The sequence below is a fragment of the Homarus americanus genome, unplaced genomic scaffold (assembly GCF_018991925.1).
Source record: "Homarus americanus isolate GMGI-L3 unplaced genomic scaffold, GMGI_Hamer_2.0 scaffold9847, whole genome shotgun sequence".
Classification (NCBI taxonomy): domain Eukaryota; kingdom Metazoa; phylum Arthropoda; class Malacostraca; order Decapoda; family Nephropidae; genus Homarus; species Homarus americanus.
Window position 1 is genome coordinate 549551 of NW_024721178.1, and position 72089 is coordinate 621639.

Here is a 72089-nt window from a genome sequence, read left to right on the forward strand (position 1 = left end):
TAAGATAAATTTCCCGTTTTCATGATAATCTACTTCGCAAAATTAGGTAATATTTCCCAAAATTCGAAAAATCTATCGAAAAAGTCGATAATCTACTTTCCCGAAAAAGTAGGTTTGAGTTCTGATTTTCGAGTAGATAATCAATTTTCCGGAAAGCAGATATTTCCCATTTTTTATGATACAAATTTCCCGTTTTCTATGATAATCTACTTCGCAAAATTAGGTAATATTTCCAAAATTCGAAAAATCTACTGAAAAGTCGATAATCTACTTTCCCGAAAAGTAGAAAATTATCTAGTTTTTCGAAAGAGATAACCAACTTTCCCGGAAAGTAGATATTTCCCATTTTTATGATACAAATTTCCTGTTTCTATGATAATCTACTTCGCAAAATTAGGTAATATTTCTGGGGCCCGAAAATTACTTCCCGAAAAAGTCGATAATCAACTTTCCCGAAAAGTAGAAAAATCTATCTGATTTTTCAAAGTAGATAACCAACTTTCCCGGAAAGTAGATATTTCCTGCTTTTTATGATACAAATTTCCTGCTTTTCTATGATAATCATTTCGCAAAAATTAGGTAATATTTCCCTGTGTTTCGAAAATTCATTTCCTGAAAGTCGATAATCTACTTTCCCGAAAAGTAGAAAATCTATCTACTTTTCGAAAGTAGATAACCAACTTTCCCGGAAAGTAGATATTTCTGCTTCTATGATAATCTACTGGCAAAATTAGTAACATTTCTGCCTGAAAATCCACTTCCCCGAAAGTCGATATTTCCACTTTCCCGAAAAGCAGAAAATTCATCTACTTTTCGAAAGTAGATAACCAACTTTCCCGGAAAGTAGATATTTCCCGTTTTTATGATACAAATTTCCCGTTTTCTATGATAATCTACTTCGCAAAAATTAGGTAATATTTCCGTGGCTCGAAAATCTACTTCTCAAAAGTCGATAATCTACTTTCCCGAAAAGTAGAAAATTATCTAGTTTTTCGAAAGTAGATAACCAACTTTCCCGGAAAGTAGATATTTCCCATTTTTATGATACAAATTTCGTTTTCTATGAAAATCTACTTCGCAAAATTAGGTAATATTTCCAAAATTCAAAAAATTCATTTCCCCGAAAAGTCGATAATCTACTTCTTTCCGAAAGTAGAAAATCTATCTACTTTTCGGGAAAGTAGATAACCAACTTTCCCGGAAAGTAGATATTTCCGTTTTTTATGATACAAATTTCCGTTTTCTATGATAATCTACTTCGCAAAATTAGTAATATTTCGTGTTTCGAGAAAATCTACTTCCCCGAAAGTCGAGCAATCTACTTTTCCCGAAAAGTAAGAATGAGTTCGATTTTTCGAGATAACCAACTTTCCCGGAAAGTAGATATTTCCCATTTTATGACACAAATTTCCCGTTTCTATGATAATCTACTTCAAAATTAGGTAATATTTCCTGTACCGAAAATCTACTTCCCCGAAAGTCGATAATCTACTTTCCTAAAAGTAGAAAATCTATCTTTTCGGGAAAGTAGATAAACCAACTTTCCCGGAAAGTAGATATTTCCCATTTTTTATGATACAAATTTCGTTTTCTATGATAATCTACTTCGCAAAATTAGGTAATATTTCCCTGTGTTTCCGAAAATCTACTTCCGAAAAGTCGATAATCTACTTTCCCGAAAGTAGAAAAATTCATCTACTTTTTCGGGAAAGTAGATAACCAACTTCCCGGAAAGTAGATATTTCCCGTTTTTATGATACAAATTTCCTGTTTTCAGATAATATACTTCTGCAAAATTAGGTAATATTTCCCAGGTTTGAAAATCTACTTCCCGAAAGTCGATAACTACTTTTCCGAAAGTAGTAGGTTTATCTATTAAGTAGATAACCAACTTTCCCGGAAAGTAGATATTTCCCATTTTTATGATACAAATTTCCTGCTTTATGATAACTACTTCGCAAAAATTAGGTAATATTCCCAAAATTCGAAAAATCTACTTCGAAAAGTCGATAATCTACTTTCCCGAAAAGTAGAAAATCTACTTTTCGGGAAAGTAGATAACCAACTTTCCCGGAAAGTAGATATTTCCCATTTTTATGATACAAATTTCCCGTTTTCTATGATAATCTACTTCGCAAAATTAGGTAATATTTCCCTTTCGAAAATCTACTTCCCCGAAAAGTCGATAATCTACTTTCCCGAAAAGTAAAAATTCATCTACTTTTCGGGAAAGTAGATAACCAACTTTTCCCGGAAAGTAGATATTTCCCATTTTATGATACAAATTTCCCGTTTCTATGATAATCTACTTCGCAAAATTAGTAATATTTCCGTAATTCGAAAATCTACTTCCCGAAAAGTCGATAATCTACTTTCCGAAAAGTAAATCTATCTACTTTTCGGGAAAGTAGATAACCAACTTTCCCGGAAAGTAGATATTTCCCATTTTTTATGATACAAATTTCCCGTTTTCTATGATAATCTACTTCGTGAAATTAGGTAATATTTCCCAAAAGTCGATAATCTATTTCCCCAAAAAGTCGATAATGTACTTTCCCGAAAAGTAGATAATCTACTTTTCGGGAAAGTAGATATTTTCCATTTTCTATGATATAAATTTCCCATTTTTTATGATAAGTAGATAACCAACTTTCCCAGAAAGTAGATATTTCCCATTTTCTGTGATACAAATTTCCCGTTTTCTATGATAATCTAATTCAGAAGATTAAGTAATATTTTCCCAAAAGTCGATAATCTACTTTTCCGAAAAGTAGATACTGTAGGAATTCGTGGTATAATATTGTCTAGCACTCAGGATGGATGGAAACTCTAAGGTGGTTTTCTTGTATAATATAAGTTATATGATAGACAGTCTGGTGCTGGAGGTGCCGTGTGGTGAGGAGCTGCTCAGTAGAGACGTTCGGTGAGTAGTGTGTTGAAGGAGGTAGATGTGCAGGAGCTTAGTAGAGAAGATGTTGCCTGTTGCTGGCCTCCTGGTTGAATGAAAGCTGACAGCGGGAGCTTGCTGGAGGAGGTGTTGGTGTGTTCAGGAAGATGGGCAGAATGAGAAAGCTGGTTGATGAGGAAGCTCAGAGAAGGACAGCTGTATCGCCATGCTCGCTGGCGGGAGCGAGGACCGCCAGGCAGGCGGAGGAGAGGCGAGGGCCGCCAGGCAGCGCGGAGGTGGTGTTGCGTGTTGTAGAAGAGAGGCTAGAATGAATCTCAATGGAGAGACAGAGCTTATATACCCAGCAGCCATGAGTCATCTGTGAGTCATGTTGGGAAAACCGGAGAAGTAACCGGTCTTTGGCTCGGTTGCTAGGATACGGCGGCGCATCTGGTGACGCCGCTCGTTTGGTTGCTAGGGATGCAGCTACGCAGTTTGTAGGGGAGAAGTCCACTACAATACTTACGATCTTTTGAGAATCCGAACTTACGATCTCTTTAATTGTCATAAGTTCGAACTTAAGAGAAAAAATAACTTAAATGTAGATACTAAGAGAAAAAACTTACGATCTTTCCAATTCTCAAAAGATCGTGAAATATCTACATTTAAGTGATTTTTTCTTAAGTCTGAACTATGATCTTTCTAATTCTCAACAGATCGTAGTAGCCTAGTTATTTTTTGTCAATCCATTTATTATTTAAAAAGATCGTAGTGCGGATTCTCAAAAGATAGTAGTGTTATTCATTTTCAGGAAAGTAGATTATCTAATTTTCGAAATTTTCCGAATTTTTGGGAAATTTCCAAAAAATATTCGAAAATTTTCCCTAAAATTAGATAATCTACTTTCCTTAGTAGATAATCTATTTCCGAAAAGTAGATAATCTACTTTCCCGAAAGTAGATAATCTACTTTCCTTAAAAGTAGATACTTATGATTTTGAGAATCCGAACTTACGATCTTTTAAGTGTCGTAGTTCGAACTTAAGAGAAAAATAACTTAAAGTAGCACATACGATCTTTTGAGAATTGGAAAGATCTTAAGTTTGAACTTACGATCTTTTAATTCTCAAAGATCGTAAGTATCTACTTTTCGGGAAAATAGATTATCTAATTTCGAAATTTAAAATATTCGGTAAATTTGTCGAATATTAGATAATCTACTTTCCTGAAAAGTAGCTAGCCTACTTACTATCTTTTTGAGAATCTGAACTTCACGATCTTTTTTAATTGTCGAAATTCGAACTTAAGAGAGAAAATAACTTAAATGTAGATATTACTAACCTTTAAGAATTAGAAGAGCATAAGCCTGATCCTACGAGAAAAATTCACTTAAAAGTAGATACTTACGAACTTTCTATTTCAAAGACGAACTTACGATCTTTCTAATTCTCAAAATATCGTAAGTATCTACTTTGTTATTTTTTTCTCTAAGTTCAAACTTACAATCTTCTAATTTAAAGATCGTAAGTCTGATAAAGAGAAAAATAACTTATTTAGTGAGATACTTACGATCTTTTGAGAATTATAAAGATCGTAAGTTCGAACTTAAGATCTTTCTGATTCTCAGGGGATCCTAAGTGTCAACTTTTGTTATTTTTCTGTTGTGAACCTACAATTAAAAAAGATCGTAAGTTCGGATTCTCAATGGAACGTAAGTAGATTTTCTACTTTTAGGGAAGTGTAAAAATTGGCTCTGTCATTTTCGCCTTTGGAATCACTTTTTCTAGGATTATTATAAACCGAAAAATATGTATTTTTTGATTTATACGACACATTAAGTTACTATACAAAGAGTTGCAATATTTATTGTAATGATTGACACCAGAGGGTGTTACTACTAGGTAAGGTTGCCCTTACGATACTACTACCTGTGTACACAGGGTCCCATAAGGATAACCCAACCTGGATCTTGCAAGGCTACCAGTGTCCATTATTTCTGCCATTTTGTTGATTTAGCATATTGTTATTATTGTTGTTATTAATATGTGTATATAATTATATATATATGTTATGTATAATGTTGTTGTTGTTGGCTGTTGTGTTTATTGGTTGCTGCTACATACATATATATATTGTTGTTATTATATATTATGCATACAATGTTGTTGTTGCTGGTATGTTTTGTTACAGTCAACCCCTTTACGCATGTCCCACTTACGCTTCCACGCCACGCTACCCCTGCCGAAACCGGAATGCTCACTTTCCGCGGTGTGTGTACCCTTTTACGCAGAGAGCGGCGCTAGCAGGGTGCGCACAAGGTCGCCCAGTCATCAAAACATTACCGAGTTCTTCACCCGCCACCCACCACAGCCGGCCCAAGTCAGTGATAGTGATAATGATAGTGAGGATATGGACTTATATGGACTTTGAGGGGTTTGACAAAGAGGCCCTGCATGCCTCTGTTGTGGATAGTGATACAATTGATGCAAGTGATACAGGTGAGAGCCAATAATCTGCCCTCTGCCTCGGAACCAATCCCCCATTCCGGTGTGCCCAGCCATCTTTTCTACTCATGTAAGTGTTAAAAAACCTAATATTATTGATATTTCTCTTAATTATTAATTGTGTGTGCATACCATCATAAAATTAAGAAGTTATTTTTACTACAAATTAGGTATTGTGTCTGAAAAAGTGGAGTTTGGGGGTCGGCCCGGTCTCTATTTCAATTAATCCCATATGTTATGTTGTTCACTTTACGCGGGCCGCCGTGGGTTGAATTAACCGCGTAAAGTGAGGGTACACTGTATATATATATATAGTAAATCACTGTAGGTGCACGTGATCCAGGTATATGCTGATAACCACAAGGAAAATGAAAATACGAAGTTCCCAAGCTCTTTCGTGTGATTTACATCTTCAAGGGTGAGTACAGACTAGGGAGAAATACATAATAAGGCAAATATATATACAGTAGAGGAAGGTGAGATCAAGTCCACAATAGTCAGGTTATTAGGTAGTGACCCTACTAATCTTCAAAAAGCACCGCAGCAATCGGTAGTCAGGTCAGAGGGTAAGATGACCCAACCTTCTCACCTGGTTACAAATCTTCTTAATTACGAAATTATCAGGTTTGTACATACCATTACTCAAATTCATGTTGACGGATTTGGTATGTTTAATGAGACTGGATTCTATAATGTTCCTACTGTCAATTGAATTACAAGGTAATATTGAGGAGACATTATCCCAGTCAATGAAATGCTTATTATCCCTCAAATGAACAAACAGAGCATTGGATTCCTGGCTTGTCTTAACACTATATTTATGTTGTTTAAGTCAAGTTACAAGATCTTTACCTGTCTGGCCTAAGTAAAACATATTACATTCCTTGCAAGGAACCTTATAAATGCAGCCACCTATATTGTTGGGGGAGTTCTTGATTAACATTTGTTTAACAGAGCATGAGTTTTTAAATGCCACATTGACATTCCAGGTTTTTAGTTGTAAAGGAATTTGAGAAATTTTTGTGAAATGGTAATACAGGTTGACAACCCTTTATCCGAAATTCCGAAAACCGAAAAGCTTTGAAAACCAAAAGTTTTTTGTGGAGCTACATGTTTTGTGGACTACAGTATTGAGCGTACCCTTTTCATCGCTTTGTAATAAACCTAGCCATGCCTATGTGAGTTTCTGATACTTACCATAACATTATCTATATCTTTAGTGGGTCTAAATGGTTGTAAAATGGGAAAATTGGGGTTGGGTCTTGGGTGCCTGGAACCAATTGGAATAAATCCCATAGGTTCTGTACTTTCGTTATCGCGTTTTTCATTATCACGCACTCAGCGTGGTCCCAATTTGGCGTGATAACCACAAGAAAACAAGAAAACACAAAGTTCCCAAGGACCTGGATTAGTGGCATTAGTAACAGTTTAACAATTATGCTTCATTTTAATTTCAAAATAATCAGAGCTTGAACTTGGGTGGCATAAAGAAAATGCACCCAATATGTTTCTTCCATTGTAATCATACAGGTGAAGTTCCTCTGATACAATTCAACAAGTAGCTCTCCAACACCTGCACTTTATGATCAAGTAGTACTGTACTGTACTGTACTGCGGAAACATCCTTCTTCAGCTTTCTGTCTCTTCCTCTCTCAGTTCATCATCTTATTAGACTTTCCAGTTGTGTAAAAATGCGTCATTCTTAGGATGCGTGTCACTTGCCATCTTCACTGCTGCTTCCGCTCATAGTATATATATTCCTGGAAAAACAGTAGGTTTTCAAAAATATATATCCCATTAAATATAAAAAATTATCCCACAAATCCACAAAATGTTTTTTACATTCATTCATATGTCGCTACATTTAAATTTTAGACAGTTATATAAGTTCTCAGAGACTTGCCAGAATATTTTTATGAGAAGGAAATGCCATCAGCACTAATCACAGTCCTTCCTCATCTCCCCCCCCACTCTCTCTTTCTCTCTCTCTCTCTCTCTCTCTCTCTCACACACACACACACACACTACTCACAATGAGGAAGGCAGCACCCAAGAAGAGGGCCTTCATACGGACGTCCAGGTCTTTGGGGAAGGTGACAGTAAAGTTGTCAACATCAGTGAGACTCTCCACGCAGAAACCTCTCCAAACCTTTCTGATCTCACCCACCTGTTGTTCCCAGTCTGCAGTGAACACCTACACATTGAGGAAGATATGGAGTTTAATGTTGATGAAGGAGGATGAGGAAAAGAAACATGACGAAGAGAGGCCAAGGAGAAGAAGCATTAGGAGAAGGAGGCCAAGGAAAAGAAGTATAAGGAAGAACACAAGGAGAAATATGAGGAGGAGCACAAGGAGGAAAACGATCAAAAGGAAAAAGAGGAGGAGGAGGAGTAAGAATAGGAGGAAGAAAAGTAGGAGGCAAAGGAAGAAGAATGGGAGGTATAAAGCACAGATGCAATTATGTTTCAGATGGTTGCAGTATCATGAGTGGTGCTTTAATTTATACATGGTAAAAAAGATGCTGTACCTAGAACTTATTAAACATAGTACAGTAGTAATAATAGAAGTAAAAGTAATAAAGTGACAGCAGTCACAGTTAATAGATTAGCAGTGGTAGAAATAGTAGTAATAGCATTCATAGTAATAGTAGAGCAGTAGTAAAAGTAGTACAGTAGTACAGGTAGTAGTAGTGGGTGGTAGGGGTAGTGTTTTGTGTGTCCTCCAGGGTCTACAGTGAATTTGGAGGGGACATACTCAGTAGGTGGGAGCAGGAATTTCACAGTGTGTTGGTGAATATTGGACATCACCCATATCACTGACACTGAAGGCTCTCCTCATCCCACACAGCATCAATTGCAAATTTTCTGTGTACCAGCAATCACCAGGAGAGGTATAAGTGGCTGATGGTGGCTGTGCCTACTTTACCAGGTGCAATCTCTTGACTCCTGCCCCTGTGGCCAGTGTTAGAAGGCCTAGTATTGTGTGCACACTATTGCTTCCCACACGTAAACAGACGCCCCAGGCGATGCCAACCACCCTCCATGCTCTATACCCAACCAAGGAAGACTTTTCACTTATACCTACATCAGTGTGATCACAGAAGTTGTGACGATTCCTGTTATAGATGTATAAATTAGAGCCTGGTGTGACTATTCCTGTTCCCAGTATATAATTCTGAGTCTGTATAGTTCATTGCCCTCACCCCCCAGGGGTGGCTTACATACCCATGCCCATGCACATATGTCCCTACTACCCAGACACTGCTGGCCAACCTGCCGCCACTCTGGCCCTTTTTATAAGGGCATATGAAATGGCACTCGTGACCCGTATTAACCAAGTGTCCTAAGGGCTTAATTGCTCCTTCTCACCGGATACTTGGGAGATTCGTGTCATTCATGTCTCGTGTCTCCTCACCCACCAAGTAAAACTAGAGATCTACTGCCTCCCTCACTAGATGCTCCTATTGCTCGAAGTGTGAAGCATTATGCCGGGTAACTGTCCTTGCACTTGTTCTAGCCGGAACTAAAACTGCACAAACTGTGAATGTGTGAGAAATTGCTGCCGTTGTGTGGGGTGCAGAAAGGGGAACAACTGTCAGCATCCGCTGGGCAGGGACCCTTCACAGGAGGGCAGAGTGGATATCGCCCGGACAACACCGCCTGACAATATCCTGCATAATAGCAGTGAGCCCAACCAATCTGAAAATGTAGTACCAACAGCCACCACATTGTAAAGGCATGTCGAGGGAAGATAAAGAGAAGTGGGTCAAAGAACCTACTCAGAAACTGTCAGGTGGCCTCGAATTAACCTCTTTGAACCACCAAAATATTGGGCCACCAAAGAAATGATCTGACATGACTCACCTCAAACAAAATTACACTCATAACAGCCCCTGGCCCCAAAGCTCTCCACATACTGGCAATAATACCTCATCTATTCTGCCAGAGAACACACACAAGGAGTAAGTGCAAGGAAAATGTAGCTGCAATGAAAAGAAGGCAGACAATGTGGCAGAACGGGACTCTTGACGATCTCCTAAGTGAGCCAAGAACATTGCAGCAGACTAAAATTTACAGGAGATAGAAAGCAAGACACAGGATGCTGCCACAAAGTTTGGTAATAAGATGCGAGTGGGAAAAGCATCCTCGGCGATAAGATCTCTCTGAGGAATTTTCCTGTGGTGTGCTGCCAATAAACAGAGACCTCGCAACAACTGAAGGAAAAACATCCCCTACAAGTGCAGAGGAAGACACCAGGTTCCGGGGTGACTATGTCCCCCCCAAACGCTGTCATGTTCAAGAAAATAACAGGAGAGATGGTGGGGAAAAAAAGCACTGAAGACACAGGGAGGTGCAGGCCCTTCAGGCCTGGATGCAGACGGGTGGAGAAGCATCCGCGGCACTGACAAGTTTGGTGATGCAACAAGTGATCTCTGCAATGCCACCGTTGTCCTTCCAAGAAAGCTAACAACCTAATGCTGCCATCGCCTACAAGCTCTGACAGCCTGCCGCCTCATCCCCTTGAACAAAAATCCAGGATATAGGCCTATATGGGTGGGGGAAGTGCACTGCATTGGAAAATGCATAACAGAGGTGGTCATTGATGATGTCAGGGCAGCTGCATGGAACCTGCAAGTATGTGCTGGCCACAGGATGGGAGTGAAGTTGCTATTCACAAGATGAGAAAGTTATTTTAGCAGCATGATTGTGAGGCAGAACTCCTGGTTGACGCTTCAAATGCATTCAGCATAATCAACCGCAAGGCTAAATTGCAAAACATCAAGATCAAGTGTCCAAGCTTTGCAATGTATGTTGAAAACACCTACAGGAACCCGACAGGCCTCTATATAACTAGCTTCAAGGCCCAAAGAGGAGATACCACCATACAGTCAACTGAGGGAACTATGCAGGGGGATCCAGTCACCATGGCAATGTATGCAATAGGTCTATCCGTGCTCCAACACACAATAAACAATGAAACAACTAAGGTCAAGCAAGTGGCATATGCTGAAGACCTTACAGGAGCAGGAAAAGTGGACATCAACAAGTGGTGGGAACAGGTAACATTACGTGGTCCACAAATAGGGTACTAGCCACTCCTTCCTCATTGTGAAGCCATGACCTGGCTATAGAGATGTTCGGCAGAAGTGAGGTCAAAATAACAAAGGACGGCCAAAGACATGTAGGTGCAGTAATTGGCATGAACGATTTCAAGACCGAGTATGTAATGGGAAAGGTAAATGGGTGGGTGAAAGAAATCCAAGCTCTGTCGAAGATTGCTAAAACTGAGCCACATGCAGTGTTTGCGGCATTTACCCATGGAGTCAAACATCGCTGGAATTACCTGATGTGCACTATCCCCAACATCGGACCCCTCCTCCACCCTCTGGAAGAAGCCATCAAGGTCGCTTTTATCCCAACACTAGTGAAAAGCCATTATTTAACACCAGCAGAAAGGACACCGAGACTGGAATTGACTAATCCAGAGGAGCTTGCTGCCACCAAATATCAGAAGTCTATCAAGCTCACAGCAGCCCTCACTGAACACATAATAGCTCAGAATGCAGCAAGTCAGGTGGACACCAATGAACTAAACAAGATTCGATGGTCCATTACGACAGAACAGCAGCAAACCCAAAGTGATTAACTTCAACAACTGATGCTGCAATCATCAGAGAGCTTGAAGAAAAATTAGCTATAGCGCAGGAGGCGAGCACCTCAAACTGGCTAACAAAGCTACTGATAAGTGCAAAAGGCTTCAGTCTTAATAAACAAGAATTTATAGATGCAATTGCTCTGAGGTATGGCTGGCCAGTAGAAGGTTTGCCCTCCCAATATGTGTGTGGGTCATCCTACAACATCATTTTCCTGGCAAATTTGGGTTATATCGACTGTCCTCTCTGCTTAGGTCTGCATTGCTTTGCCTGAGGGGAATGAAGTCTTTGGCCCCAAAGCTGATAACGGTCGCAAATACAGGGAGTATTGACTATGAGGTAGCAGTCACTGAATGCCGCATAGATCTGCGGTTTAACTAACTCAACACAGCTAGGGTAGCTACTGTTGTATTAGGATATTTAATTTTCAGGTAATAAAATGGTGGCAAAGGTGAGGCTATTGGGGGAGGCTGGAGGCCACGTCTTAAAAAAGTAGTACTGTAGTAGTAGAAATGTTACAGTAATAGCAGTCACAGTAAGCCAAATAGTAGTAGAAATTGTGAAAACTGTTGCACATACCTACACCTTCTGTTTCCTTGACCAGACAACTAATCAGTGTCCTTACTCTTGGTAACCATATAAGGGTCTAGCTGGAGTCAAGTGTAACCACAGACCAAGTGATATAAATAACTGGGATGCATTCTCTTTTTCCTTGCATTGTTAATATTTCTCTACATGTTCTGAGATTTTTAACACTGGTACTTTGTTTTTACCAAGCAAGATAGGATAAAGATACAGTATCTCCTTATCTTTCTATTGAAGAATCAGATCACCTGATGATTTGACACCCTAGCATATTTAACCTGAAGATTAGCAACCCTAATGCTACTTGAGCACGTTAGGTTAGGTTAAATTACTGTAGGTCAACGTTAAAGTCAGGTTAGGTTAGGTTAAATTAGGTGAACGTTAAAGTCAGGTTAGGTTAATCTAAAGGTGAAATAAGCTTGGGTGTCTAATTTAAAGGTGATCCAAATAATCAGCTGAATGTTCATCATATGTGACTCTTATCAAGTAACTCACCGGGAAGATGATGTCACTGCCACAGCTACAGACACAGCAGGGAGCCTTCAACCTGAACACCACATCCCCAGATGCATTCTTGATGGAGTACTTCCCAGCCCAGGGTGTACAGAAGCTCCACTCCTGGTGCACACTGCCCAGTAACATCCCTTGGTTGGTCACCTCTAATTCCTGGCAAGTTGATGGGTTAGGTTAGGATAAATCTAATTCACTACAGAGGGAGGACAAGGAAATAAAAATGAAAGAATAATAATAAAGTTTGGTCTTTTTCTGGTATGTTGAAGTTAAGTAAATCTGCAGGACTGTATGTTGTATTCCCGGCAGCTTTGTTTACATATCAAACAGCTGATTGTAGAGGCAGTCGATGATGACATGCCATATTCTTTACGGAGTGCATTGGTTCTAATGCCTTTTTCATGTTTCATAATAATTTCTGCACTGTATATTATCAATTTGTTAACTAAATTTCAGAATGACCAATAATTTTAATGTAAAAATGCAAAAATATTCAAGAGACCAACAAACTGGATGTTCACTCCACTGTAAACAACTGAAAAGCGTTGGTGGGTGATTCGATCAGCTGATTGGCACACTAAAACTGTTCCCTGTACTGTATATATTATTAATATGTTAACTAAATTAGAATGATCAATAATATTAATATAAAAAATGCAAAAATATTCAAGAGCACAAATTTCTTGATATTTGCTCCACTGGAAACGAATGTAAACATAGAACCAATTGCTGTATTGGCAGACTAACCGATCAGCTGATGCGCACAACAAAGCGTGTTTCTCGTAAGGCTTTCGTTAATCGAAGTTTTGTTCGTTAATGGAATTGAAAACCCTTATGGGAGCTAATTCATTAACCAAAATTTTGTTAATTGGACTGTTCGTTAATCGAGGGACCACTGTATAAACAACTGTGCTCCTGTAAATTTCTGTATGCTTCTGTGAACACATGTACGCATCTACTGTATGTATACCTTTTACTGCATCTTATGGGACATGAGATGCAGTAGGAGGAGAGGGAGAGAGATGAGGGTTGTATTTTGAAGCATCAGCGACAAGTCCATAGCTACTCGATAAGAGAATGAGATGTGGTGGCCAGATGTGGGTTTTAGCTACAGGATGACAGTGTGTGAGGACAGTGAGCAGATGAGGCATAGGATGACAGTGTGTGAGATGCAGTGAGCACACGAGGTGGTCTGGTTTTGTGTCCGGAGAAGACTTCTAGCCAATATCTATCAACTGTGTGTCAGTGACCCAGCTACAGAGTTTAGTGTACGGTGATAACCCACCCAAAATCGTCTGCTACTGTTATTACGCATGTCATAACAACAGATCCGTCACAAGTGAGTTTGAGCAATTGTATTCAGCCAACTTGAGAAGTTAATCACTTGATTGCTATTATTATTAGATATGAGATAAATATGAGGTGTGATGGCTACTGTTTGTGTGTTTGGTATTTACAGCTAATAGTGGGACATGTACAGTATTTCCAGGTATGAACGAATAAACCATTGTCGTGTAATACTGGACGAATCTCATTCAAAGCCCGACCTCACCCTAGTCAGGCCATGAGCCGTTACAATACCTTTAAACACTTGTTCTCACCTGCAAACAGCAAGGGGTGCAACATCCAGCACAGTTGAGGGGTCTGTCCAAGCGCAACACCTCTTGTTCATTGTTATCATTGATGCCCATCTGGAAGGCACGGATGTTGCCACAACACCAACGAGAGCAAAAGGTACTTTGCTCCTTGGCGAATAAGAACTGCTGGCCCATGTTATTCTTCAGCACGTACTTGTTCCTCATCTCCCAGCCAGTCAATACTGAATACGAGATAAATAATACAGTACAGGTACATTATTTTATTTAAGTGGTTCATTATTGTAGTTAAGCAGTTCAATTTCAATTAGTTATGTGGTTCAAGATCTTAATCATGTGGTTCGGTATCTTAGATAAGTGGTTTCATTATTTTAGTTATGTGGTTCAGTATCTTAGTATGTGGTTCAATATCTTAATTATGTGGTTTCAGTATCTTGATAAGTGGTTTCATTATTTTAGTTATGTGGTTTCAGTATCTTAGTTATGTGGTTCAGTATCTTAGTACCTGTATGTGGTTCAATATCCTAATTATGTGGTTTCAGTATCTTAGATAAGTGGTTTCAGTATCTTAGTTATGTGGTTCAGTATCTTAGTTATGTGGTTCAGTATCTTAGTTATGTGGTTCAGTATCTTAATTATGTGGTTTCAGTATCCTACTTGCATGGTACAATATTTTAGTCATGTGATTGTGCCTAGATTCAAGGTAACTTCTAAAGGCTGCTCTTGATAAAAAATTCTATCAGATATCCGTATCAGCCATATGTTCAACAAGTTTTTATGTTGTACAGTACTGGCTTACTCGTTATACCTTCATAATACTGTACTGTAATTGTACTTTTGCATCCAGTGATAGATGTAGCTAATTCCCCAAAACAAGCCATAAATTATTGTTGTTGTTTTCTTTATTATTATTATTATTAGTTGTAGTAGTTGTGTAGTACTGTAGTATTAGCATTATCATTAGTACATGTGGTGACAAAAAAAAATTTCAGTGTGTTTATTTGTGTATTTGATGGTATAAACTGGTGTCTGATGGTGAGTAAAGTATTATTGTATGAGGTAAGATAGTCAAGGTGCCAGGTGGGGGATTTGTACACACACACTGAGGGATTATTACTGTCACAGGTGGAGTAATTAAGCTTATCAGTGTTATCAGAAAATTCGATTATCAACAGCAAAAAAAAAAAAAAAGCTTACAGAATTTCATTACTCTGTACTCTAAGATGGATGGTTTTTAAGTACAGTACAGTAATCCTGTTATAATCATGGCAGGGAGGGGGAGTAAGTTGGGTGTGTGGTGGAGGGTTGGGGCAGGAAATCACTAATGCTATGTCATCTGTAAACTTTTAAGATAAGGTAAACCCATAAACACTGTACAGTAAGATCTTGTATATTGTAAGTAATATAGACTGGAAAAATTGCGCCAAATTCAAATTCGCCAAATGCAAATACATAAACTAATGGGAAAAATAACAATATAGACTGGCCACTCTACATCGACCTCTAATTTTCCCAGTTATAATCTCCAAATGATACAAATTCTGCCTTTATTGACCTGATTGTGTTTTCCGGAAACTAGTTTTTAGGCCTTCCACAAGTAACTTAATCACACGCTGCTTATCCTAGATCGAGTACTTGGCAAACTTAACTCCCTTATAAACTGCCACATTTCAATTTTTATTGAAAGATGTAAAATGTGCGTACAATTGATACGACCTTCACAACAAGAACCTCTGTGTGGCGGTATGAAATTGGTTCGGTCTAACCTCTGGAGTAAACTTTTATCAAGCCTTGTGAAATATTTTCATTTTTTATTATTTATATAGTTATCCAACACAGCTACGATTCTAAAAATATATCTGGGAGTATAACAAATATTGGGAATTAGAGTGAGACTAAATAATAGGTGAGGAGCGATGAAGTGTATGGGACCGTATGGCACAACTTAGCACAGTGATTGTCTGTCCTTAAACTGCAACTGTTGCAGCTAGGACCTGCTAATAATGCTGCTGCTGCTGCTGCTGCTGCTGCCTCCACTCGTCTTGCTTGCAGAGTAATCCTTTATGGTCACACTAACTTGCCTTAATTCTGGAACTCTTCTTAGCAACACCTAAGAAATAGCTTGGTTGAAAACACGAATCGTTGAGTTCCCAGGCACCTCTTTTTTTTCTTTTAATGTGCTGCCTAATTTAGGGAAGTTAGGGCTTGACACTGACCATTACCTAGTATCCAAAGTAGTGCACTGTGTTGATTAATATTCCATTAATTATAAGACACGAGAAGTTTCAATCCTTGGGAAGGTTGCAGCAAGAAGGGCTCGAGAATTTTGGCGTAAGTCATATTGCAAGTATAAGACTTAAACTTGAGTAGGACATGTTTAATTTTTTCCAAAAGACGATGACACCTGTTTTCTAAAATGGCGATGGGTAATCTCGTTCATTTTTCCACACCTTCTACAGGGCTGGGGGACTGGATGCACTCAGTTATTCATCCCTTACAAGTATTCACTTAATTCATCCAAGAGGTACACCTGTCGGGGCGTTCACCCAGCACATACGATCAACCGGGGTCCCCCTGTTAGCATACTCGGCACGGGAAGTGGCCAGAGGAGGGAAGGGGAGGGCTGCTCGAGACGTGGTAGGTAAGGCAGGGGCGAGGGACAGAGGGGGAGCCTTAATAAAACACAGGTTAAGTAGATGAGGACACATGTAAGAACGGGAGGGGGTGAGTGAACAGGCAAGAGGCATCGTCGGCACAGGAGGGGGTGAGTGGATATCCTGGAGTGTGAGACAGTGTGCCACAGGATGCAGTGAGGGGCGGCGCGCACACATTATCCTTGGCACGATAAAAAATAAATGCCTCTTGGCCGAGGAAGCAAGAGGAGTGGGACAAAATATGAGTTAAATTTGGAGAGAAAACTGCTTAGCTGGATGCCTAAACCATAAGAGCCAAATGCCATGCATCAAAGCTGAATCTGTTTTAGTTAAATTCAAGGGAGGATAGTTCCGCTTCTCCTTTTCCTTATTTGGCCGCTTAGGTGGGTCTGTCCCACCCCCACCAGCACTAGTAGGACCCCCAGTAGAGGTAGAGGCCATTATCTTGACTCGACAGGTGGTAGCACCATCCAAAAAAGCAGACAATAGCAGCCAAGGCGGTCGCTAGGATGGTGCGGGTTACAACGCGATAGTTGCGTTCTTGTAAACCTCTTTTATGTTCACCACCGGCAATTCAATCACCACAACGCTTCTTGGAAACATTCTTCTTACCTCATCTTTCCATATTCATCGCTAACACTACAAAATTGGAGAAAACAGCGAAAATCACTGAGCAATAGACAAAAACCGTGCGATTCAACTGATCACGTGATGTAAACAGAGAGCGCTGGTGTAAACCGTTATTAGTCCTCACTGCGAAACATTCTTTTTACTTATTCTTTTCATGCAGTATTTATGGGTAACAGATAAATTTGAAAAAAAAAAAAAAAATTACAGAGTACCTCTCAAAAAACAAAAGGCACAAATCAATTGAATATGTGATGTCGAACATGAACTGTAAACATTGCATAACCCCGCGCCACTCTTAAAACGTTGAGGATGGAATTGTGTTATAGCCAACATTTGTATGCAAAAGTTAGTGTTTTATAAACAGCGTTCCCCTATTCATCAATCGCGTTGACAAAACACGTGTTGTAGCAGAAATGACTAACTCGTATGAGGGCTGTGACGTCATTCAAGACGGTGGCCAGCATTCAGCTTGCTGGATCTCGTAAAATTCACGCCAAATATAAGACTTGGTTACATTAGGTAGTGCTCGCAAAATTCAAAAACGCAAATTGAAATCGCGCGAAATGTGAGATCTTACTGTACACAAAAATTTACTTAGGTTGTGGAGATACAGATCAACCCACCCAGGTGAATTTTCACTCTACAATAGCCAAGTACATACAGGATTCACTGCCCTGTCTTTTAGAAACACTGGTTCATGCAAGCAGTAGCATCCCCAATACACCCAACTGTGAACAGGTACCTAAATTGAAACTTTGGGAAATGAAGGCAGTGCCCAGAGAGGTGAGATGCACCAGGGGTACATACAGTAAGTCTTTGAACTTCCTCCACTTGATGTATTCTCTCTAAAGATGGGTTCTGTGTTGCCAGAAACATTAGAGAAATATAAAATTTCAGCTCTTTCCTGTTTCCCTCCCATCCATCAAATAGTCATCTGTGTGTTGTATTTGCTTTGTCCCTAACAGCCCCTCAGGCTTATGGGACAAAGGTTGTTGTACTTACATTCAAACACCTCGATGAGTTGATGTATGAGTACCTGGTCAAGCTCGACCAGGTACTCCAACCCTGGTGGCACACAGCTGTCCTGCATCTCCATCAGTATCACAGCTTCTCGTAACACTCACTTGATGTGTCACAGTACTTAGCTACTCACACACACCTACAGGGGATAATGGCAAACAAAAACTTACATATAGAAGAGCACTGGGACATATGACACTTAAATGTGCACACTTTACTCTAAGCTGAATGATAAATGTTTTCACCGAAAGAAGACTGTTAACTTTATAAATCTAATTGCACTTGGAATAGTAGTTTTATATCATATAACAATAACCAGATTAACTTACACTTATTATTCATTTATTATAATGTAATCATCATATATTGTATTAAAGTAAGCACTTGCTCTAAACATGGCCATGAGGTCAGGCTCTTGACTTCTAAATTGATGAGTTGACTTCTTTCACATGGGCTTGTTTTCAGCACATCCTTATACATGCTCTGATAGGGAGACTTTCTATGTATAGCCTTCCCTATAGATAATTGAATACATATAGTGCTGTTGCAATAAACCCAAAAATCCACAACTGTGCTCGAGAAAATATATTTTTCTCAAGGTCCACAATGATAACGTGGATAAGGTAAATCAATTACTGTGTAGATAAAGATCACAAGACGTTAACTCCCCCCCCTCCCCCTATGACCTGAATATTAAGAATTTCCTAATCACTTCCTTCAGTTCTCCTACCAACTTTCAAATCATCTGAAGACGAGCCACATCTTATTTCATCAGAAGATAAATTACCATAACGCTAGAGTAATGTAATTTAACTTGACGTAACTTAACTTGACATAACTTAACCTAACTTAATCTCGCCAAATCTAACTTAATTTAACCTAACCTAACTAATCTAACCCCACAGGTAGTGTTACAGTGTTTAATCATGACATTAAATAAGCTAGGAGGGTTAATCTTCAGGTGATCCCAACATTCACATAGTTTTCTTCAAGGGTTCAACATATGGTAGACAGACCAAGAAAAAAATAATAATATTGCTAGACACACATAAAAGTATTTAATAAAGTATTAAAAGAAAATAAAGATGGGTCAGCAAATGACTATACTTGTTCAACTGCTTGCAAAACTGATTGACGGCCATCACACTCCCTTTACTTATCAGTCCCAAGTGTATGCAATGTGTCATGGATTTGATATGTTTCAATGGACAGAATCACACCAGGAAATCCCCTCTGGACAAAATCCCACTACATAAGCCTCCTGTGGACAAAATGCCGCAATACATTTCCAACTACGTACTGTATATAAAATTCCACCACCAATAAAGTGAACAAAATCCCACAAACTCGAGATAATTTAATCCTTACTTTTCTAGGACAGGTTATGTTAAGTTAGGTGGGATTCCCTCTTGCAGTTTTGACAACAAACGTCCACACTAACAGATGCCTAGCTCACCTGTTCAAGTTTCAATCTACAAATAATTTTGCAGTTGTTTCACTCGGCAAACAGTGACAACATCCAAATTTTGACAAACTCACCATATGATGTCTGAGAACACTTGAAACTTAACTTTAGATACACTCGTTTTATAGTACCAAGTAGGACGTTAAAGGTAGAACTGATATGCCATCTTACCTTTTATCATTTCTTATCACACAAGTGGAAGTTGCCTTGTCACTGATAATTTTTTATTCCTCAATTTGATTGTTTCATCAACATCCACCAAACATGTACCAAGGATTCTAAACTCTAGGACAGGGCGGGATTATCAAAAAGAGACAGTGGGCACTGTGCCCAGGGCCTACAAAAATTGGGAAATATGCATTTTCACTGTGGTATGGCCAATGAAGTTTTATAGGCTAAAAGAATACATGAAATAAAATATAAACTTTGACATGACTGAAATAGATTATAGTCATTAGACTAAGTGATTATATTGTTAATTTAGTATCTATTTGCTTAGTGCTTAAACATTTGCCACACCTGACTGGCCTGAAACTAACTTAGATATAAGATAATAAAGAAAGGAACAAATAATCACAAAGGAATAAGTGTACCACAGGGCAGCATGATATACAAAATGCTCCTCCATACTAACATTTGGGGACGACACGAAGTTGCTCAGGGAAATTAGGAATCAAACAGACTGTGAAATGTTAGAGATCTCTGTCAGCTTTAGAAGTGGTCAAAGGAATGTCTGTTTAGATTCAAAGTTAAGAAATGTAAGAGGATGTATCTCGGTCATACCAACAATAAGAAGGTGTATCTATGTCCCAATGGGACAGTCCATCCCTCATAACTATCCTCAGGAATGAGGTGCTTCCCCATTTAGAGTACTCGTCCCCGAGATAAGCTAGAAAACGTCAGTTGATTGGTGCCTGCACTATGGCTCCTCAGTTACCCAGAGAAATGAGAATGAGACATGAGAATGCCTGCTACATCCTAGCTTATACTACAGGCGGTCATGGGGTGACTTAATAGACGTTTATAAACATCTCAAGAGGATATTACTCAGGAGAGTGTTCATACTACTTTGTACTAGTCCTTTCCAAGGATTATAAAGCTCCTCCCCGACTTACGATGGGGTTAGGGACCCAAATCCAGGTCATAAATCGAAATGGTCATAAGTCGGAAATGCTTATACAGTAAAAGTCCAAAAATCCGGATGCCAGGAATCCGGACCACCCGAGAATCCGGACTTTTCGAAAACTCAAACTTTTTAAATTTAGCGGGCTTTTGTGGGTTATGTGAATGAATGGAGTTGCTTTAAAAATTAATTTACATAATTCTAATAATAAAAGTAATTGTAAATTATAGGTAGCTAATTTTGTTAGTTTTGTAATTAGCTTGAACTGAAATGTAAAATTTGAGGCACTATAAATCTTTTGTGTGTATGTGTGCATGTGTGAATGCCACAGCTGCACAGCGACAACAAACGACCACACGATCGCCACTTTAAAACAAGCAATCAAACTGTGACAACGTATGTAATTTTGAGTCCTACTCTTTCCATGTACAGAGTACAAGCCCATAATAATGGCCCCTAAAGTAGATAAACTTTGTTGTGTGAAGAGAAAGAAGAACACATTGAAATTGAGTGACAAACTTGAAATAATTAAGAAACTAGAATGTAATGTGAGCAATGCTGTTCTAATGGAAACTTACAACATTGGAAAGTCTACAATTTATGACATAAAAAAGGCAAAGAATAAAATTCTAGAATTCACAGCTTCTTCTGAGCCTTACATTAAAATTACTGAAAGAAAAAGTTTACATTGGCCCAAATTAGAAAATCTTGATAAAGTGTTGCACGAATGGTTTTTGTTAAAACGATCAGAAGGTATGGCAATTTCTGGGCCGATACTTATTGCCAAAGCAAAGTCTTTTAAGGAGCAAATGAACATTGAATCAGAGTGCGCATTTAGTGATGGATGGCTTAGGAATTTCAAGACTCGTCATGGTATTAGACAGTTTGTTTACATTTTTGTCTAGTGTTCACTTAATATTTCTTTAAAACTGCTCGTTTTGATAAATGAAGCATGCTTTATTTGCTAATGAATAAACTATCAAAATGTACCTGTTCATCTCTTCTTTATTCCTCCTTAAATTTTAATTTTAAAAGTACTGCCTGAGAATCCGGAAAATCCGAAAATCCGGACCGACCCAATCCCCAAGCAGTCCGGATTTTTGGACTTCTACTGTATAATACATAGAAAATCTAAAATGGGTGTCTCTTTTTCTTCTCAGCACCACAAAACACTCACTTTTAAGCTTGCCAGCCATTGTAAAGTGAATTACAAACGAAAATTTTGTCAGTACACAGCGCAATCACTGACGTTGGGACTCGAAAATACGTAATTTGACAAAATTTGGGTACGACTGAGGCGGTTGTATGTCTGGGTGGTCGTAAGTCGGGGAGGAGCTGTATTGTATTCCGAAGACTTTATCTATTCATATATAACAAGTTGGAACTTTTGGGATAAGTCTTCAGGTGCCTACCCACACACAAAGCTTATCTTGAAATGTTCCAATAACAATTCAGATTACTAAATAGTAACCCAAACCAATTCACATACACTTGGTTTAAAAAAATTAATTACGGCACTGAGGGCACTGTCGGGATTATAATAAGTAACCCGAATGTTTAAAAAATATGGCTGATTGTGGAAGATTTTCTGTTTTGTAAGCCATTTTGGACCACCAAAAGTGGCCAAGACATATGTGAAATGGTCAATGATTTCTTTCTGCAACATAATCTTCACAGGGTAGATTGCTGTGCTGTTTGTACTGCTGGCACTCCAGCCATGATGGGAAGCCGAGTAGGGTTTTGTAGGAGTGTTAAGAGAGGTCATCCATGTTGCCATTATTCACTGCTTCCTTCATCAAGAGAATCTGGCAATGGAAGAGATTTAGCCAGAGCTTCACTCATTTCTACAAGACACTATTCAAATTGTGAATTTCATCAATTAAAGGCATTGAATTCTCGACTGTTCCAGGTTATGTGTAAAGAAATGGGATCCAAGTACTGTACCAGCTCTTGCTCTATCACTCACAAGTCCAATAGTTCTCTCATCGGAAAATCCTGTCATGTGTCATATTACTGAGAATGGAAATTGAACGTTTTCTGAGAGAGAAGAATCACCCCTTGGATGACCGCTTCAAGGATGAAGTTTCGCTGCTGAAGTTTACTTATTTTAGTGATATTTTCCAGCACTTAAATGAGCTGAGCACTGATAAGCAGGGGCGAAACCGGACCAAGGTTGATATTGGTGAGAAGACCTCGCTTAAAATGAAAACTAGCTCTTTGGTGGGAAAAGATGACAGAAGGAAAAATTGCAGCATTTTCTAGGCAGAATGAATTCTTGAAGAAGTGCGTCTTATAAGGTAGAAAATATAATAAACTGAGACAGTTACAGGAACTTACGTTTGCTAATGTTAGATATTTTTGCTGGCTGGGGTCTTCAATGGGCCTTCTGAACTGAGGAAATAAAATTCCAATCAATTCTGATAATATTAAAGATGATCCAGTGCCTGGCATGAACCTGTAATTATTGAGTAATTTATTTCAAACAGTTACATAATATATTACAATCTTTAATGTTCCAATACCAATATGACATGTACCCTAATGAGAAACTTAACCTAAAACAGTGCTGTACTTACCGGTACTTCCTTGAAGGTTGGTGTCCACCTGACAGCTTCTACCATGTTGACCCAGGTTAATGTGGTCAAAATTTGTTGAGAAATGAAACCTGTATCTGAACGCGATCAATAGTAATGCTTCCTCACCAATGGTGGCATTTGTTCAAAGAAAGAATAGCAATGTTGGTCCTCTGTTGAAAGCTTCATGTCTCGTCCCTTATCATGGTTCTTACTTGTTGAAAGTCAGATAATCTACTCATATGCACTGTATCTAATGAATGTATGGAAAGGCTGTGGGATACCAAAGTAAGAGTACACTAACAGAAGGAGAGTTAGAAAATATCAATGTCGAGAAGAATAAAACAAAATATTAATGAATCACAGTAAACTCATCTAAATGAACAAAGTGAAATTTTGAGAGCAAATGGTTATCATTCAACCTTTATCACTTCAAAAATTTTGATGATCCGTGATAAAACTATACTGTAGTTTTGTACCTAGAGATGATACACCTGTGTATTAAGTTTCAAGGAGTTATCAACTGTACAGTGGTTGGAAAGGTACCGAGCAGACATGAAAAAGTCCCATTAGACTTTTGATTATTGATGCATGGACTTTGGTTCCTGTTCACAACTCATCATCTATAAATGAAACTGAAATGTATGAAGTTTCATTCAGTAATTATGAAACCAGCAGGAATGGACTGCCAAAGGCTATTCAGTAGCTGCAACAAAAACATTTCAGGTGGAGGAATTATTAGATTTCCTTAAAATCAAGGTTGTCACAACAGGCCTACCTTAGCTGTTGCCTCATCAGCTATCATGAGGAGGATGAGAATAACATTGTCAGCAAAGTTCTCAAGGATACAAATTGCAGTCTACATAGAAATAATTCCAGCAGTAAGTAAATGCACTGAAATTTTCTTTATACATGTGCACACCCTACCTTTACAACAGCCCACCATTCTTATATTCTCCCCAGTAATAAGGGGCTACATAAGGCTGTTGTAGAGGATATCAAGTTATTATTTTTTAATTGGAAGTTCTTTGCCACACTGGACTGAAAAAATAAAAAAATAAAATAAAAATCCCACAAAAGTTCACGCTGCAAATACTATAGTGTACTGTATTATGAAGGAACTAAACTACCCATGGGTTTCAAATCCACTTTCCCAACCAATTATTTTGTCACCTTACACTGATATTTCGGAGCACGTCTTCCAGTGATCATATACTGTACTGTATTGCATTCCATAAGATGTTGGCCCGCATTAAACAATATTAGGAGAAACATATTCTGATCTCCTAACATATATACATCCACATTCCGACGCCATGAACTACTATCAGCATTACCGCTTTGTTGCCACAGAACTGTAAATGCATTCACATATGAATGGTGATAGACATGGAAATAGCAGCTGCATGATTGCTATTTACTGCATTACATGGTAATTGTAAGGTAGTCTACAGTATTCAAACATAATAACAACTGAGCAGTACTGCACAGTCTTAAAACAGTGATCTTTTCATTTGAATACCAAATGGTGGGATAAATTAGTGGTTACAGAAATTATTATAAGATCCTCCTCAACAATTCTTGCATAAGTGAACCATTTTATAATCAGTTCAGACAAATGACAGAAGACATAACCTCCAAGGTTGAGCTTGGACAAGTAGTGAGGTTACAATCACATAATGTGTGGACAAGACACAACAGGCGCCAAACTGAAAGTAGTGAATGGTACTGGGGAGGGATGGGGTGGGACTGTTGGTGGCCTCAGAGGGTCAAGTAGGGTACAAGCTGCAGGCTGATGTGTGTTTTACCATCTTTTCTTCTTAGTGAGAGATAAATATTTTCCACGTTTCATAATGAATAGTTTCCCCTTAAATAAACTGGAACATTTTCCAGAGCATTTGGTTAATAAACATTTTTTAATAGTGAGGTTCTACTGTATATATTCTTTATATATTCAGTCATAAATATGTGCATCATCTCAAGTCTACTCTGAAGTGAAGATCTTCACATGTCTTATTTCAGTCATTATTGGATCAGTATATTTTCCACACTCCAAATACTTTTTCATCTTTGTCAGTTTCTACAGATAGTGATAAATTCAGTGTTTATAACAATTAATTTTTTATTGAACAGGTAGCACAAAACACTGGGGACACCATGCAAAGATTAATTTTACACCCTTATTCCAATCTGGTCACAATTGAACCCAATTTTTAGCTGCATCAAAAACTTCTATCGATTGTAACCCTGAGTGAAAAACTGACAGACTGACTTAAGAGCCAATTCTTGCATAACCAATGATTTATGCTTGTTTAACATCAACCCCTTAAAAGGCATGCATGTTTCCAAGGTTAAGTGTTGCAAAGTACAGTGCTGTACAGGTATATCTTGTATGTAATTTTTACTTACTGTATATACTGTAAAGGTACTACTTTTCAAAGAAGAGAAACTTAATGAATCAAATATTACAACTTATCTTTCTCTAGTTACTATTATATATTTTTATATATCCATACGAGAAATGCAAAAGAAAGTACAGTACTTATATTCAAGGTTATCAATTTAAAGAGGAAAAGTGTACTGTACTTTATTCCTCAAACTGCTGCAATCTGAAGCCTAAATGAATATTTACTGCTGTAGGTGTCCTTTATACCAGCACCATTAGGTTTCTTCTCATACAATTTATATGTATATACGCACACAACCACTGCATAGACAAAGATTATAAGATTATGACGACTTCAGTATACATAGGTAAATGTAATATCTAAGGCCTTTTTAAGAGGATATCAGAGTGAAATACTGTATATGTATATACACATTAATTCAACATTTAAAAAAACCCAAACATTGTATCACTTTTCTTCCATATGAGATCCTTTAAAGAATGAGGAGCTTATGATTATAGGTAGTCAAGTCACATAAACCAAAAGGCTTACACAATGCATATTAACACCTAACATGGCTTTGATATATCCTTACATTATAATTAATTTACATAATATCCCAGTGCTATTGCTGACCCTTCTTGGTGCGGGGCTTGGGTTTGAACTTTGTTCGGATGGCGTCGTTTAACCCCTCCCTATTGCGAGTTATCTCAATACAGAAGAACTGTATGCGAGTGACGAGGATTGTGTTGGATTCTGAATATTCATCCTCACCGTCTATGCGTACGAGGGTTGCAAAGCTGTAGTCTTCAATTTCCTTCTCAAATGCCAAACAAAATGGTCTCCATTTCTGAAAATAAACAGGTATGATAAAATTGCGCTAATTCTAGTGAATCTGCATAATATTACTTTACCAGGACCGGATCCAGGCCGATGCAAATGCAAAGGTATCATTATGCATCGGTCAAATATGTGACCTGTCGATTATGTCATCTCACTGCCAGTGTTGACCTGCATGGCCCACCAGCTTCTAACTGTAGTTGTCACTTTCCCTACCCGAGTGATAAGTTTGACAAACCGTTCCAAAGAATGAGATAATCGGAGAGGGAGTAAGGTTACACTCACATCACCTGAACTGCATCTAGGATTTCCCCTTAAGGCATCACTGCTGATGCTGGTGATGTTTCAAGAGGGGAATAAGAACATAAATATGGAGGAAACTGCAGCAGGCCTATTGGCTCATACTAGGCAGCCCCATTTACACTCAACCCCTATCACTCATATACCGGGTATCTGTCCAACCAATATTTGAAGTGTTTGTGTTAATGATGTTTGGTAACTTGTTCCACTCATCCATTATATTTCCAAACCAGTGTTTTCATCCATTATATTTCCAAACCAGTGTTTACCTATCTCATGCCTAAATCTAAATTTGTCTAATTTAAAACCATTGCTGGCTAATATGGGATTCCCAAAATGGTGCAATCTGTAATGAACCAATAGGGAGTAATGCATAAATGCGCATCATCCAGTCACAAGGCATGCTTGAGAGATTTCATTAGACAATCAAATCCATGATTAGGAAATATTGTTTGGAGACAGAAATGAATGGGGTGAAAGTACAGTAGGGTTGGGATATATCGCGACTTTTTATAAAGATTTTTTTATATCGCCGCTATCAAAATTATACAAATTTTCCTATACAGTATATAGCAATAAAAAATTTTATTTCGTGAAGGAAATTGGGCAGGAAATATTTTGAATGTACCGCCATGGCACACAAATGCGTTATTTGCTCACCAGAGGCACCACCTTGGCTGCTCACTCATGCATTTACGCTCGCCCACTCAGTCTTTCTGAGTGAGTGACGAGAGAGCAGCCGACTCTGCTGCAGATTACGACTTCTAAGGTGAGTGTAAATGGGTTGCTAGTGACGTGAAAAGTGAAGTGAAGATAATGGAAAGCTTAATGGAAATGATTTAATACTGTAACTAATATTTTTGGTTTGTTCGTTTATGATTGTTAAGTGAGGGTGGCAGTGTGTCGTCTGTTGTTCTCGGGATGGCACATAAGCTGCTGAGTCTGGTGCAGATTCCAATTTCTAAAGGATGTGCACGGATTACAGACTCCTATCCTCTGCCTCAGGTTGATGATATCCTAAACAGCCTGGGAAAACCATACTTCCTCACCAAAATGATCTTCTCAAAGGATGTTATATGGTTAGTGTGAAAAAAAAAATGACAGTAAAATTTCGTGCTCCATACAATTACATTTTTGGGGCTGACCGAGTGCATCACCTTTTCACTTTGCTCCATTGTTGATAATTGAACCCTTATATGTTGGGGAGAAGCAGATAGACTGGGAGGGAGGAGGAGGAGGGGTAAATGTCTACCTGATAGAAGGAACTGAATGACTGGCTAAGTTTAGCCATTTCAAATAATGAAACTGACACATGTGGCAATGTTCAGTAATGTCATGATTTGGAATCCTGTCGCATGTCACAAGGAATAGTCAACACTGCATTTTCAAATCATTCATGTTAAAGACATAACAAGGATGGTATGCCTATGAGAGAACTTGGTATTCTAGCATCACAGAACACACACTGATGGTAGGTAGGCAGGTACTGCACTACAGCTTGGGAATGCAACAACAATGGGGTTTATCTTGAGATAGTGGTACAGTATGTAACTGTTGCTTTAAATGCTACCACATTCACATTTCCTTTCCAGCTAATAAACATTTTACAGCCATTTTCCATGCTTGCATTGGTCAGCTGCAGTTAACTGATGGCAGCTCTCCATGCTGCATAGTCTCTTACAGTCTCTTGTCATGATCTTAACTTTAATGTTATTTCTTACTTATTCCTGTGTCAATCTTGGCCTAACCCCTGGCTCCCCTCCCTTCCACATTTACCGGTAAGCTCATGCACCTCTTGATCCAATTGCTCACATCCAATCTCTCCGCATGCTCAAACCATCTTAACTTGTCTCAATGCAGAACTTCACCAATACAGTGATATCCCCATTAGCCGGAACAATCGGTGCAGAGCACTTCCGGGAATGAGAGATTTCCGAGTAATGAGAAGACTCGCTCAAAGCTGGATAAAAATCCCACATCCCCGGAATTTTAAAGGTAACGGAAAATGTTCTCAGAAGTTCCAGAAATTGTCCATTATATCATCCCTCGAACCCGGATAAATATCCCCCATCCCCGGAATTTTCCGGGTAACGGGAAAATTTTATCAGAATTTTCCGGAAAACGTGCCCCGTGGAAAATCGTTCCCAAAGCCGTAATTTTCCGGCTTTGGGAATGATTTTTCAAGAAAATTTCAATCCCGGCCATCAGAGAGTTCCAGGTTTGAGGGATTCCGGCTAACGGAAATATTACTGTACTCTCAATACCTATTTGCCCTCTTAGCTCTGAACAGGGCCTCCTGTGTTTTAGTGTCACATTACACATCCACCTCACCTTTTTCCTTTCACCTCACTGAAGTCAACTTATGTCGTTCTTTAACTGTCACACAACAGTACACTTCTCACACTAGCTTTCATACAGAGGAAAGGCCTCTTGCTGTCAATAAAGACAGCAGCTCCCTAATCTTCCTCCAGCCACTTCTGACAACTGAGCAGGCTTCACACCACAACCACCACCAATAGAAACGAAAGTGGCAATAATAAAGCAGGCGGAAAAAGGTGAAAAGATGACAAATTTGGCTCGAGATTTAGGATTGAATCTTTCGGCTGCTGGTACAATTTTAAAGGACAAAGAAAGATTTGTGGAGCATATAAAAACATTCTGTGGCTATGCAATTGACCATCATAAGTAAGAAAAGAGGAAAATTGCATGATGGAATGAAAAAAATTTTGTGTTTGTGGGTGGAGGACCAAAATCAACACCGTATGATCGACACTGTGCTGTGGGTGTGCTGTACATAAGGTACTTTTCATGTTTAACACATTGTTTGCAAGCAATAAAGATGAATTTAGACTTATGAACAAATGGACTTACAGGTATACCCCAATAACCGATACATATAGGGACTGTGAAAAGTCGTTGGTTAGCGGATCAACGATTATAAAAGCAATTAATCCTATAAGAATAAAACAAATTCGGGAGGTTAGAGACCAGCCACCCCCAAAAAACTCCCATCTACCCTTGATATATCTCTGTGGTGCACACTGTCAAGCAAGAAAATAAAGCAGACATATAAAGCAAGCACAATGAGCATTAAGTAAAGAATGTAAAGCCTAAATTGAGACTGTTACTTACCTGTGTTTAGGATGGTAGAACTGATTTAGGGTGGCAAGTTCAGGTCTCTACCAATCTTTGTTGGTCCATCACCATTATTATTACGCCTTATCACATCACATCAAGTTGCCCCTTTTAGGTGCAACACAAGAGGAACCATCACAGGGGCCTTTAGGCATGATTGCATAACACATGAAGTCAGAAATACAGCTAGACCCCGACTTACGACGGGGTTAGGGACCCAAATCCAGGTCGTAAGTCCGATATGGTCGTAAGTCCGACATAGATAAAAAAAAAATTTTTTTTTAATAAAAAATCTACAATGAAATACAGTACAGTAAAAGTAATGAATAATGAGGAATGGATACAGTACAGTGAAAGTAATAAATAATAAGGAATGGATACAGTGTGATTGAGCACTTAACCTTTAATGTAGTCAGCTGAATGCACATGGGGCCCCCATAATTTTCTAATTATACATGGAGACTACATTAACTGGAAACGTTTCGGTATAGAAAATGCGTGTCATTTGAAAAAAAATAAAAAATAAAAAAAAATAAAAAAAATAAATAAATAATAAAAAATCTGCGGCGGTCGTAAGTCCACGTAGTCGTAAGTCGGGGTCTAGCTGTAATGAAAAAACATGAAGTTGGAGATACATAGTAGGTGTAAAGAAGTGCAGAGAGGCGTGAATGAGTCGGAGGCAGCGCTCAGAGCCCTCTCGTGGCAAGAATTTGCACCATGCCACTGCCTGCCAAATTCAGAACAGCTCTGCCGCTCTTCCCCCAATCATCGGGTCAATGGGGTATCAACAAAACTTGCGAGGTATTTCCCCAAGATGTAATCGTCGGTTAAACGAAGCGGCGGTTAATGGAATGTTGGTTTATGGGGTATAGGTGCCTGTACGAGCAGACCTCTGGAACCAAATATGTTCGTAAGTGGGGACTGCCTACTTGTGAATAGTTAATAAATTAAAAAATTTATCTTACCTCTTTTGCTTCTGCACTTTTGAGATCCTTTTCCTCCAACTTCTTCACATTAAAATCAGGAAATTCATTTCTGAAGGCAGTATATATTGCATCATCTTTTGGTGTAAGTTTCAGTAGCCGAGGATCTACTGCACACAATAGCTGTTGGGATAAAATCCATTCAACCTATTGTGGCTAAACATTTATTCAACAAGTCCTGACAATATAATTTATGATTGCACAGTACAGTACTGATATTTATTGTGATTACATTTCCTATATAAAAAAAAATATTAAACTTACTTCAGGAAACACAAGCACAAAATAAAAAAAATTACGTGTGGAATATACTGTAGTACTAATAAATAAAAATTTAATAAACCATATACAGTATAGTGGGTTTATTTCCTTAAAGAGGTAGAGTATGGGCTCTACACCAATGAGGGTTACAGTATTGTACTAACTATCCAATAACAATCCTGTATCCAGCAAATTTTTCATTTATCCAATAGTCCTCATTTGTAATAAAAAAATATAAGCATGGTTTTAATTAAACCTCTTATTTACATTATAACAGTTTAAAATATTTAATTTTGTTTGTTCCCCAAAATCATTAATATAAATAAAATCATTTACACTAGTACTTATTAGAGTCCATGTCAAAAATTTAAAACATAAAAGAGAAGAAATTTCATTAAGAACTAATACATTAATTTAAATTTTCTTTTATATCAAAACTCTGAAATCCAAATCTCTTGGGACCAAGCAGTGTGCTGATTTCTTAATGTTATATACACCTGAGTGGCATGGAACTATATTGTGGTTTTACATAAAATACGGTATGGTTTATAAATGCTTTAAAGATACACGAATAAATACAAGAATGCTGTACAAATATAAAATATGAAAAATTGTGATAGTGACTACTCTATTATGTGGATATTGATAGTGTGTGTTACTGCTACATCAATATTACACATTGTACTATGCATTTATTTCCAAACTCTGGTGAACTTAGGAATATTTTTTCTTCACAAAAGAGGGCAAGAAATATTAACCCCTTCACTTCTTCAATGCTTTAACCATACATACACCACCATACATATCCCACTTTCCACTGTAATACGTACGTCATTTCAGCAAAAATATTACATTTCCATGAATGTATTATATCAAGCACAGTATGAATAGAATATCATTGTAATATAACAGTATTTTAACCGAAAACTATTAAAAAAACGAGTAACATCTCTTGAACATCGGAAGGTTAGGTAAAGTCTTGTTTTCGTCATGTATTTTATCCTATTTTACATTGAAATACATCACGTTTCAGCAAAACTACTATTTATTTCTGAGAATATATTCATTCAGGCGCAGTTTAGGTAAAATATACATGTGATGTAATAGTATTTTAACTGAAAACGATTCGAAAAACACATACCCTCTAGCCCTGTTCAAGAAGAAGACTGGGAGGAGCTGTTTGGTGCTGAAGACGATGACAAGGAAAATGATTTTGATGGATTTTAATGAAAATATTCAGAAATATGGTATCATAGTATTTATTCAAGTGAATTAGGATAGAATATTATTGTAATACAACAGTTTTTTAACTGAAAACCATTCGAAAAGCGATTACGGTAAAATCTTTTGAACAATGAAAGAAAGCGAGTCATTGTTTTTGTCATGATTTTATCCCACTTTCCACTGTAATACGTACGTCATTTCAGCAAAAATATTACATTTCCATATTTATTTCTGAGAATATATTCATTCAGTCACAATTAAGGTAAAATATACGTGTGATGTAATATTTTAATGAAAATACCCGGTATATAGAAATACGAAATCGTAGTTTTCTTTTGTTTCAAATTTAATTAACAAAGATTGATGTTTCAAATGTAATGAACAAAAATTTATGTACTGTATCTATAAATAAACATTAAAAATTGAATACTTTATGTTTTACATCGTCCTGTGCTACCATACCATGCATTTGGCTACTTTGGGCTTGCTATGATGATGCAAGAGATCTGCCCTGGCAACTGTACCGACACTCACAGCTGGTGGTGCGTCGTTTCCATTGTTTACTGGTAGTTACTGGTAAATATTTTTCAACCTAACGAAACTATTACCCGTTTAGAGATCGACCCCAAATTTTTTGCCAAAAAAATTTGGTCTTAAGAACTCGAACTACACACAGGTATACAGTGGTCCCTCGGTTAACGAGCGCCTCGGTTAACGAGATTTCGGTTAACGACTTGCCTTCCATAAGATTCTTAACTTCGGTTAACGAGCAATCCCTCGATTAACGAGTTTCTTACGAGCCAACCTGAACATGATTTCGCTTGCATTTGGCGGTCCACCAGCTGTAGTATTAGTCCGCCAATACAGTAATCGGTTCTAGGGCTTAAATTCCTTACCATTTTAGCAAATATCAAGAAGTTTACACTATTCAATAATTTTAAAAGTTTAATATTAATTTTTTTACTCATTTTAACAATTACTGAACATAATTGAAGGTAATGAAACTAGTTTTATGCATGCCATCCAGCCTCTCAACACACCATACAGGCATCAGTCTTTGTATCTTTTCAGTGGAGGTAACATCTTGCTTGAGACTCTCTTCAACTAAATGCCTTTTTTCTGTTTTTGCAAGCAAATTTTTGGGAATTTTGAAATTTATTTTACATATTGACAATATATAATGCAGTGCAGTGTTCATTTAAAGAAAATAATCTTGACTTGCACCAAGAGAACTAAAATTTCATGGGTGAAATGGCGCCATGGGGTGACTTCTCTTCCACCCCAATGCCTTCTCTTCTCCCTTCTCCACCCCCATTCTAATTCCCATCATCATCATCCAGGAGCCTTCTACATACACACCTCAAAGTAGGTGTACTTTTCTACCTTTTTTGTTGAATTTAGGCAATTTTCGGTGAGCTGGAACCAATTACCCAAAAACCCATTGAAACAATGGTTTCGGTTAACGAGCAACCTTCTAGAACGGATTGTGCTCGTTAACCGAGGGACCACTGTATACGGTAAATAAGGACATGAGGGGCCAGGGGTGTTTTTAGGGGCAGCAAAAATATGCGGATTCTTAACATTCACGGGTATCTCTGTTACCTAACCCCTGCGTATGTTAAGGGCCGACTGTAGTTGTATTCTCTATGTTAATATCAGCTTACCTTTGTAACAAGAAAAAACCCCAATATTATGCCTAAAAGAAATACGTATATAAAAATAATCATGAAGAACAAAAATCCAACCTAACTAAAGTATTTTTTTCTTAACTGCGGTACTTACTTAAGTAAACCCTAAAATTATACCCAAAAATAATGAATTCAGTTAAATAAAATCACAGTATACTTTTGGCATGCATTTACTGTAGTCTCATTTTGAACACATAATACAGTAATTCTTTGAAAAAATATATATATATCTTAACAATTTTATTAAAAACTGTTACATCCCTGTAACATGGATTTTATAAAAAAAAAATATTTAATTTTGAGCAGATATATGATTTTCAAGCAATTTCAACGTCAGATTTAAAAACTCGTCATGCCAACTTAGGAAGTATAAAAAAATAATTACCTGGTTAATAAATAAATAAATTAGCACATTCAAACTTCTCTAGCCACTCTGAAACGTAATTGAGTCCCTAAAGGGTTAAAGGTCAACATGTTTGGGCCCGTATACACAAAACTTTTATGCTACTTTTATGCTAATGACATAATAGTACTGTTAGCCAGCAGTAAAATTTAAGTTATACACAAAGCTTAACTAGCAAACTTTTACCGCACAAATAGTTGTTTGTTAAATACTGCTAAACAGCGCTAAAGATAGCAGGAGTTCATCATATAAAATGGTCTTATGGCTGAATAACCTTAATAAAATTTTGAAGATTAATTTCAATATCTACATTTATTTACATTTACATACATTTTGATTATTAAAAAAAAATCTAATCTATGCAGTTTGAAGGATGATTTATTAACTAAGGATAGTGATCATTAGCTTTTCCTTGCTGTGCTGTTTGTAAACAAACATGTTATAGGATGTGGCCTGTTAGGTCAGGTAACCTAACCTAACTTTTTTTTTAGTTAGGTTAGATTAGGACGTAGCCTGTTAGGTCAGGTAACCTAAACTAACCTAACTTTTTTTTAGTTTGGTTAGGGTACCTGACCTAACAGGCTACGTCCTAACCTAACTAAAAAAAAAAGTGATTTGCCCCAAAGATATATGTCAGAATCATCTAAAACAGCAAGAAAACTAGTGAAAAGATATATTTTTCATGTGAAAAAAAGGTGATGGGTGGTTAACAAAAAATAACCAAAGAGGGCATGGCTGGAAATCATCATGAGAGTCACTGCTGCATTTCCTGGTGTGGTGAGGTCAGTGGCAAAGTGTGAGACATGCTGATTGTCAGTATTGTCCAAGTCAAGAAAGATGATCTCTGCTATATAGAGGGAATACTGTACACACAATATATTCACACTATATTTAATATATACAACTATATTCATTAAATATATCTCTCCTTTCCCGACAAATGTGTTGCCACCGCTGTTTTTGTTGTTGGTTCGCCTTGGTATCGACTAACAGACGACTATTGCGGGACTTAAAGTGCTCCCGAGGTCTTTTAACTTAACAGAACTATTAAGGCCCTTAAAAGCTTTGTGTATGTACCATTAGTGCTTAACAGGAAAATGTCAGCCTTAACAACTGTGTTTGCACTTAAAAATGTTGTGTATGCCAGCCATGGAGACCACCACCTGCCCACATATGGCATTTCACAAATCAAACTCACCAACATAAGTCATAAGATCTGCTAAAGAAATTTGTAAAGGGTTTTAACCATTGCACAAAGGAAACATTTCTTCCTTGCCCGCCTTTTAAGAATAAAATTACTGTATTAAAAATGAGAATAAACACAGGTACAGGAGAGATGAGAAGTTTAAGAATACTGTACTATGGATAAATTAAGAAACAAAAAATCTTTGGTTCTATGGCAATACAGAAAATGGGAGACAGTTCAATGAGATAAAAATGGTGCAGTTGTGCTGCACAAACTACAAAGTGGATTTCCAACATAGAAAAGGAAATCTGGTAAAAAAAAAAAAAGTGACTGGGTTGTAGCTTTTAAGATAAAAAATTTACTGACTATATTAAACCTTATAATCTATTAAACCTAAACATTTCTGTCAGGCAGCCGACTATTCTTTAACACTATTCCACTTAGCTGATAAATTTTTCATGATTCCCTCCAAATTGGACAACCTACATAAATATGTCTTTTCCATTCCATTCCAATTTACTTACGGTACTTACGTTAAAATGAATTTCGGAGTGTTCCATGGCCTTCATTGCCCAGAGTTCTTCCATGGTGGACTGAAAATTATTAAAAGAAAACAGTAAAATTATGTTGAGATATATAAAACTTACTGTTATCTGTTAATATCTAAAAAAATTAACATAGTGCAGTAATTGTATTCTAAAAATACAGAAAATTTCCCAGGAAAAATGAAGATAAATCTTGCCAAATAGCTACAAGTCAACAATACAATTACACCATAATTTATATTCTAGGTATTGCTTTCAACAAGCACAACCCAAAACATTAACGCCTGGCAGCTTGTGGGGAAAAAATAACAAAGATTATAATAACCATTGTCTATGGTCAATATGAATAACAAATACTGTAACCCTTCTCTGAGTCTTAGGTGTGCTGAAATGATTTATTATCTAACATTGTAAGACATTCTTGATTTTACTGTACAGTACTCTCAGTACAGCCTATCAACTTCACTAACCACTCAACATTTAAGCTGCCCTGCATGGTTATGAGAAGTCAAATAAAATAAAGAACACCGAGGGTAGTATAAGGAACATTTTACCAAAACAAGCTATTAGAGCAGGTTTTCCTTAAGTCACCTGAATATAGACACCAACTGCCTTGGTTGTGGATTATCTAATACATAAACATGCTGCTCTGCTGGCCTGGCTTCAATTCCAGGTCAAACAGAAGCAGATTCCTATAAAAGTTCTGGTTCAAGGGGTGAGATATGATAAAGTTGACCCAAATAACCCCACAACAATCTCACAATAGGATGGTTTCACATGTCACATAAGAATCATATTTCCGTACACCAAGTGAATGTTAATGCCTAACTGCTTGACCATCAATGTAATTATGAAATGGTTTTATTAGTTTGGTGGAAATACCATAATAAAGCAGTTTCTGGACTGAACCAAAACTTTTATGTGGTGCAGAACTGCAGTCACAATTTTATGCATCCAGGACAGGTAAACCTTTTACTAGATATTAAATAAATATGCTTCGTTCATTTTTCATGAATATGGATTCTGATTTAATTCTAGTACATACATCATTTTCAAGCTCCTCAGCATTAACAGCTCCCCTTCCTCCGCCACCCACACCAGCGCCAGCAGCTACACCCCCAGGGATGCCCTGAAACAATAACCAATAGTATTATGTATAAATTTCAAACTAACAGTACAGTACTGTAATCTATACAGCCTGGTCCATATGATAAACTCTTGTTGCAAATCACACCAAAATTAACTGCGATCATACCAGTTTAACACAGGATTTTTCTGCAGTTACATTTAACAATGAAATAAAACAAGTCTCTGGGAGTGACTACATTAATTTACAGTAACAGCCAAATCACATTATGATCATGTCATGCAAGAATGCAGGGTTCCCAACCACCCTCCCTCTCAATGCTTACCAATTCAGCAAAAATCTCTGCTTGGGTGGGCATCTTGCTTAAATACTCAGCTACCTGGAAGAGACATTTTCAGTTAATACAGTGCAGTACGGACAGGTACAGTAGTTACCTTTTGCATATGGTAAGCGCAACAATAAAGATGAAATACAAAACACAGAAGTAATGAAATGTTGCATGTACAGCTTAATGCAATACAACACAAGTAAAAATATATTAATTACAGTAGGGGGAAGATTCCTCTTTTTTGGCCGTTCTGTAATGTAAGAAAGCATTTATTTCTCTGGTGAAATGCCCACAAGTTGCTGGTTCAGGCACGCAAGTGGCACACACAAATACTGGAGACTGTTTAGGTGCACAATTCATACCCACAGTATTTCCGCATTTGTCTGACAACCTAGATTATTGAATTTGGTCACTTGCAAACATGGTATTGCTAGGTTAGGTTAAGTGAGATTGGTTAGTAATTTATGATCAGCATTATCAACTTCAATAAATCAGAACAAATAATGGAAGTAAGTGAAGATCCATGAACAGACAATTTACTGTACATATTACTATACATTTAGTGGTAATATTTAAGGAAATTAGTTTGGGTTATCCAGCCACCTAACAAGAATCATCATCATAGAAAGCTTATTTCTGACCTCAAAATTATAGTAGTATAGTAAACCCTTGCTATTTGCAGGTTTAGGTTCCAAGGAATGGCGGCCAATTGGCAAAACCATGAACAGCAACGTACACTACCTTAGTGCACTACTGTTTACCTATAAAGTACTATGTATGAGAAAATTAAACCGCCAATACTGTACTACTCTCCTTTGATGAAGTGTACTGTACAGTAGGATGAAATCTGGTTACTGAAGCATAGGGGGATCATCAGGATCACTGCTGGAAGAGGGTGATGCAATGGTGGTTAGTGGAGAGGCGGGTGGCAAGGAGGCAGGTGGTGGGGTGGTGCATGGTGGGGAGGTGGTTGGTGGGGAGGTGGTTGGTGGGGAGGCAGATGGTGGGGTGGCACTAGCTCTGACACTATGTAGTCTTTTAGGGGCCATTTCACACAGAAACACTATTGTTTTGAATACAACACAAGAGATGCTGCGTCGCAGGCAATGGTTGAGCGCAAACAAAGAAAGAGGCGGGAGAGAAGATGTTGCAGGCGTGTGGCAATGACTCGTTGCGCTGCAGGAGAAGCTTGTAAGCTAGCCAACATCTGCTTACTGCTATTAGTCGAAAATACGAATCACAAATCCGCGAATAGCAAGGGTTTACTGTACAGTTATATCAAGTGGAGGAATAAATTTTTTGTATCCAGGTTTTCGTCCCCACTTTATCCCATAAATAAAGATGCTGCTGCTGTCACTTGTGCGAGCAACACTATGTTGTGCATGACAAGTGACATGACAAATGCAATGTACTCTGATCTATTGACATACAAACTGTCATTTGCCTACACAAACTTTAACCTAAAAATAATAATAAACGTCCATCCTAGGTTAGGAAGACTGTTTTGCTGGTTTGTGTGTATCACCAAACAGACATGGGGCCGATTACACATTTGATTATGCCTATGTTTAATAATGGCAATCAATGCTCATTATGATTACAGTATATCATGAATATATGTATATAATCATTAAGAAAAATTATAATGATTTCATTTTGAATAAAAATCATGAAAAAAACTTGATTATGATTAATCATATGCTTACCATATTTATGATTACAGGGCTAGTTTAAATCTTGATTAATTTATATGATTGCCTTAATATGTGTGTGGAAGTTTGAAGTGCAGCAAACATTACCACCAACAAGCCTATCACAGTGTTTACATTTCCATTTCACATGATAGATGGCATTAGCAGTAGCAGATCCTTGAAAGTGGTCGAGGATTGAAGGTCCCATAGTGACTGAGCTCACGATCAGCTTGTCGTCAGCTATTTGCTTGTTTCAGTTTAGCAACAGAGCCGCTCGGTCCAACCATGAGAACATAAGAATGGAGGAAACTGCAGCGGGCCTATTGGCCCATACTGGGCAGTTCCATTTACACCCAACCCCTATTGCTCATACAGTGGTCCCTCGGTTAACGAACGCCTCGGTTAACGAACTGCCTCCCATAAGATTCTTAAATTCGGTTAACGAACAAAAATTCGGTTAACGAATTTCTTACGAACCGACCTCAACATGTTTTCGCTTGCACTGGCCGGTCAACCAGCTTTAGTATTAGTCTGCCAATACATTAATCGGTTCTAGGGCTTAAATTCCTTACTATTTTAGTAAATAACAAGACGTTTATACTATTCAATAATTTTAAAAGTTTAATATTCAATTTTTTAGTCATTTTAACAATTATTGAACATAATTGAAGGTAAAGTGACTAGTTTAATGAGCGGCATCCAGCCTCTTAACACAGCAAACAGGCGTTAGTCTCTCTCTGTTTTCACTGGAGGTAACATCTTGCTTGAGACTCTCTTCAACTAAACGCTTTTTTTCGGTGTTTCCAAGCAAATTATTGGTCATTTTGAAATATATTTTACATATTGACAATATATAATGCAGTGCAGTGTTGATTTAAAGAAAATAATCTTGAAATACACCAAGAGAACTAAAATTTTATGGGAGAAATGGTGCCATGGGGTGACTTCTCTTCCACCCCAATGCCTTCTCTTCTTCCTTCTCCTCCACCCCCATTCTAATTCCCATCATCATCATCATCATCATCCAGGAGCCTTCTACATACACACCTCAAAGTAAGTGAACTTTTCTCCCATTTTTGTTGAATTTAGGCAATTTTCGGTGAGCTGGAACCAATTACCCAAAAACCCATTGAAACAATGGTTTCGGTTAACGAATTTTTAGGTTAACGAACAACCTGCTGGAACGGATTGTGTTCGTTAACCGAGGGACCACTGTATATCCATCCAACCTACGTTTGAAGCTATCCAGCATATTCGAGTTAATGATGATATTTGGTAATTTGTTCCACTCGTCCACTACTCTATTTCCAAACCAATATTTACCTATTTCGCGCCTAAATCTAAATTTGTCTAATTTAAAACCATTGTTATGAGTTCGCTCCTGGTTGGATAGTTTGAGTACCTTTGTAATGTCCCCTTTGTTCAGCCCTGACTTCCATTTATACACCTCTATCATGTCGCCACACACTCTACGTCTCTCGAGGGAGTGCAAATTAAGATGCTTTAACCTGTCTCTGTACTCAAGGTTCCTAATGCCCAGGATTAGTCTTGTCATTCTCCACTGAATTCTTTCCAAGGACTCTTATATCCATTCTGTAATACGGTGATCAGAATTGAACTGAGTAATCCAAGTGAGGTCTCACAAGCGCAAGATATAGTTTTAAGATGACCTCGCTAGTCTTGTAACTAACACTCCTTTGTATGAACCCAAGTACTTTATTAGCCTTGTTTCGAGCAAATACACATTATTTACTTGGCTTAAGATTCCTACTTATCATTACTCCTAAATCTCTTTCGCAGTCGGATTTCTCAATAACATCATTGTTCATCTGGTATCTGGTTTCCCTGTTTACATCTCCTATACTGAGTACTTTACATTTGTCCACACTGAATTTCATCTGCCATTTTTCAGACCATTCAAAATTTTTTTTTAGATCTTCCTGTAGTTTTGCGGAGTCCTCGTCAGATTTAATTACGCATCCTATTTTAGTGTCATCAGCAAATTTACTTATGTTGCTGTCTATGCCGATATCTATGTCATTTATGTATATAATAAATAATAATGGTCCAAGTACTGAGCCTTATGGAACTCCACCAGTGATGTTGCTCCAATGGGATTTGGTGCCGTTAATGCTCACTCGCTGCTACCTGTCCTGTAACCACGCCCTAATCCATTTTAGAACATCACCTTTAATGCCATGAGCCTCCACTTTTCTTATTAGTCTTTCGTGGGGGACTCTGTCGAAGGCTTTGCTAAAGTCGAGATATACCACATCATAATTGTGCCCCTCGTCCACCGAATCGAAAACTGATGAAAAGAATGTTAATAGATTAGTTAGACATGAACGTCCGCTTGTGAAGCCATGTTGGGAATCATTGATCAACTTGTGCTTCTCCAGGTGATTTCGAATAGAGTTTGAAATGATTGCTTCCAGTAATTTGCCTACAACTGATGTTAGACTGATTGGTTGGTAGTTAAGAGGATAGTGATGTATCTCTCTTCTTGAAAATCGGCATTACATTCGTTATCCTGCAGGATTCTGGTACTACACCCGTTTTTAAGGACTTGTTAAACAACTTTGGTACTAAGCTCTTCCTTACATTCCTTTAATACTCTGGCAAATATCCCATCAGGACCTGGTGACTTATTAGGCTTTAGTTTGTCTATTTGCTTACTACCATCGTTACTAGTCAATACTATCTTGCTTAATTTATTTTCTTCAGTATGTCTGTATAGAGTCGGTGCCTCAGGTATCATGTTTAAATTTTCGGTGGTGAAAACTGTTGAAAAATATTTATTCAGAGTATTGCTCATTTCTCAGTCGTTATCAGAGAGCTCGCCGGTATCTGACTGTATTGGTCCAATCTTTTCTCAAGACAGCTGCTTCCATTGGTACCAGATATCAAAGCAAGTTCTTTTTGTTAAATATGCGGAGCCCTCCTGCTAGGATGTTAGGTTTCTTTGGTTAGGTTGGTTAGGTTAGGTTAGGTTAGGTCAGGTCAGGTTTGTGTTCAGTATCATTCAAATAGTATCTCCAGAAATTTTGGTTCAATTCCATAAAGTTTTTCTGATGCTAACCATCTCCACGACCTTTACCAATATAGCAAATCTTACCAATTTTTAATATGTACTGTGTCATCCTTTTGGCTATTATTATTATTATTACAGTATTTCTAAAGTAAGGTACGTTTTGTTTGGTGATGTTATGTCAGGTTTTGTGCATTATAGTATTGATTTTCTTATTTAATACTATGCAAATAACATCTCTGGAAATTTTGGTACAATTCCTTTAGTTCTTTCCAGAGAGTACTGTCTCCCCCACCATTACCTACTCAGACCAGTCTCATCAAGTATTATCGTTTCTTCTATAAATATTTCTGTTAGGTAACTAGTCAGCCTGGACCATTGTTGTTAAATATTATTCATATTGGATACAGGTATGGCAGCCATACACCAAAATATCTCATTGGATATACATACGGCAGCCGTACTGACAATTTAAGTTCTTAATGTTTAGGTTATCGGGTAGATTTGGTTAGGTTTAGTTGTTACGTTAGTTGTTAGGTTCGTTTGGATTAGTAAAAAATAAAGGCTTTCTTAGAAACTATCATTGTTTAGTCATCGAAGTTTCACAAACGGTTGCCGTAACTGTAAGGCAGTGGATATTTTGCCGTGACCAGCTAAGTTCCTACTAACGCTATTTTACCGTGAGTGCGCTCAGATTGGCTAATCGTCCACTACTGACGAAAAACACAAGAACTATATTTGACCATGACTGACGGCATTTGGAATTTATTTTGCCGTGAGTCGATCGTTAAGTAGCTATAAACATACCAAACTATATTTCTGTTGTGCATGGAAATTTATCATTATAAAAGAGGAGGCATGCTTTACTAGAACCGAATAAAACCTGACCTTACCAACCAAACCTACCTACCTACCTAACTTCCTAGCTGGGGGGGCAGACCCCCCAGTCAGAGCGTACTCACGGTAAAATAGCGTTATTAGGTCAGAGGAAAATATCCACTACGTAACTGTAACCTGTCTCCTCAACCTTATATATTACACAATTGACATATTACTGCGGCCTGACCCAAGTTTGGAATTTCACATAACCATCATCAAATATTCCTCTGACACGTAATCCCATGCTAATATAATATCTCAAAGTACATACAGACAACTAGTGTACCGGGTAGTTGCTCCTGACGTCGCCCGGGCCTGTTCTCGTGCAAATACAATGTAGTGCTTACCTTGAGTACAGCTAGCCAGGCTCTTGTTATTAGCCAATACAAAAATTAAAATTAAAAGAACATAAGCTACTATGCGAATAATTTCCTACGTATATTTTTCTCGGTGATCTCCATTCAAAATTATGTACTGATGTACAAGTTGTGGAGGAGTTTTACTATGGGAGTGTTACTCAGTCCCTATCACAATTACAGATAATGTTAGCTGTTAACCAAATAATAAATAAACACGGGAGTGTTCGGTTTCAGAACCAATTAATTATCATCTTACCAGCTAAAATAAAATTTAAAACACAGAAACAATTTGTTGACACACGTGCATCAAGACACTACCACACTTCCAACGAACCTCTTAAGTCCAGATCACGTAAAGCTTATTGTTTACACACACAAAAAAAAACGAAATTTCCTCTCAGCATTAAAAAAATATGAATCCTCTGTTTCAATTTAATAAGTCAACATATTTGAGGTTTTTCCAACTGGGTTATTGGAAAAGATATTTACAATATTCAACAATAATTTACCGGTGTAGCAGACCAAAGTTACCCGGACCAGAAGTGTACGAAACGACAGCTGCGCATGCGCGGTTGATGACGTCACATACACAAACACTGACGTTCCCAGCCTCACCAAGCGTCGGCCGTCGGGTCGGACCAGAAGTGACCCGTTGTGCTGTGGCGAGAGATAAGTGGGTATGGCGACTCTGACAGGGCAGGGAACGCAAGATAAGAAATTTAAAAAGTTCTGTGAGTACATGGAGTATATTAAGTACTACCTAGAAAATAACACCCATCGGCTAGGAAGTGACCAGCGTCTAAAGAGGGCAGTGGTGAAGGCTACGAGCAGCAATCAGTACAGAATTGATGGTTAGTATATAACTTAGCAAATTTGAGTTTTGTATACTCGTGGTCCTCTACATTGGATCATCAACTCTGCTCACTATTGACCAACTTGGCCCCTAATGAAAAAGTCCAACTAGGCTTATTCAGACCACCATTTTTGCTTTTTCTTTCAGAAACAGGAACTCTATTTTACATGGCTCCAAATTCAGGATTATGGCAGAGAATTATCACTTCAGATGAAGAAAAGCAGGGGATTCTTTTGAACTGCCATGTTGCACCATCTGCCGGGCACAGTGGTATCAATGCCACAACTGACAAAATTACGCAGCGGTATTACTGGAAGGGCGTAAAAGAAGAAGTCAAAGATTATGTAAGCCCCATTATATTATTTTAATACATTTTTACACTGCAATATATATATATATATATATATATATATATATATATATATATATATATATATATATATATATATATATATATATATATATATATATGAGCACGGACCTCAAACATTTGCAAGTATGAGTGTATTCGCACTATGATAAACAAAATATACAAATTTAAAAAAATATTTGATGAAGTACATGTGAAGAATTAAATAAAAAGTTAGCTGAGTCGTATACTTTATTTACATAAGATTTCCAACTTAAACTTGAATTCTGGCAACTACGATTTAGACCCCCTTATCAAAGACATTCTGGTTAAAACTTTACTTAAAGGAGATTGAAATTTCTCTATACTCTTGGCTTCTTAATTTTGTGTTTTCTTTTAATGATCATTTAAAATGTTCCATTTTGTGTTTCCGTTGTCATTTCCATGTATTTAGTAGCCGTAATTTAAATATCCTGAGGTGGCATATTTGGAAAATTTTTACATATAAACCTGATTATATATTATATTATACTATTTTATTTAACTGATAAGGACTGTAGTTGTCAGTCGAAATGTTTTAATTATATTGCAATTTTTAGTATTATTATTATTCACCTGTGCTTCATCAAAGCACAGCAGTGGCGTGTGCCACTCAGAGTGTTCTGAAGAAGTTCCGAAATTACTTATCAGCTAGTTACAATATTGATATGTTCATAATATTTACAGCCATAGTGAAATAAAGGTTTTACTTTACATGTTGGTAAACCATTTGGACATAGCAACATGTCAATGTAGCTTTGTTTATATGGTACATTTGTTTAAGCCTTGAATTAATAGTAATTTGAAATATGTTACAGGTTAGTAGATGTGATGCCTGCCAGAGATCCCAGAAAATAAAGACAATGGCACCAAAACTTGTACCCACACAAGTGGTTGAGTCACTGTATATGGTGGGTATGGACTTAATTGGTCCATTACCTGAAACATCTGATGGGTACAAATATGTTCTTACCCTAACTGATTATTTCACAAAGTGGGTTGAGTTGTACCCACTGAAGCAGAAGTCTGGTGCTTGTGTGGCTGAAAAGATCGAAAGCTATATTTACAGGTAAGTAATTAAAATTTTTATAAACCATCAATTTTGTTTCTGCCATAAATTTTCTGCCACAAAACACCTGAAAAAATATTTTGTCATAATATTATAAACGATTTAATGGATCATAGTAACAATATAAATATACTAGTATGACGCTTTTAGTGAACTAAGATTACTAGTTTATTTAGCCATTAAATATTTATTGATAAATGTGTAATCGTTTACTATATTTTGAAAACAAATATTAATTGAAATTATAAAATAAAATAACAGCGCAATGCTAGACTAATTACTGAAATGGAGTCACTCGTTTTGTCATGCAATACTCCATCCTCTAAAGTTCATGGCTTCTTGTCACACGTGAAACTTGCAAAGATGGGCATGCACTTTTCTGTTTCAGGTATGGAGCTCCAAAGAAATTGTTGTCCGACCAAGGCAAGGAGTTTGTAAACCATACCAATTCTGCATTGGCCGAAAAATTCGGTATTGAGAGGATGGTGACATCAGTATACCATCCCCAGACTAATGGATTGGATGAAAGGTGTGTTTATATATATATATATATATATATATATATATATATATATATATATATATATATATATATATATATATATATATATATATATATAAGCACTTTGCAACCCTTCATGTTGCCTCATGCTTGCTCCAGCACAAGGCATTATGTATGGCAGAGGGCATCATGTGGGTAATTAATGATTATGCTTATTGTACTGGAGTGTGAGGTGTCCAAGTCCACAATGCTGCCCTCTACTACTGAGCCATATTTTAATATATCTGTCTAGGGAATTATGGCATTGTATTTTCACTTGGTTTACTTTTGTGTTTGCAGAACAAACCGTACCCTGAAAACTAGGCTCGGTAAATTATGCAATGAAAAACAAAATGACTGGGATTGTTATCTAGAAGCTGTGGCCTTTAGTCTTCGTACTCAGAAGAAAGCTTCAACAAAGTTCACGCCATTTTATCTCATGTACAACCGAGAGCCACGTCTACCCATTGAAGTAAGTTTTTAATAGATTGTCATATTATTATGGTGCCCTAGTGGTAATGTGCAGTATTAGTAATCCACGCGCCCATGGTTTAATTTCATGTACTTGAAAAAGTCTGTATCTACCCCATAGGTAAAGGTGAAGTAAATAGGGGGGGGGGGCACTTCGAAATCATGGGTATCAGCCAAGTAGCCACGAAGAAGCTTATCTGTGTAAAATAATGCAGCACATTTTTACAGATGGATGTGAGCCATGATGAAGACATTGAGATAAACTCAATCTCAAGTCTAAATGTGGAAGAATACCAGGCGTGCTTGCAATCCCAAGTAGAAATGGTACATAAAAAGGTATGCGTTTGCAACAAGTATATATATATATATATATATATATATATATATATATATATATATATATATATATATATATATATATATATATATATATATATATATCTTGATAAAATCACACAGGAAAAGGGAAACAACGGAGCACCTTTTCCCGTGTGATTTTATTAAGATTTATCTTATCCACGTTTTCATTGTAGATCTACATGAAATATATATATATATATATATATAAATTTTTCCTTTTGTGTTCAATATGGATTTCCAAATAAATGTTTCTTTTGATTATGCAGTACCTATATAGTGAACTAAATTTTTCAGTTTTGTTAAATATAGGTTTTGGAAAATGTTGACGGCTCAGAGAAAGCAAAAGGAGTATGGTGCAAGAAGGAAAACATGAGAGCAGAGTAGTAACTTTCGGTACGGGGAACTTCTGGTCCGCCTAATAATAATAATAAATGGTTTATTTACAAGATAAAAGTATGGCGGTAGTGAAAACTAAAATACACGTGCTTGAACATACGGTTAAAAATAAATGTAGTAAAACAAGTTGAAAAAAATAAATTAGTTCCGAAAAGTTAAAAGCATTGTGATGGGCTAAACCAAGTAGATATTAAAAACAGGATGCAAATGATGAAAATTTAATGAATCTAGGGAGGGGCAATACCCCCTTGCCCATCTGCAGACGCCCATGAGGGCAGAGTTGTAACTTTCGGTACGGGGAACTTCGGGTCCGCCCAATAGCGCCTATACGCGGGCCGAAAGTTCCTAGTGGGAGGCAACTCCGGGTATACTGTGACGTCTTCAACCGCACATGCGCAGTTATCGTTTCGTATACTTTGGTCAACTACACCGGGAAGTAATATTGATGTTGAAACGTGACGTCATGGTGAATACATGTATGTTGAATCAAGAAAATTAATGAGAGACGATACATTATCTTATATCCTCTTTTTCGTCAATCATGACGCTTGCGCAATCATGCTTGATAGTGTGTGTGGCAATGATCAGAGCTGTAAATAGAGTTTGGTCAACTCGGCAATTGAACCTGATTGACATGCAGGTGCCATATTGGTAATAATATGAGGACACTCATTAATATTGGTTTCTTCATATAATGTGATATTAATTATAAACCCGAACATTATGTGGGAGACAACCTGATAAGACTTTTCACCCGCTGAGTAACAACATGGTGCCTGGTTGGCCAAACTCTCTACGACTCGATTCTGGCAATGATTGCACAATCACGCTCAGCGGCTCAGTTTTTCACTAGCAGCCATGGCGAGCGTGAGTGAAACTCGTGAATTTTGGCGAAAGTTTATTGAAATGTATGGTGGATTACCAGCACTATGGAAGGTAAAAAGTGATGTGTATAGGAACAGATGTGCAAAATCTGAGTGCTATGATAAGTTAGTGAATAAACTCAAAGAAATTGAACCAAATGCAAACAGGGAAATGGTTACCAAGAAAATTAATGCCTTCCGCTCCAACTATCGACGAGAATTGAAGAAAGTTATTAGCAGCAAAAAGTCAGGAGCTGGGAGTGATGTTTACACACCATCGTTATGGTATTTTGAAGATATGAAATTTCTGCGAGATCAAGAAACACAACAGGGTGGTATTTCAGCCATGGGTGGAGGAGAGGAAAGGACGAGTGATACCTCCTTGGATAACTCGGTAAGTGAATATACCACATTTATATTACACATAATGTTGTTAATCATTGCTATTGTATTACTCATTCCACATTTAATATTAGGCTTACAGTACACAATATTGCAACTCACTCCACATTTGTTATTAGGCCTACGATACGTAATATTGTAAGTAATTCCACATTTATTACTATATAACATTGTAACTCATTCCTGTTCTTGGATTCTCATTTCCTGCCACGGAACTGGTCTGCATTGAGATACTCACATAATTTACCCCTTGTATCTTTCACTGAAGCAGGTGCATTGCGTACTCTTGTAGCTTCTAATGAAATAGGTTGTCTACTGTCGACCCCCCAATTTCCTTCTTGAATTTGTTTAATATTTAAATCTTCAACATCAAAAGCATCTTGTAAATACACTTGTACGGTTCGCTTCCGCACATAATCATGAAACAGCATGCCATTACTATTGTTTATGTTTTACTTGGACACATTTATAGTATTCAGAAAAATTCTACGGCGTATGCCAAATGAGTTTTCAACAACACGGCGGCATCGTGATGCCTGGTAATTGTAAGTCTCGTGTTCTTTGGTCAGGTTTCTTTGGGCATAAGGCTTCATTAAGTTGTTCATTAGAGGAAACCCGTCATCAGCAACGAGCACATAGGGCATTATTACATCATTTAACCTGCAAGTAGTGTCCGGTTTCAGAGATACGCAGTTTTTTTTTTACCCGTTTACAGAAATTAGTGTTTGCAAACACGCCTCCATCAGAAACCCTTCCATTTGTTCCATCATCTACCATGACGAATTCATAGTTTGCATTCACAAATGCCATTAGCATCACACAGAATGTTTGCTTACAGTTGTAGTAGAACGACCATAATCCAGGGGGTTTCTCATTTCGATATGCTTATTTCAGTCTGCGGCATCTTTTAGATTAATAATATTAGGCTTTCATATAAAATGTATAGGTCTTAACATTATATATTTATTTTATATATACCAGCCCCTTCTTGCAGGAACCGAGTAATCATCCTGCTAACAGTCAACAGTCACCACAGATGTTGTCGCAGCCATGTAGAAAAAGACATAAGAGGAATGGAAACACCCAAGTAGATGAGCTTCTAGCATTGGCTTGTGATCATCTTCGTCGAAGTGATGACGCCATTGATGTGTTGGCAAGAAGTTGGGCTCACGAATTCAGAATGTTGACACAAGATCAACAAATATATGCGAAAAAAGCAATTAATGACATCTTTTTTGAAGGTCGCTTGGGGTGTTTACACCGGCACTCTGTGAAGATAAATGAACCCAGCAGTGTACATCATAGCGAATCCTCTACACCCATTCCAAACGTATCGCCTGGCAGCAGCTGCAGCAGCTAGTGGTCCTCAAATATACTGTACAGGGAAAGTAATGGACAGAATGCACTTTTTATTTTCTAACTGCTAGTAACCCTGGGGTATATGCATCAATAGCCGATCTTCTCTCTGACCCTCAGTATAGTTTAAACAGTAATAATTTTGTGTGAAAATTCCATTATTTTACATAAATTATGTGAGCAGAGTAATTTAGTTAATTTACCCCAAAAAACTTTACTTAACCAAATTTGGATTTTTATTTATTTTTTGTTCTTTGGCAAAAATCAACCTGTGCTTGTTTTGAAAGGTTAAACTATTAAAGAGTGCAAAAATCATATACCGTTAGTAATGATTTGTATTACATACCTTAATACTGTCTTTCAGTACAGATATGATAGCAGTACATGTTTCTATAATAATATGCCCATGTCACGGGCCCCATGACTGTGCAGAGAATGCAATAGTCAACTTCAAATCCTCAAAACACTGCCCTGTTGCAAGGAAACATAGAGTACTGGAAAGTCTTTCATTTGGTGAAATTACATCTTTAATATTTGTGTCTTCCTTCTTTATGAGAGACAATCATTATCAACACACATGGATAGTTTCATGGTCCATCGGCAGGAAATTTCTATAGTCTGCGGAATATGACGTAATCGTCTCCTGCAGCAGGTTACCTTGAAAAAACTCGGGTCGTTTTTTATGCCACTCTTTCATCCAAATTCTTCTGGCTCGTTTTTCCTTTGGATCATATGTTTCCAGAGCAAGAATTATTACTAAACGTGCAGCTTCACTCACGTTGTTGTCCAGCCGCGCCACCGAGACTAACCGAGGAGTGTGCTATTTCCTTCTCCGTGTATGGGAAATATCAATGATTGTTCAGTTACTATGAGTCAGTCCTGATTGGTTGTGTATGGGGCCCTTAAACAGTCGCGCACTATAGTACCATAGTGAATGATTGTCTTGTGAATGATTGCCAAACAAGACGACAGCGGCTTCGGGAATTACTTACTTTCCATGGCATACATATCCCAACATTCAAATCAGAGGACACTGACTAAGGGCAGGAACAGTTCTATCACTTGTAATCTTTTATTATTTAAGGACAAGTGCTATTACTACCCTTGTAATGCGCTTATAGACCTTAGTACAGTAGTTGAAGCGCAGCAATAATATCATAAGGCCAACAACTAAGGAATATTGCTAGGAAATGACATAATTCTGTCAAATTATCTGATGTTGGAGTCTGTAAAAACCATTTAGTTTATGGGTGCTAGGCCACAGGTAGATGTAACGCTTGTTGTGAGGCCACGAGCACCGATTTTGGGGTACAGTATACAGAAAGGAAGACAAGGGGGTTTTTGAGGATGCTGAACACAATTGTAACATCCTTATTTGTTGGAAATACGAAATAATGTAACCTAACATTACCTAGCCTCGCCTAACCTAAACTAACCTAACCCGAATCTCAATAACAGTATTTTTCCAGGTTAGGGATAGTTAAATTTAAGGTTAACTAAGGTAATGGTAGGTTATATAACAGACTAAAATATTTTGAATATGTGCTAAAACAAATAATATTCTAATTCTAAATGTTTGTAAATCCGAATATTGCTCGTATTGCCACGCGCTGATTAGTGGAAGACCGAATTATACTCTGGCCTCACTACAGTCCACGGGTGTAGGTTGCTTTACACTCCCCCCAGGCCAGACTCACCCTTCTTGGTGTCACCTGAACTTTAGACACCCCAGGGTACTTAAGGTTCAATTCATTTTCTATGGAGTGTCTAAAGTTCAGTTGATCCCCCAGGGTGCCTGAAGTTCAGATGATCCCCAGGGTGTCAAAAGTTCAATTGATTCCCCAGGGTGCCTAAAGTTCAGTTGATCCCCAGGGTGTCTAAAGTTCAGATGATCCCCAGGGTGTCTAAAGTTCAGTAGAGAGATACAAACATATGGTAGTGATCGATGGTCAGTTACATAACATAAGACCGGAGGAAACTGCAGCGGGCCTAATGGCCCATACTGGGCAGTCCCATTTACACCCAACCCCTATTGCTCATATATCCATCTAACCTATGTTTGAAGTTATCCAGCGTATTCGAGTTAATGATGATATTTGGTAACTTGTTCCACTCATCCACTACTCTATTTCCAAACCAATCTTTACCCATTTCGCGCCTAAATCTAAATTTGTCTAATTTAAAACCATTGTTACGAGTTCGCTCCTGGTTGGATAGTTTGAGTACCTTTGTAATGTCCCCTTTGTTTAGCCCTGACTTCCATTTATACACCTCTATCATATCGCCCCTCACTCTACGTCTCTCGAGGGAGTGCAGATTAAGATGCTTTAACCTGTCTCTATACTCAAGGTTCCTAATGCCCAGGATTAGTCTTGTCATTCTCCTCTGAATTCTTCCAAGGGATTCTATATGCATTCTGTAGTACGGTGACCAGAATTGAACTGCGTTAATCCAAGTGAGGTCTCACAAGCGCAAGATATAGTTTTAGGATGACCTCGCTAGTCTTGTAACTAACACTCCTTTGTATGAACCCAAGTACTTTGTTAGCCTTGTTTCGAGCAAATACACATTGTTTACTTGGTTTAAGATACCTACTTATCATTACTCCTAAATCTTTCTCACGGTTGGATTTCTCTGTAACATCGGTGTTCACATGGAATTTGGTTTCTCTGTTTATATCTCTAGACTAAGTACTTTACAATTGTCCTCAATGAATTTCATTTGCCATTTCTCAGACCATTCGAAAAAATTGTTTAGGTCTTCTTAAAGCAGCTGAAAAAAGGGTAAATCAAATGACGTCATATTCATCATTCTTTTGACAAAACTCTCTTCGTTGTCTTCAAAACTGTAACAAAACACTGGACAATAATCACGGTAACATATATATCACAAAGTTCAAACCCCATCCCTATCGAATTTCAACGACTTCCTTTAAGAGATCCCAGTCTTAATGGGTTTTGTAAGAGTCCCAGCACTAAGAGGCCTCCGTCTAGAACTGTAGTGATTAATTCCCTTACCTGTGCTGGCCAAACTATATGCAACAACCACGTCACTCAATGAACCCAAGACAACGGAGGCGACGATCTTAGGTAAAGCAAAAACATAAACTGACTTTCTCGCTCTATGTTGAGAGAGAGAAAGAGAGATGGACTTAAGACAGATAAAAATGTAAAGCTAACATACATAGAGACAGAAAAAGAAAGGCAGATACATATGTAGTGTTATATAGAGAAATAAAACAGATAACAAAGACAGAACACTATCCTCATTAACACTAAACAAACACAAACAAAAAAACAAAAAAGGAAGAATTTTACACACATGGAAATCAGAAAATAAGTATCTCATCATCCTCCATCAACCATCAGGAATAGGGATCTAAATTGGCCACCTAACCAATTTACTCCCCAATTTCAGTACATGTCATTCATTCACGTTTGACTAGTTCACTGACACATCCAAGACCTGACCGAATACTTTCAGTTTCCCACACTTGTGTCGGGTTACCTGTTATGGCATTCACGTGTTTTCTTTTTGTTTTTCTTTTATCACGTTGCGTGTTTGGATAGTGACCGGGCTTAGGTCATTCCGCCTAACCCGGGGTAATTGAGGGGTGGATGGGGAGGCTGGGTGTTATGATGGAGGGTGAGGTGATAGGGAGGTGGGTGAGGGAAGGAGAAGGTAGAGAGGTGGGTGGTGTGATGGAGGGTGAGGGAGGGAGGGATGGAGAGACAGAGGGGTGAGGGAGGGAGGGATGGAGAGACAGAGGGGTGAGGGAGGGAGGGATGGAGAGACAGAGGGGTGAGGGAGGGAGTAGACAGACAACAAATACACCCCATCACCACAATAGACAGACAGGTTTGAAGAAATAGACAGACATGGAAACAGATTTCTCAACCATGACAAAAAAGTTCACCAGTCAGACTTACAGACAGACACAGACAGTCACTGAGACAGGTGCGTTAAACTGTGAGACAGACAGAGAGAAAAACAGACAACACAAACACTCATCCACAGATAGACAGACACAGAGCTTACCGCGACAACCAACCGTTCACACACACATACATACATACTTAGATACATACATACATACATACATACATAAATACACACACACACACACACACACACCAACTTTTACTTTCAGGGTGTTGACCTGGTGATGACTGCTCCAATTGCTACGGTCTCCTGCCCTCCTCACCTCCTACTTCACCCCCCCCCCCTTACCTTACCTGAGATCAAAACCTAATTAACAAATTCAGCTTATCTCTCAAACCTCAATTCAAAATCTAATTCAAATACTTCTAACTTTACCTCAACTTCGATCAAAATCTAAAAGTTTCTCATCTGACTTCCCATCAAAATCTAATTCAGTAAGGATGGCCAAGAATCGGGTCATTGGTTGTGGGAAAAAACAAAACATCCTCACACGGGAAAATTATCCATCAGTCTCGCCAGTCAGGTGATGTGAGTGTTAATTAAGTGGAGATCACCTGAGGATTAGACACAGCGGTTTATTTCACCTGAAGATTAACCACCCTAACGCTATTTGGGGGGGAGGGTAAATTTGGTTAGGTTAGGTTAGTGTTAAAGTGGTTAATCTTCAGGTGAAATAAATTGGAGTGTCTAATATTAAGGTGAAATAAGCTGGAGTGTCTAATATTAAGGTGAAATAAGCTGGAGTGTCTAATATTCAGGTGAAGTAAGCTGAAGTGTCTAATATTAAGGTGAAATAAGCTGGAGTGTCTAATATTAAGGTGAAATAAGCTGGAGTGTAATATTAAGGTGAAATAAGCTGGAGTGTCTAATATTAAGGTGAATTAAGCTGGAGTGTCTAATATTAAGGTGAAATAAGCTGGAGTGTCTAATATTAAGGTGAAATAAGCTGGAGTGTCTAATATTAAGGTGAAATAAGCTGGAGTGTCTAATATTCAGGTGAAGTAAGCTGAAGTGTCTAATATTAAGGTGAAATAAGCTGGAGTGTCTAATATTAAGGTGAAATAAGCTGGAGTGTCTAATATTAAGGTGAAATAAGCTGGAGTGTCTCATATTAAGGTGAAATAAGCTGGAGTGTCTAATCTTCAGGTGAAGTAAGCTGAAGTGTCTAATATTAAGGTGAAATAAGCTGGAGTGTCTAATCTTCAGGTGATTCCTAAATGCAGGTAAAAAGTCGGGTTCAGAGTCAGTGTGGAGTTGTAAAGGTGACAATGTACAGTGTATACGATGCAGCCTTCACACACGAGTGGAATAACGGCACGCAGTGTGTGTGTGTGTGTGTGTGTGTGTGTCACTGTCCGTCCCTGTCTGTCTGTCTCTTCATCTATTTTTCTGTGATAAGTGCCTGAAGGTATCGAGTCTGGGTCATGCCGCCCACCTCACTACCACTGTAATTATCTCTCTCTCTCTCTCTCTCTCTCTCTCTCTCTCTCTCTCTCTCTCTCTCATATGTTTGTCCGTCTTTATCTTTGTTTGTATTTTACTCTTCTATTTCTCTCTACACATATACACATGCATGGGGAGTGAGAGTAAAAAACAAAACAAATAAACAAACACAAAACAAACAAACACACATACACACGCAAAGACACAAGATAAATGAACACACACACACTCTGAGACTGTCACCAGACGAACCCAACTACCACGACAGCCAAGTAAGTGAAGAAAAAACTGGCTAGTCAAGTTGCAGTCTTATCCACTCCCTCCCAGTTACCTGTTTAATGAGGTAACTGTCCTTCAGTTACCTGCTTAACGAGGTAACTGTCCTCCAGTTACCCGCTCAACGAGGTAACTGTCCTCCAGTTTACCCGCTTAACGAGGTAACTGTCCTCCAGTTTACCCGCTTAACGAGGTAATTGTCTCCTAGGTAACATGCTTAACGAGGTAGTTAGTTCAAATTATACGTTTCCGAGGTAACATGCTTAACGAGGTAGTTAGTTCAAATTATACGTTTGTATTGTTTACTGAGGTACTTTCCTGTTACTTGTTTAAAGGGGTGATCATCCCTCCCTTCCCCGTTCAATATATAATGTAATTACTTGCCCAATTACTAATTAACGACATAACCATCCCCAATTGTATGTTTAACAAGGTAAATTATTCCCATTTACTTGTCAAACGAGGTAATTATTCTTTATGTTACTTGTTTAACGAGGAACATTACCAACTACTGTCTAAAGAGGTAATTGCTCCATAATGGACGAGTTGACGGTCGAAATGTTTTCGTAAGATGGCAGGTCAATAAGTAAAGAAAACGCTTAAATTCACTATGGTAATGATATTTTTAAATAAATTAGGCCAAAATTGGAAACAAAATAAAGGTTAAAGTTGCTAAAAAGTTACGTGTCTGCTAAAAGCTCTGTGATTGGTTGTGACGTCACTGGTTGGGGGTGAGCTTCCCAGCGGGAGTCAGCCAGCTGTAGTTGTCCAACCTTCTCGGCTAATCGGCTCAGTAAATAAATATTATTAGATAATTAATTGGGATTTATTGTGCAACACAGTAATAGTATTTTTAATATATAAATATTACTAAACACATAAACTAATTCAATGGATATTAGCTGCCCATGCAACAAATTTCATGGTATAAACATTCCAAACAATATTGATATTATTTTGGTTTTGGTCATCTGGGGAACCTTAAGATTCTAACTATGGGATTAAGTAATTTAAACAATAAGACACATTATTTCTACAGGGTTTCTGTCGCAAAACATTTTTCGGTCGCCTAAGAAAATACAGGTCATTGGTTAGGGTATGATGAGTTATAAGGTTAGCTTAACATACACCGGTAAGGTAAGAGAGGGTAGTAACTCAAAACTAGTGATTTCCGATAGAAATGAAGGTCTAATCGTCCATAACACATATCAAACCAGCAGAAAAAAACATAGTCTGCATGTCTAAGTACAGGGATGACCAAAACTTAAAGTTTACCCGATAAAGCCTATCTCGAATCTAAACATCAAAATACGTATGGTAGGTATAGTAAAATTTTACTCATTAATTAATTTAAATGATGACATATCCCAGTGGCTCATTAGTGAATCAAAACAATAACAGCACTATGTTGTCATGTTTACCAAGTATCAGGCATTCTCAAAACAGTCCAGACAATGTCATTACTTCTAAATATACTCGTATCTCCATCTAGTACTGATATACTCTGTAAATGAACTAAAAAAAAAAAGGAGAGAAAGTCTACCGGCTAAGAGCACATGTCCAAAAGAACATAAGAATGGAGGAAACTGCAGCGGGCCTATTGACCCATACTGGGCAGTCCCATTTACACCCAACCCTTATCGCTCATATATCCACCCAACCTATGTTTGAAGCTGCTTTTCACGGCACATTTCTCCACTTACGAAATGTTCAAGACTTAGGCCATAAAACCCACCCTTTCTACTACCTACGACTGCAGCGATGAGTTTGAAACTAGTGACCTTATTGCAAATGGCGGTCCTGTTTCTAGAGAAATAAACTTATCTCGACTATTATAGCAGGACTTTAAACTTTTATTACAAATTATATATACCGTATCACTCTACGAACGTGGCAGAGTGTATTTCTTGTGTTTACCCAGAACAGTCAACTCGTCCATTATTTGTTTAACGAAGTAATAATTCCCCATCTGACGAGGTCATTACTCTCAGCTACTTGTTCAACGGGGAATTGTTTCCATAATTCCAGTTTAAAAATGTAGGTATTTCCCTAATTACCTGTTTAACGAGGTAAGTAACCCTTATCTCACCTGTTTAAAAAGATAATTAATCAAAGAGGAGCCTTAGAGTGTATAGCAGATGCTTGACTGAACCCCAGGCGAGAGTTTAAGTGAGTGAGTGTGTGTGTGTCAAGAGGACATTTACAGTGTGTACAGTATATGGACCCAAAAATCACTGCCATGCCAACTCAGCCGCTGAATTGAGTTTACAACACGTACAGAAATTCAGGTTCTAAAAGCAGTGTGGAGTCAACTTAGAACTTATTACCTGCTCCTCACTGACCAAAGTAAGCCCCGTTTACACGATGGAACAAATCGTGGGTGGTGTCCCTGCTACACTAGATTTGTGTCGCGAGGAGGCAAAAACAGAGGCATCCGGCAACCCACCAATGTTGGATTATGTTGCGAGCCACCGCTCGTGTCGCGCGCCACGGCTGCCCCAGTACACATCATTCTATCAAGCGACGAAGGTATATCAGCATTCATGTCTCAGCCTACAAAGCTTCAGTGGCGTCGAGAGGACGTTATGCAGTTAATAGAACTGTATAAAGAGAATAATTGCCTCTGGCAAGTAAAAAGTGAAAAGTATAAAGACAGAAACGCTAGAGATATAGCTCTATTGAAAATTGTTGAACACCTGAAAGACAACTTACCACAGGTGACTGTGTTCGATGTGAAAACTAAACTTCATACATTGCGATCGCAATTTTGCCGTGAACTGAGGCTAATTAGGGAGTTCAAGAAGTCAGGTTCTGAAGGAACTGAGAAAAAAAGTAAAACTAAATTGTGGTGTTTTAACGATATGATGTTCCTGCATGACGGAGAAGAGACGCTCGAGTCTGTTTCAACACTGGGTGTGCAACCTGACGAGGTCAGCATCCCACAGTACAGATTATGAATTATCAATAATAATTATTATTTTTTTAATTACATATTCTTATTGTTTATGGATGATGATGCTAGATGTGTGGGTTTATTTATCATCAGAAAATATATTTAGCGTAAATATTATACTCTAATGTTGGTAAATTGTACAGAATAAGTGGATAAGCACTACATTAAGTGATGATTTAATTCCAAGTCGTTGTCAACAAAAGTGCATCGTTAGCAATAGTCATAACTAAACTTTATTGTGCATATAAACATAATATTAAAAATTGGTTACATATTAATGAATCCATTTTCTTTGCTACACAGTACTTTCATATTGCTGTGCTTTCATGAATAGTTCTATGTATGCCTCTCATTCTAAGCATGCCATCACATTTTACCATGGAACTGCACCCTCTGTATTAAAGTATTGTAGAAACTCTTCTCGGATCATCTAGCGTCATTTGGAGCCCTCCTTGCTACCCCCTCCAAGCCTTGCAGTGGTTCCCCTTGCCGTGGGGTCATGGGCCTTGTTGATATTGTACAATTTGCCTCATTCTCAGTGACCAAGGATCCTGTAGGAGGTCTGACACAAATTTAAAAATATGTATGTATAAGCTGCAATCACTAACTCCGTGAAAATAATGAATATAATTTTGTATACTGCAGATCCCCGTGGATGATGATGATGATGATGATGATGGTGATGATGATGATGATGATCTGCCACCCCAGAACCCAACAACAACCACAGAGCCGTCCAGCAGTCACACCACCACCCCTGCTCCTACCCTCTCTCCTCCACTCCCCATGATTTCCCATAGCCGCTCCCCATCACCTACCCCATCTACGAGTGATAAACCAGCAAAGAGGAAAAGGAAGGTAGATAAAACAGACGAGCTAATAGCAATGGCAGTGTCTAGGCTGTCAGAGTCAGTAAAGGAGCCTGACGAATTTAAGGCATTTGGAATAGTTGTTGGTTCACAGCTGAAGACAATGGACAAATACCAAGCAATAGTTGCCAGGAAACTAATTAATGATATATTATTTACGGGATCGTTAAACAAGTTAGAAGCAACTTCACAAATTGTTAGTGCTTGTTCAAACATCAATGTGCCGGTAACGCAGTTGAACCATATAAAAGTTGTACCTAGAAGTGGATGCAGAAAATGAGTAAATTTGATAGGAGTTTATGTTCTGTACAGTCTCAGGTCTAATAAATAAGTAACCAAGAATTTTTGTTACTTCAAAAGTGTACTATATTTGTTTCATATTATTCCATGGAATGTAATAAAACTAATTGAAATAGTACCATTTATCATATATCTTTATTTATATTGATCTTTTACCTTCATGTATTCATCCTTCAGCACCTCATTTATAGCCTGACAAGTCTCGGGAACTAAGGCACTCAAACTCGCTTTTGATATGCGAGTTAGGTACTGCAGTCTTGTGTATGAGCAGCCTGATGCGAGAAATAAAGTGTTGCTTCAGTCGAGCTCCAGGCGAAATACTTTCACGCATCACTGTAACTTCACGTTCAATTAGAGGCCTTCTATTTCTTAATGAGTTTTGAAAAACGGTGACTGGTAGCCTCAAATAGTTTTCAAAATATAATCTACTTTCTGCTGCAAGTTCACTGAATATATGTTCATAACTTCCCCTTGTTCATCTACGAAGCAGCCACTGTTTGCACCACACGTCTTTTTTTTTTTTTTAACTTCTTCCCTTTTAAGACACATGCCAACTCAAGAGCCTACTAAAGCCTGGTGTAGGCTTTAGTAAGCCCCTTTATAATATTTATACTGTATATACTTGTCACACTTGCCAGATGCTTCTGGTGTCATTGTACAGGGGTACCTAGTGACAGCACTAGGATCCCGCTTCCTCTATCAAGGAATAAACAATTGAAATTGAAAAAAAAAATTGAAAGCCTGGTGTCCCGTGGGGTAACTGTGTCGTGTAAACAGATGGATGGTTAACGCGCGCTTTTTCACCCCTTTGCCTCATCACCCTGGGACAAATGTCGCATCCTGTAAACGGGGCTACGCTCTCATCACTTGGGTGTAACTCTACCTCGGTTATATTATTAGATTAAGTAGTGTTTTACATATAAATAATGTTGTTCCAGTGTGGTTAAATAATTTTGGATTACTTGGAGATCAGACACCCTAACTTATTTAAATTGATGATTAAACACCTTAACACTACCTGGAGGGATTAGATTACAATAAGTCATGTTAGATTAAGTTAGGTTAAGTAAGGATATCTCAGAGTAAGTATAAGGAAGTAATGATGGGTGGCACGCCATCTTGTGCAGGTGCTGGAGATTATTAGGACAATTAACCTTTGATATTAATGAGTCATGTGGTGGAAGGTGTCAGACCTTCACTCAAGGGAGGTGCTCCATACGTGGTCATGTCCTCAGGGAGGTGCTCCATACGTGGTCATGTCATCAGGGAGGTGCTCTATATGTGGTCGGTCATGTCCTCAGGGAGGTGCTCTATACGTGGTCATGTCATCAGGGAGGTGCTCCATACGTGGTCATGTCATCAGGGAGGTGCTCCATACGTGGTCATGTCCTCAGGGAGGTGCTCCATACGTGGTCATGTCATCAGGGAGGTGCTCTATACGTGGTCATGTCCTCAGGGAGGTGCTCTATACGTGGTCATGTCATCAGGGAGGTGCTCCATACGTGGTCATGTCATCAGGGAGGTGCTCCATACGTGGTCATGTCATCAGGGAGGTGCTCCATACGTGGTCATGTCATCAGGGAGGTGCTCATACGTGGTCATATCAGGGAGGTGCTCCATACGTGGTCATGTCATCAGGGAGGTGCTCCATACGTGGTCATGTCATCAGGGAGGTGTACGTGGTCATGTCATACGTGGTCATGTCATCAGGGAGGTGCTCCATACGTGGTCATGTCATCAGGTGACGTGGTCATGTCATCAGGGAGGTGCTCTATACGTGGTCATCTGCTCTATACGTGGTCATGTCCTCAGGGAGGTGCTCCATACGTGTCATGTCATCACGTGGTCATGTCAGGGAGGTGCTCTATACGTGGTCATGTCATCAGGGAGGTGCTCCATACGTGGTCATGTCATCAGGGAGGTGCTCATACGTGGTCATGTCATCAGGAGGTGCTCCATACGTGGTCATGTCATCAGGGAGGTGCCATCACGTGGTCATGTCATCAGGGAGGTGGTGGTCATGTCATCAGGAGGTGCTCCACGTGGTCATGTCATCAGGGAGGTACCCCATACGTGGTCATGTCCTCAGGGAGGTGCTCCACACGTGGTCATGTCCTCAGGGAGGTGCTCCATACGTGTTCATGTCCTCAGGGAGGTGCTCCATACGTGGTCATGTCCTCAGGGAGGTGCTCCACACGTGGTCATGTCCTCAGGGAGGTGCTCCATACGTGGTCATGTCCTCAGGGAGGTGCTCCATACGTGGTCATGTCCTCAGGGTGGTGCTCCATACGTGTTCATGTCCTCAGGGAGGTGATATGGAGATGATATATCCCAGGTGGTGTGTGCAGGTGTCTTGAATAACTGACGACTGTGACCATTGGTATGCCGGTGTGTCATTTAGCTTGTTATATGCTCCCTGTGTTACCTTGAACGTCTCCCTCACACCCACACTTCTTCTGCGGTAAATCCTTGAGGCCATCTTCTTAGGCGGTCATCATGGCTCAAGTTCAACAGCCCGGGCAGGAGATTCGTTGCCTTCCTCTGAACACTTTCGAACACGTGGAGGTCCTTCATATCATGGGGACACCAGACAACCTGTGTACATTCTAAAGGTCACACTAGGACCTTGTACAGCCATCTAAAATATTCTACATGTAAGAGAGTCCTTGCCGTATGATCTCCGGACCAGACCCATCATCTTGTTCACCTTATATGATCTTCAAACGACTATTTCCTGTCAGTCAACACACCCAGGTCGTTTTCCTCCTCTGTTTATTTGAGCTAAACTGGACCATTCTCATCCACGATACAGCATGTTCTTGTAAACATCTTCCTGTTGTCCTGCCAATAGTGATCAACTTGTATTTGTCGAGGTGAAAATAGTGTGAAGGCCTAATCTCATCCAGGTCTATTAGAAGCCAAATATGACTATACAGTTGATTACGATAAAAAATAGTTTCCAGGTACACCTTTGATACTGTCAGCACCTGGGAATTATCTTACCTGTACATTACACTTAAATCAGCACCCAAATATCTGATAATTTCTACATATTTTTGCTTATATTTTTTATATTTTTCCCTCAATCTGTTCCTATACATTTGATTGCTTTTTCTGATATTGTTGTCGTAAGAGATAAATCACATTAATCGGTCGAGGGATCGAATAGTGACCTGAGTCTGTTTAAAGAAATTAGGTCAAAGGTCAAAGGGGTCAGGTCTATGTCGTGCAAATTATCGTGTTTGGGACTTAATTTGGTGTTTTATGTGAGGGATTGTTTAAGTGTTTAGTTTGGATGTTGTTTTATTAAGAAAAATGTGAGGATATTGCATTATGGTGTGTGTGTGTGTGTGTGTGTGTGTGTGTGTGTGTGTGTGTGTGCCTGAAAATATTGTATTTTAGTGTGAATGCTGTTTTTAGATAAATTTTAATAGTAAATGACATATTGCAGTTTTTGTAGGGAATTATGTATTATGTTTTTTGTAGGAGATGTCATAACACGTAGGTTTGAGTACTGTTATGGGGAATAAGACTTCTCCACACATATAAGTCTCGGAACAGAACCACTGACACGTACAAGAACTTGCTCGTACAGGTGATGATGACCCTTAAACCCGTCCCTCGCCCCAACCAAGAACCCGTGGCCCCTTGCAAGTCCACTACCAAAACATACAAACAGTTAAGTACCAAGAGTAAGAATGTCAATGGTTTATATTCTTGTTCTTGAGATTCTTTGAGATTATAGGATACATATTACAGGTAGATAGATACATATTACAGGTAGATAGATACATATTATAGGTAGATAGATACATATTACAGGTAGATAGATACATATTATAGGTAGATAGATACATATTACAGGTAGATAGATACATATTATAGGTAGATAGATACATAATGCTGATAAATGATTAAATAATGCAATGTAACTAACTGACTGACTGACCGACTGATTAAATAAATAAGCACCAGATTTATAAATAATTGAAAACAAGTAAATAAAATAAATAAATAAACGATAAATAAACACAATAAAACAAGAAACAAACTAATTAATATATATAAAAACATCCGAACAATAGTGAACACGAATCCTTCACACACACACACACACACACACACACACACACACACACACACACACACACACACACACACACACACACACACCTTGACCTCGACCTATGAGATTTACAGTGTACACGAAAGGTGACTTGAAGACCTACACTACCAAGGACACACTAGATAGATAGATAGATATATAGATAGATAGATGAATAGATAGATAGATAGATAGATAGATAGATAGATAGATAGATAGATAGATAGATAGATAGATAGATAGATAGATAGATCTTCCTTTCTTGATATCTCTCTATTTTCTTTTAATTTTTTTTTCTTTCTTGTTCTTTGTCTCGTCTCTTTCGTTCTCTCTTTATTTCTCGTTTTTCTTTCTCTCTCTCTCTCTCTTTCTCGTGGTCTGTCTGTCTGTCTGTCTGTCTGTCTGCCTGTCTGCCTGTCTGTCCGTCCGTCATACCAGTAGAGGTAAGTAGTGTTTATGTCTCTTGGTGTTTATGGTGTGGGTGATGGTGTGGTGCTAATGGTGATAGTAATGGTGTATTGATAGTGGTGATGATGGTGTATTGTGGTAGTGTTATGGTGGCTGTGGGTTGCTAATGGTGATTGTGAAGGTGTTAATGGTGGTGCTGATAATGATGATGGTGATTGCGGTAGTGTGATGGTGATAACTGAAGGTGTGGTTGTGGTAATGGTTGTTGTGGTGGTAGTGGTTGTTGTGGTGGTGGTGGTGGTTGTGGTAGTGGTGATTGTGGTTATGGTAGTGATGGAAGTAGTGGTAGTGATGCTGGTAGTGGTGGTGGTTGTGATAATGGTAGTGGTAGTAATGGTGGTTGTGGTAGTGGTTGTCGTGGTGGTTGTGGCAGTGATGGTGGTTGTGGTAGTGATGGTGGTTGTGGTAGTGATGGTGGTTGAGGTAGTGATGGTGGTTGTGGTAGTGATGGTGGTTGAGGTAGTGATGGTGGTTGTGGTAGTGGTGGCAGTGATGGTGGTTGTGGCAGCGATGGTGGTTGTGGCAGGATGGTGGTTGTGGTAGTGATGGTGGTTGTGGGTAGTGATGGTGGATGGTCAGGCAGTGATGCGGTGGTGGTGATAATGGGTATGGTGGTTGTGGTAGTGGTGGCTGTATAGTGATGGTGGTTGTGGTAGTGATGATGGTCAGGTAGTGGTGGTGGTTGTGGTAGTGGGATGGTGGTTGGTGGTAGTGATGGTGGTTGCGGTAGTGGGATGGTATGAGTAGTGATGGTGGTTGTGGTAGTGATGGTGGTTGAGGTAGTGATGGTGGTTGTGGTAGTGGTGACGGTGGCGTGCCTTTTGGATAGTGGTGGTACTAATAACTATTTATCGACACTGATACAACCGTCCGTGTTATTGTTGTTACTGACTGTTCCGTACCCTAACTTCTGCTACTGACTGCTCCGTACCACTGCTGCTGCTATTTAAAGGTTACGCTGCGCTATTACAACTACTAGTTCACCTGCTACTAGTGATGGGGAAAAAGGATGTGGTAGCAGTGGTGAGAGCGGGGTGGTAGTAGTAGTAGTAGTAGTAGTAGTAGTAGTAGTAGTAGTAGTAGTAGTAGTAGTAGTAGTAGTAGTAGTAGTAGTAGTAGTAGTAGTAGTAGGGTAGCTACTTTTGTATTAGGATATTTAATTTTAAGGTAATTAAATGGCGGCGAAGGTGTGGCAATTGGGGGAAGCTGGAGGCCACGTTGTAAAAAAAAAGTTGTAGTCGTAGTAGTAGTAGTGATGGTGGTGGGGGATCAGTAGGGGTTAGGGGGGAGGTGATGGTGGTAGTAGTAGGGGTGTAGAGGGGGAGGGGGGGTGAGGGAGCCATGGCTGGAACGTAACTTTCACCAAGTACAGGTCACTGGCCCTCCACACCCCGCACCTCCGTCACACACACACCTAATCCTTACGTTTGGAATGAGGAACGTTTGAAGAAGCTGGCAACGTTTGTAGGGTAATAGGAGTCATTTGGGATGGGGAAGCAACGTTTGTATACTGTTTGGGACGTTTGGGATGGGTAGGGAACGTTTGTGGTGAATGTTGGACCTCTGGGCCTTTTATGGAAGTTTTGGGATCGATACGAGATCTTGTGAATGTCCCGAGAACGTTCGTATAGGTAAAAACAATTAGAGGAAGGTGAAAAAAAACACTTAGGGATATCAGATAAAAAACGTTTGCTGAGAGGTACGTTTTTAGCCGCCAGATAAGGCTTGGGGCGTGAAGGAATGGAACAATGCTATTTATTATGGGTAGACAGAGGAGAAGCTAAAGGGATAGTGGGGGATAACTCTGGAAATAATGAGAGTTTGGAGGCAGTGAGGCGAGTAAAATAAGTCATGGAATATTTGGAGGTTGAGGAAGAATCTGTGTAGGCTGTTGTTATATTTTTATGTCTTGGAGGTATATTATGGTTGGGAAATTTATGATGATGCTATGTACATTCAGAAACAACGTGGTTTTGGAGGCATTTGGGGAGGGTCTGAGATTTTTGGGAGGTCGAAGAACGGATTGTATGTCGGGTTGTACTCTTGGAGGTATACTGCGTTTACTGTGGATGTTTTAGAATGTTTAGAGAGAATGTTGAACTTTTAGAAGGTTATACAGTGAATATTTGTAGGGTTTATGAACTCCAAGAACACGAGTTTGGAGACTGTTGAGAGTGACTATGGATAGTTAAAATGCTCAAATAGTTTACTAAATATTTGGAGGGTACAGGAGGTGTTTGTCGGTTATCTAAGATTAGTTTCGAAATGAGAGAATATTTGAAGGTAGGTTTATAATTTTTGGAGGTTTCCAGGAAAGTTTGAAGTTACAGAGAATGTTTGAAGAAGGTAAACAGTGTGTAGAAAGGCCAGGTGATGTTTGAAGGAGGAGGGGCTCTTTGAAGGCTATAGGATTAGTTTGTAGAACTTTAAGCTATATTTGGAGGCAGTAAAGAAAGTTTGGAAGATAAAGTGAGAGATAGGAAAAAATACAGTATTTTTAAGTAAGAGAAAAAGAGTCGCTTTTGATGAAATTTTAGGTCGTTTAATGATCCATTGTGTCTAGGTATATAATTGTCGAGTCTTCCACTCCCACCCCACCCCCACCCTCACCCCCCACCCCCACCCCCCCACCCCCCCACACAAGCTAGAACAAACAAAAATAAATGTCCAAAAATCTGCCCAGGTCGACCTTGTGATGTAATAAACAGAACACTTAATACCTGCCCCAAACTACATAATGAACCCCAATCCTGACTGAATGACTTTACAATGAGAATTTTCCGGTCAACCCGCACTGGCCAATTCTGGATCACGTTTGTTTATTTAGTGGCTCTATTAAAACACTCAGGTGGGGGCCCAGGTGGACTTTATTAATGGTGTTTACCTAATGATAAGTTTTCCTCCCAGCTTATTTTACCTGAAGATAAAAATAACCCCTAACGTTTATTGGCTTGGCTTGGCTTGGCTTGGCTTGGTTTGGTTAGGTTAGGTTAGGTTATCAAGGCGTCCCCTGGCCATAGATGTACGATATTCAGAACAGTGTGTCTTAAACCTTTGAGGGCGATGGTTTGTCTCTGGGGATGATTCTTTGAGAACATAAGAATGGAGGAAACTGCAGTAAGTCTATCTATCTCTCTATCTAATTTACTCCCAATTTGATTCATTTCCTCCTAATCTGCATCAATTTGTATCCCACTGTTGAACACCTCCCCCTTCCCCCACACACCTGACCAGCCCCTGTGCTTGAGTTGTATTAAAATGCATAAAAATCGGTTTGTTTCGTTTTACTGTGTGTGTGTGTGTGTGTGTGTGTAGCTAAACAGACATTAACAAACACAGTCATAAACAATTGAAAGTAATATACCACCTGGGTAACATGACTGGCTATCGGCGAGGGGTTATTAGTGGACCCCATGACTGACACACACACACACACACACACACACACACACACACACACACACACACACACACACACACACACACACACACACACACACACTGTGACTGGTCCTGGACACCATTACTATAAAAAAATTTCTTTGCTGTTTGTTTAAATACTGTTTGAAATCCCATGAAATTATGTATAATAATTTTTGGTTACGGGTGGTTACTAGCAGTAGTAGTAGTAGTAGCAGTAGTAGCAGCAGTAGTAGTGGTAGTAGTAGTCCAAAACGTTGATAAAGGCAGCTTCACTCCTCTAGTGTTCACAACCTCTGGTGGGATGGGACCAAGTGCAAGATGTTTCTACGCCAGACTCGCGGAGCTGATCTCCGAACAGAAGCAGCAGCCCAGAAGTTATGTTACAGCTTGGATGAGATGTCGACTGTCCTTCTCTCTCCTTCGGTCGGCTCTGCTCTGCCTCAGGGGAACGAGAGCTTCTGCCCCTACTCCGACAACTGCTGCAGATATTGACTATGAGGCAACAGTCACTGAATGCCGCATAGATCTGCGGCTCAACTAATTTAACACAGATAGGATAGCTTCTTATGTATTAGGATATTTAATATTAAGGTAATTAAATGGTGGCGAAGGTGTGGCTATTGGGGGAGGCTGGAGGCCACGTTTAAAAAAAAAAAAAAGTTGTAGTAGTAGTAGTAGTAGTAGTAGATGTAGTTGTAGTTGTAGATAAGGAGTAACTACTTAGAGAAGGTGAGGTTACCTGTGTATGTGTTCGTACAGTCGTGATGTTGCTCTGACACCCCCACATACATACATACATACATACATACATATATATATATATATATATATATATATATATATATATATATATATATATATATATATATATATATATATATATATATATATATATATATATATATATACACACACACACACACACACACACCTTAAGAGTCACTTTCTACAATATTACTTCCCCCACACCGCCTCCCTACTGTCGGGGTCACTGTCCGTCCCTACTACACCATCTACCAGACTACCTTATCTACTTCCTCCTTATTTCTACACCATTTGTAACTACTACCACTACAACCTTAATATTTGCAACTATTACTACTATTAGTACTATTACGACTACTAAAACTACTATTATAACCACATCCTGAACATTATCTACTACTACTACTACTACCTACTAATACTACTACTACCACCTACAGCTACTACTATTGCTTTCAATATGACCTCTAACCTCCCCTTATAGCCAGACCTTCTCCACCATTTTATTACCTAACTATCCTAACACAACAGTAACTACCAGTTAGTTAAGCCGCAGATCTATGTGACATTCGGTGACTGTTGGCTCATAGTCGATCGGTCATATTCTTTTTAACATTTAGGAGCTAATTATCAGTATCCCAAAAGCGCCTTCAGTGCTGTAATCCATTTTTTAAACTAAACATACGTGATTCGGTTCGGGTAACCTTTTAGTAATTGGACGACGGTTATTGGTACGTTCGGGTAAGTCTTCGGGCAGTGGTGGACAAATTACTAATAATCTCTTATCGAGTAAAACTAGAATTACTTTTCGAAAATAGTAATCGGATAAAATTTAAATTACTGATATGTGAAAAGAAATTGAAAGTATAAAGTAGGAAGTATTTATCTTGATTGATTATTTATTGCTGTTCACGGAGTATTTTTACTAAAATAACACAAATATGAAGAACTGGTAATATAATAACACTTTCTGAAGCCTATTACAGTTTATTAAAAAGACACTTTCGTCCAATGGTTTCACAAACCAATTTCTTGATCTCTTTACAGGTAAAGGGTTAAGTAAGCCTTTACAGCCGAAACAAAAAGCAGCCACAATAAACGAGCGTCCTTGTTTATACCTTTAACATTTACAGGTAAGGCGATGTACTGTACTGTATGCTGGCAAAACAAAACGTCAATCTAAGGCTCGCTGCTTCGAGCACCTGGGGAGGTCAACTGGGACAGCGATCCATCACACAGCGCTATTCGTTAACTCTTGAAGCAGACCACCCATAAAAGTCGAGTCATTCTCAGTTGTCAGCTCACGGAGTACAGACATGGAGCTCTGCATGCCTGAGTCTCTGTTACTGCTCCAGTTAAAACCCTCACTGTGTAACAAGAGGTCTCTCTCTCTCAGAGTAGCAAACACTTTTAGTGTTGCCAGTACTGTCAATCGGTTGCTGGGTCTTCGTTTTAAATACAGGACAGTTCGGTTAAGGAGAGCACTGAACCACCAAAAGCGGTTGTAGTCGTGGTTATTAAAAACTGTGCATCAGTTCTTTTTATCCACAACCAACAACTTTTTTACGTTTCACTTTAATCGAAATATTCCATTTGGCTCCAGCAAGACCTTCTACCTGAGGTGAATGTAGCCTGCCACCCCCCAGGCCTGACCTCAGATTAGATTTAGATTGCCCAGGAGGGGGCTAGTTTATTGGGCACCCCCTTACATCCTGAGCAAGGTGAAGCACCTCACTTCTTAACACCTCGATATGATGACCTCTTATGTCTTCACCCCTGACTTGTTGACATTGTCCTCCATACGTTTGTTTGGTGTTATTTTTAGTATGTTACCCCACGATTTCCCTCTACTTCAAAGCCATTCCCACTTTGAACAACCATGATTTTTGGTAATTGGCGGGGGGGGAGGTCAGATTTTCATAACGGCTCATTTGTGCCGGAAATGCCATAGAATAAAAACGATTCCCAACTTAAAAATAAACCGAAAAAAAAACAATGCCGAAATAAAAATCGGTGCCGGGTGAGTCTTCCAAATTTACCGCTGTAACTTAACTGTATACACTGACAGCGAAGACGTCAGCTTCACCCAGTAGTCCTGATATGAACCTCTTGACTCCTCCTGTTGATGTCAAATCCTTCCTGTCAGCTGCTCCTGTCACTGTCACCTTCACTTGTTAATGCCGTCTCTTCCTGTCACTGCCAGTTACGCATGTCACCTTCACTTGTCACTGTCACCTTCACATACCACTGTTAATTCCTTCTGTTACTGTTAATTCAATTCCTCCCGTCACTGTAAACATCGCCATACACACCCCTCCCCAGTTCAAACACAACACCGACCCTCTGAACCCGAGTCGACAAGTATGAACCCAATACCGAGCCCCTGAACCCCTGACTCAACAAACGGGGCCACAGTTCTCAGTAATTAAACCTAATTTGTCTAATGATTTATGATAATTATATTTACTATGAGTATATTTACCCACATGCAAGAAAGTGTACAATAATTCAGCTGGACTTGGCGGAAACGGTCATTATAAGTCTTGGGGGTATTAAAGGCCAATACCTGAAAAGTCCAGGCCAATTGTTGTGACTATCTTATAATAATAATAATAACTAAGATAATCATAGTGAATAATGACCATAATCAGGTTTCATATCTTATTAGTACAGCTCTATTATCTCCGTCAGGGGTTCAAGGGTCTGGTATTGAGGTGTTGGAGTGACGTTATTTTGACGTATTTTTCGTCATCCGAGCCTCAGAGGGGTAGCATTATCAAACATCGACTTTGAAAGAAATAAGCAAAATTAACCTCCCAGTATAGGGATGAAAAAAGTTAGTAAAAATTAATATATTTCTTCTGCCAACATTTGAACGCTTAAGAGGTAGTCCATTTGGAGAACTAAGGAGTTTAAAAAAAGTCATTTTTGGAGGTGTGTCGGGTTTGGCGAAACAAACTTTGGTTATTTGTGTCTTCCAGATAAAATAATGTGAACTCATATTTTGTTATCAATTGTACTTTAAATAATCTCAAATTACTTATTAATACAAATAGTGAAAAATAATAGTATTTTAATCATAACTTTACATTAAAGTTCAAATTTCCCACAAATGACTAGGGTTAAAATTATTTCAGTTGTGAGAAAATCCGCCAGATGTCAGCACAAGATGGTCACGTAAATTTGACGCCATGAAAGACAGTGGACCACCCAAGACTTATGTATGTTACTTTCATATCCACGAACATTTCTTAGTACTCTTGTGTGTTACTGAACAACTTGAGTGTTATTTACTGAACACCTTGAGTGTGTTATTGAGCACC

At 38.5% G+C, this 72089-nt stretch overlaps 3 protein-coding genes across 12 annotated transcripts; 1 reads left to right on the plus strand and 2 right to left on the minus strand.

Moving 5' to 3' along the window:
* Window positions 1-6824: 6824 nt before the first annotated feature.
* LOC121861629 (phospholipid scramblase 1-like) lies at window positions 6825-23535 on the minus strand. Of its 4 annotated transcripts, none has more exons than XM_042359516.1 (6): window positions 22964-23535; window positions 18021-18177; window positions 13741-13958; window positions 12125-12295; window positions 7423-7584; window positions 6825-7150 (listed from the first exon to the last, which is right to left on the minus strand). In XM_042359516.1, the coding sequence occupies exons 2-6, from the start codon at window positions 18112-18114 to the stop codon at window positions 7118-7120; spliced, it is 678 nt and encodes a 225-aa protein (XP_042215450.1). In that variant the 5' UTR covers window positions 18115-18177; window positions 22964-23535; the 3' UTR covers window positions 6825-7117. The 4 variants fall into 4 exon arrangements, with proteins under 4 accessions (XP_042215450.1, XP_042215452.1, XP_042215449.1 ...); XM_042359518.1 differs by lacking the exon at window positions 22964-23535 and adding an exon at window positions 19578-19674 and having other exon boundaries at window positions 7423-7571; XM_042359515.1 differs by lacking the exon at window positions 22964-23535 and adding an exon at window positions 19578-19674.
* Window positions 23536-25122: 1587 nt separating this feature from the next.
* Window positions 25123-44174, minus strand: LOC121861626 (protein PBDC1-like). Of its 7 annotated transcripts, none has more exons than XM_042359506.1 (6): window positions 44055-44174; window positions 37564-37617; window positions 37197-37280; window positions 36140-36199; window positions 30827-30967; window positions 25123-26436 (listed from the first exon to the last, which is right to left on the minus strand). In XM_042359506.1, the coding sequence occupies exons 2-6, from the start codon at window positions 37594-37596 to the stop codon at window positions 26212-26214; spliced, it is 543 nt and encodes a 180-aa protein (XP_042215440.1). In that variant the 5' UTR covers window positions 37597-37617; window positions 44055-44174; the 3' UTR covers window positions 25123-26211. The 7 variants fall into 7 exon arrangements, with proteins under 7 accessions (XP_042215440.1, XP_042215446.1, XP_042215445.1 ...); XM_042359512.1 differs by having other exon boundaries at window positions 44033-44094; XM_042359511.1 differs by lacking the exon at window positions 44055-44174 and adding an exon at window positions 43858-43876.
* Window positions 44175-48458: 4284 nt separating this feature from the next.
* Window positions 48459-50537, plus strand: LOC121861627. Its single transcript, XM_042359514.1, has 2 exons — window positions 48459-48858; window positions 49861-50537. Exons 1-2 carry the CDS (start codon window positions 48460-48462, stop codon window positions 50224-50226), a joined length of 765 nt encoding a protein of 254 aa, XP_042215448.1. The 5' UTR covers window position 48459; the 3' UTR covers window positions 50227-50537.
* The last annotated feature ends 21552 nt before the right edge of the window (window positions 50538-72089 follow it).

What these genes read in the sequence shown, in the direction of transcription:
- LOC121861626 (XM_042359507.1), bottom strand. An exon ending in CTGAGGAGCTTGAAAATGAT is followed by an intron (nt 36,200 to 37,196) that starts GTATGTACTAGA and finishes AATAATTTTCAG; the next exon opens with TCCACCATGGAAGAACTCTG. An exon ending in AAAGTGCAGAAGCAAAAGAG is followed by an intron (nt 26,437 to 30,826) that starts GTAAGATAAATT and finishes GTTTATTTTCAG; the next exon opens with AAATGGAGACCATTTTGTTT.
- LOC121861627 (XM_042359514.1), top strand. Translation starts at nt 48,460, where the DNA reads ATGGCGAGCGTGAGTGAAACTCGTGAATTTTGGCGAAAGTTTATTGAA. An exon ending in ATACCTCCTTGGATAACTCG is followed by an intron (nt 48,859 to 49,860) that starts GTAAGTGAATAT and finishes CCCTTCTTGCAG; the next exon opens with GAACCGAGTAATCATCCTGC.
- LOC121861629 (XM_042359516.1), bottom strand. Translation starts at nt 18,114, where the DNA reads ATGGAGATGCAGGACAGCTGTGTGCCACCAGGGTTGGAGTACCTGGTC. An exon ending in ACTCATCGAGGTGTTTGAAT is followed by an intron (nt 13,959 to 18,020) that starts GTAAGTACAACA and finishes TCTCGTATTCAG; the next exon opens with TATTGACTGGCTGGGAGATG. An exon ending in GCAGTGACATCATCTTCCCG is followed by an intron (nt 7,585 to 12,124) that starts GTGAGTTACTTG and finishes CTCAATGTGTAG; the next exon opens with GTGTTCACTGCAGACTGGGA.